Source organism: Rattus norvegicus, chromosome X (assembly GCF_021556685.1).
Source record: "Rattus norvegicus strain SHRSP/BbbUtx chromosome X, alternate assembly SHRSP_T2T, whole genome shotgun sequence".
In the NCBI taxonomy this organism is placed as follows: domain Eukaryota; kingdom Metazoa; phylum Chordata; class Mammalia; order Rodentia; family Muridae; genus Rattus; species Rattus norvegicus.
Genome location: NC_141554.1, coordinates 19,721,533 through 19,793,621, shown reverse-complemented (window position 1 = coordinate 19,793,621; position 72,089 = coordinate 19,721,533). Strand labels below are relative to the sequence as shown.

Genomic DNA, 72,089 nt, shown 5'->3' with positions numbered 1-72,089 from the left:
TCTGCTCACATGCCTGCCTTAAGATTTACCAGTCTGGAGACTACTAGACACGGGGACCTAGTAGCTGTCAGGGACATGATCCTTCCTGTCTCTTCTTGTGCTCACAGTTGAAAGCCAGTCTCCAGTATACCTGCCACATTTGAAAGGAGACGTAAGACCACCACGTCTCCTCTGAGAGATTCCCATGGAGACCTCAAAACATAGGATACCAGGAGCCTTTTGAGACAGGATCATTTTAGTCTCTGCCTGTGCCTAGAGCAGAACAGGTCATGGATATTTCTGTACCAAGATCATTTATGGAGAGACCAGGACTGTCAGAAGTGCATTCAGTCCTGAGAACACAGGAGAAACCATCACTTTTGCTCACATCCCTGCCCAATGAGTTCCCAATCTGGAGGCTTCTGGATCCAAGAACCAAGGTACTGTCAGGGACATGATACTTCCAGTCTCTGCCTGCACTCTGAGCTGAAAGCCAGTCTCCAGTATACTAGACTCACCTGAAAGCAGAGGTAAGACCACCACTCCTACTCTGAGGGACCTTCCTGGTGATCTCACAACACAGGAAGCCATGAGCCTCTGGGACAGGATCATTCTAATTTCTGCCTGTGACCTGAGATGACATGGTCCCACAGATTTCTGTACCAGGACCCCTTGGGAAGAGAGAAGGACTCTCAGAAGTGTGTTCATTCCTGAGGGCACAAAGGAGACCACCACTTCTGCACACATTCCTGGCCCAAGAGAACCCTCCCTTCAGTCCTCAAAATACAGGATCCTAGGAGCAACCAAGGATGGGATCCTTCTTGTCTTTGCTCTTGCATGGAGCTGAAAGCCAGTATCCAGGAGCACTGACACACTTGAGAGCAGTGCTAAGAACAACACTTCTGCTCTGACAAATGCTCATGGAGCCCTCAGAACTTAGGAAACCAGGAGTCGGCTGGGACAGGATAACTCTGGTTTGTGACTGAGCCCAGAACTGATTTAGTCCCATAATTTTCTATACACAGATCCCCTGTGGAAATAGTGCACTCTCAGAAGTGCAGAAAATCCTGAAAGAAGAGGGGAGGCCTCCTCTTGTCTCTCATTCCTGGCCCAAGGTAAACCCATCTGGATCCTTCCTGACACAGGAACTTAGGAGCAGACTGGTATAGGTCCCTTGCACGTTCTGTCTGAACCCTGAGGTGGCCCAGTCCTATAGCTTTGTGTATCCAGATCCTATGAAATATAGAGGTGGACTGTAAGAAGTACGGACACTCCTGAGATCTCTGGGGAGACCACCACTACTGCACATTCCTGGCCCAAGAAGAACCTGCCTGGAGCACTCTGGACACAGGAATCTTAGAGCAGTCTTGGACAGGATACTTCTGGTTTCCCAACTGTGGCCAGGGCGACACAGGCCCAAAGCGCTCAGCACCACGATTCCCATGGGAAGAGAGCTGGACAGTCAGAAATGCTTTTAATCCTGAGAGCACTGTGGAGACAAACACTTGTGCTCACATCCTTGCCCCAAGAGGTGCCTGTCTGGAGCCTTCTGGACACATGATCCTAGGAGCAGTCCGAACAGGATCCTTCTGCTCTTTATCTGTGCACGGAGCAGAAAGCCACTATCCAGGAGCTCTGACTCACCAGAGAACATAGGTAAGACCACAATTTCTGATAGGAAGGACCCGACTGGAGCCGTCAAGTCATAGGAATCCAGGAGCGGTCTTGTTCAGGATACTTCTGGTTTCTGCCTGTGCTTGGAGCCCACATGGTCCAACACTTCTCTATTGACTCCTGGGTCAAAAGATCACCAGGGGAGAGAACATGACTCTTAGAAGAGCAAACAATCCTGAGACAACCAGGTAGGCTTCCTCTTGACTCACCTTTCTGGTCCAAGTTGAAGCTGCCTGTAGGGTCTTTTTTTTTTCTTTCATCGGTGACTCTATTGAAAACAAAACATTTTTTTAAAATTTTTCAGTTTGTTCCGTCTTTTTTTTTATATTAACTTGAGTATTTCTTATATACGTTTCGAGTGTTACTCCCCTTCCTGGTTTCCGGGCAAACATCCCCTCCCCCCTCCCCTTCTTCATGGGTGTTCCCCTCCCCACCCTCCCCCCATTGCCGCCCTCCCCCCATAGTCTAGTTCACTGGGGGTTCAGTCTTAGCAGGACCTAGGGCTTCCCCTTCCACTGGTGCTCTTACTAGGATATTCATTGCTACCTATGAGGTCAGAGTCCAGGGTCAGTCCATGTATAGCCTTTAGGTAGTGGCTTAGTCCCTGGAAGCTCTGGTTGCTTGGCATTGTTGTACATATGGGGTCTCAAGCTCCTTCTAGCTCTTCCAGTTCTTTCTCTGATTCCTTCAACGGGGGTCCTGCTCTCAGTTCAGTGGTTTGCTGCTGGCATTCGCCTCTGTATTTGCTGTATTCTGGCTGTGTCTCTCAGGAGCGATCTACATCCGGCTCCTGTCGGTCTGCACTTCTTTGCTTCATCCATCTTGTCTAATTGGGTGGCTGTATATGTATGGGCCACATGTGGGGCAGGCTCTGAATGGGTGTTCCTTCAGTCTCTGTTTTAATCTTTGCCTCTCTTCCCTGCCAAGGGTATTCTTGTTCCCCTTTTAAAGAAGGAGTGAAGCATTCACATTTTGATCATCCGTCTTGAGTTTCATGTGTTCTATGCATCTAGGGTAATTCAAGCATTTGGGCTAATAGCCACTTATCAATGAGTGCATACCATGTGTGTTTTTCTGTGATTGGGTTACCTCACTCAGGATGATATTTTCCAGTTCCAACCATTTGTCTATGAATTTCATAAAGTCACTGTTTTGATAGCTGAGTAATATTCCATTGTGTAGATGTACCACATTTTCTGTATCCATTCCTCTGTTGAAGGGCATCTGGGTTCTTTCCAGCTTCTGGCTATTATAAATAAGGCTGCAATGAACATAGTGGAGCACGTGTCTTTTTTATATATATGGGGGCATCTTTTGGGTATATGCCCAAGAGAGGTATAGCTGGATCCTCAGGCAGTTCAATGTCCAATTTTCTGAGGAAACTCCAGACTGATTTCCAGAATGGTTGTACCAGTCTGCAATCCCACCAACAATGGAGGAGTGTTCCTCTTTCTCCGCATCCTCGCCAGCATCTGCTGTCACCTGAGTTTTTGATCTTAGCCATTCTCACTGGTGTGAGGTGAAATCTCAGGGTTGTTTTGATTTGCATTTCCTTTATGACTAAAGATGTTGAACATTTCTTTAGGTGTTTCTCGGCCATTCAGCATTCCTCAGCTGTGAATTCTTTGTTTAGCTCTGAACCCCATTTTTAATAGGGTTATTTGTTTCGCTGCGGTCTAATTTCTTGAGTTCTTTGTATATTTTGGATTTAAGGCCTCTATCTGTTGTAGGATTGGTAAAGATCTTTTCCCAATCTGTTGGTTGCCGTTTTGTCCTAACCACAGTGTCCTTTGCCTTACAGAAGCTTTGCAGTTTTATGAGATCCCATTTGTCGATTCTTGATCTTAGAGGTGTTTTGTTTAGGAAATTTTTTCCAGTGCCCATGTGTTCCAGATGCTTCCCTAGTTTTTCTTCTATTAGTTTGAGTGTATCTGGTTTGATGTGGAGGTCCTTGATCCACTTGGACTTAAGCTTTGTACAGGGTGATAAGCATGGATCGATCTGCATTCTTCTACATGTTGACCTCCAGTTGAACCAGCACCATTTGTTGAAAATGCTATCTTTTTTCCATTTGATGGTTTTGGCTCCTTTGTCAAAAATCAAGTGCCCATAGGTGTGTGGGTTCATTTCTGGGTCTTCAATTCTGTTCCATTGGTCTATCTGTCTGTCTCTGTACCAATACCATGCAGTTTTTATCACTATTGCTCTGTAATATTGCTTGAGTTCAGGGATAGTGATTCCCCCTGAAGTCCTTTTATTGTTGAGAATAGTTTTAGCTATCCTGGGTTTTTTGTTATTCCAGATGAATTTGCAAATTGTTCTGTCTAACTCTTTGAAGAATTGGATTGGTATTTTGATGGGGATTGCATTGAATCTGTAGATCGCTTTTGGTAAAATGGCCATTTTTACTATATTAATCCTGCCAATCCATGAGCATGGGAGATCTTTCCATCTTCTGAGGTCTTCTTCAATTTCTTTCTTCAGAGTCTTGAAGTTCTTTTTGTACAGATCTTTTACTTGCTTGGTTAAAGTAACACCGACGTACTTTATATTGTTTGGGTCTATTATGAAGGGTGTCATTTCCCTAATTTCTTTCTCGGCTTGTTTCTCTTTTGTGTAGAGGAAGGCTACTGATTTATTTGAGTTAATTTTATACCCAGCCACTTTGCTGAAGCTGTTTATCAGCTTTAGTAGTTCTCTGGTGGAACTTTTGGGATCACTTAAATATACTAGCATATCATCTGCAAATAGTGATATTTTGACTTCTTCTTTACCAATCTGTATCCCCTTGATCTCCTTTTGTTGTCTGATTGCTCTGGCCAGAACTTCAAGAACTATATTGAATAAGTAGGGAGAGAGCAGGCAGCCTTGTCTAGTCCCTGATTTTAGTGGGATTGCTTCAAGTTTCTCTCCATTTAGTTTAATGTTAGCAACTGGTTTGCTGTATATGGCTTTTACTATGTTTAGGTATGGGCCTTGTATTCCTATTCTTTCTAGGACTTTTATCATGAAGGGGTGTTGAATTTTGTCAAATGCTTTCTCAGCATCTAATGAAATGATCATGTGGTTTTGTTCTTTCAGTTTGTTTATATAATGGATCACGTTGATGGTTTTCCGTATATTAAACCATCCCTGCATGCCTGGGATGAAGCCTACTTGATTGTGGTGGATATTTGTTTTGATGTGCTCTTGGATTCGGTTTGCCAGAATTTTATTGAGTATTTTTGTGTCGATATTCATAAGGGGAATTGGTCTGAAGTTCTCTTTCTTTGTTGGGTCTTTGTGTTGTTTAGGTATAAGAGTAATTGTGGCTTCATAGAAGGAATTCGGTAGTGCTCCATCTGTTTCAATTTTGTGGAATAGTTTGGATAATATTGGTATGAGGTCTTCTATGAGGGTTTGATAGAATTCTGCACTAAACCCGTCTGGACCTGGGCTCTTTTTGGTTGGGAGACCTTTAATGACTGCTTCTATTTCCTTAGGAGTTATGGGGTTGTTTAACTGGTTTATCTGTTCCTGATTTAACTTCGGTACCTGGTATCTGTCTAGGAAATTGTCCATTTCCTGCAGATTTTCAAGTTTTGTTGAATATAGGCTTTTATAGTAAGATCTGATGATTTTTTGAATTTCCTCTGAATCTGTAGTTATGTCTCCCTTTTCATTTCTGATTTTGTTAATTTGGACACACTCTCTGTGTCCTCTCATTAGTCTGGCTAAGGGTTTATCTATCTTGTTGATTTTTCTCAAAGAACCAACTTTTGGTTCTGTTGATTCTTTCTATGGTCCTTTTTGTTTCTACTTGGCTGATTTCAGCTCTGAGTTTGATTATTTCCTGTCTTCTACGTCTCCTGGGTGTATTTGCTTCTTTTTGTTCTAGAGCTTTAAGGTGTGCTGTCAAGCTTCTGACATATGCTCTCTCCTGTTTCTTTCTGCAGGCACTCAGATCTATGCGTTTTCCTCTTAGCACAGCTTTCATTGTGTCCCATAAGTTTGGGTATGTTGTACCTTCATTTTCATTAAATCCTAAGAAGTCTTTAATTTCTTTCTTTATTTCTTCCTTGACCAGGTTATCATTGAGTAGAGCACTGTTCAATTTCCACGTATATGTGGGCATTCTTCCCTTATTGTTATTGAAGATCAGCTTTAGGCCATGGTGGTCTGATAGCACGCATGGGATTATTTCTATCTTTCTGTATCTATTGAGGCCAGTTTTTTGACCAATTATATGGTCAATTTTGGAGAAAGTACCATGAGGAGCTGAGAAGAAGGTATATCCTTTTGCTTTAGGATAGAATGTTCTATAAATATCCGTTAAGTCCATTTGGCTCATGACTTCTCTTAGTCTGTCGACATCACTGTTTAATTTCTGTTTCCATGATCTGTCCATTGATGAGAGTGGGGTGTTGAAATCTCCTACTATTATTGTGTGAGGTGCAATGTGTGTTTTGAGCTTTAGTAAGGTTTCTTTTACGTATGTAGGTGCCCTTGTATTTGGGGCATAAATATTTAGGATTGAGAGTTCATCTTGGTGGATTTTTCCTTTGATGAATATGAAGTGTCCTTCCTTATCTTTTTTGATGACTTTTAGTTGAAAATTGATTTTATTTTATATTAGAATGGCTACTCCAGCTTGCTTCTTCTGACCATTTGCTTGGAAGTTTGATTTCCAGCCTTTCACTCTGAGGTAGTGTCTGTCTTTGTCTCTGAGGTGTGTTTCCTTTAGGCAGCAGAATGCAGGGTCCTCATTGAGTATCCAGTTTGTTAATCTATGTCTTTTTATTGGGGAGTTGAGACCATTAATGTTGAGAGATATTAAGGAATAGTGATTATTGCTTCCTGTTATATTCATATTTGGATGTGAGGTTATGTTTGTGTGCTTTTCTTCTCTTTGTTTTGTTGCCAAGATGATTAGTTTCTTGCTTTTTCTAGGGTGTAGCTTGCCTCCTTATGTTGGGCTTTCCATTTATTATCCTTTGGAGTACTGGATTTGTAGAAACATATTGTGTAAATTTGGTTTTGTCATGGAATATCTTGGTTTCTCCATCTATGTTAATTGAGAGTTTTGCAGGATATAGTAACCTGGGCTGACATTTGTGTTCTCTTAGGGTCTGTATGACATCTGTCCAGGATCTTCTGGCTTTCATAGTCTCTGGCGAAAAGTCTGGTGTGATTCTGATAGGTCTGCCTTTATATGTTACTTGACCTTTTCCCCTTACTGCTTTTAATATTCTTTCTTTATTTTGTGCATTTGGTGTTTTGACTATTATGTGACGGGAGGTGTTTCTTTTCTGGTCCAATCTATTTGGAGTTCTGTAGGCTTCTTGTATGCCTATGGGTATCTCTTTTTTAAGGTTAGGGAAGTTTTCTTCTATGATTTTGTTGAAGATATTTACTGCTCCTTTGAGCTGGGAGTCTTCACTCTCTTATATACCTATTATCCTTAAGTTTGATCTTCTCATTGAGTCCTGGATTTCCTGTATGTTTTGGACCAGTAGCTTTTTCTGCTTTACATTATCTTTGACTGTTGAGTCGATGATTTCTATGGAATCTTCTGCTCCTGAGATTCTCTCTTCTATCTCTTGTATTCTGTTGGTGATGCTTGTATTTACGGTTCCTTGTCTCTTCCTTTGGTTTTCTATATCCAGGGTTGTATCCATGTGTTCTTTCTTGATTGCTTCTATTTCCCTTTTTAATTCCTGCAACTGTTTGATTGTGTTTTCCTGGAATTCTTTCAGGGATTTTTGTGATTCCTCTCTGTAGGCTTCTACTTTTTTTTTTTTTTTTTTGGAGCTGGGGACAGAACCCAGGGCCTTGCGCTTGCTAGGCAAGCACTCTACCACTGAGCCAAATCCCTACCCCAGCTTATACTTTTTTATTTATTTTTTCCTGTCTTTCTCTAAGGGCGTTCTTCATGTCTTTCTTGATGTCCTCCAGCATCATGATCAAATATGATTTTGAAACTAGATCTTGCTTTTCTGGTGTGTTTGGATATTCCGTGTTTGCTTTGTTTGGAGAATTGGGCTCTGATGATGCCATGCAGTCTTGGTTTCTGTTGCTTGGGTTCCTGTGCTTGCCTCTCGCCATCAGATTATCTCTAGTGTTACTTTGTTCTACTATTTCTGACAGTGGCTAGACTGTTCTATAAGCCTGTGTGTCAGGAGTGCTGTAGACCTGTTTTCCTGTTTTCTTTCAGCCAGTTATGGGGACAGAGTGTTCTGCTTTCGGGCGTGTAGTTTTTCCTATCTTCAGGTCTTCATCTATTCCTGTGGGCCTGTGTCTTGAGTTCACCAGGCAGGTCGCTTGGAGCAGGAAGGTTTGTCTTACCTGTGGTCCTGAGGCTCAAGTTTGCTCGTTGGGTGTTGCTTATGAGCTCTCCGCGGGGGCAGCAACCAGGAAGATCTTTGCTGCCCTTTCCCGGAGCTTCTGTGTACCAGGATTCCAGATGGCGTTTGGTGTTTTCCTCTGGCGTCAGAGATGTGGGCAGAGTGTAGTCTCTTCTGGTTTCCCAGGCGTGTCTGCCTCTCTGAAGGTTTAGCTCTCCCTCCCACGGTATTTGGTTGCAGAGAACTGTTTATCTGGTCGGTCCCTTCCGGCTCTGGCGGTGTCTCAGACGCAGTGGATTTGCTGTTCCTGTGCCCTTATCCAAGGGAACCCAGAGGCCATATACAGTTTCCTCTTGGGCCAGGGATGTGGGCAGGGGTAGGCAGTGTTGGTGGTCTCTTCTGCTCTGCAGTCTCAGGAGTGCCCATCTGTCTTGGCGGTGAGGTCTCTCTCCCACGGGTTTTGGGAGCAGTGAGCTGGAGGCAGGGAGCGTGAGCATGACTACCATTTCTTTACTGAAGTTCCCTGCTGGAACCCTCAGGACATAGGAAACCAGGAACAGTCTGGGACAGGATACTTCTTGTTTTCGCATGTGCCTGAAACTGACCCAGTCCCACTGCTCTCTACACCCGGATCCAATAAGGAGAGACCATGCCTCTAAGAAGTGTGGACGGTCCTGAGAGGACAGGGAAACTTCCTCTTCTGTTCACCTTCCTGGTTCACGAGGAACCTGTCTGGAGCCCTCTGGATACAGGAACCTTGGAGCAGTCAGGAACAGGATCCATTTGGCCATGCATGGACCTGAAAGCTGATATGCAGGAAAGATATCACGCCTGAGAGCAGAGGTAAGACCACCATTTCTGCCGGAGAGACCCTCCTGGACCCCTCAGGATGTAGGAAACCAGGAGCCGACTGGGACAGGATACTTCTGGTTTCTGCCTGTGCATGGAGCTACCCCTGCCTACAGGTCTCTGTATGCAGATCCCCTGGTGAGAGAGTGAGACTCTCAGAAGTGTAGCCAATCATGAGAGCACAGGAGCAACCTCCTTTTGGCTCACCTTCCTGACCTAAGAATAACCCACCTGGAGCCCTCTGGAAACAGGAACCTAGGAGCAGACTGGGATAAGAACCTTTTGGTTACTGCCTGTGCCCAGAACTGACCAGGGATACAGAACACTGTATCCAGATCCCCTGCAGGATGAGCAGGACTCATAGAAGTGTGGACAATCCTGAGAACTCAGGGGAGACCACCACTTCTGCTCATATCCCTGTCCCAAGAGGAAATAACCTGTAGCCCTCTGGACACAGTAACCTAAAAGCAGTTTGGGAAAGACACTTTCGGTTTCCTCGTGTGTCCCAACTGACCTGGTCCCATAAATCTTTGTACCCAGAACCAGAGGAAGAGAGCAGGAGTCTCTGAAATGTGGACAATCCTGAGAGCACAGGGAAGACCACCACTTCTTTTCACATCCCTGGCTCCAGAAGAAAATTCCGGGAGCCCTCTGGACACAGGAACCTAAGAGCACTCTGGGACAGGATTCCTCGGTTTTCCAGCTGTGCCCATTTCTGATCTGAGCCCACAGCTCTCTGTACCTTAATCTCTTGGGGGAGAGATTGGGACTCTCAAAAATGCATTCAATCCTGAGAGCAAAGGGGACACCACCACTTCTGCTCACATTCCTGCCTCAAGAGGAATGCACCTAGATCCCTCTGGGCACACGAACCTAGGAGCATCAGAGACAGGAATATTACACTCTCCAACTGTGCTTGGAACGGAAAGTCAGTCTCCAGGAGCACTGACACACCTGAGAGCAGAGGTAAGACCTCCAGCTCTGCTCAGCAGGACATGCCTGGATCCCCCAGGAAATAGAAAACCAGGAGACATGTGGGACCGTATCATTCTTGCTTCCACCTGTGCCTAAATCTGACCTGGTCCCACAGCACTCTGTTCACAGATCCTGTGGGTGAAAGAGCAGGACATTCTTGAGAGCACAAGGGAGACCACCACTTCTGCTCACATTCCTGGCCCAAGTGGAACCTTCCTGTAGCCTTCTGTACACAGGAACCAAGGAGCAGTCGGATGTGATTCTTCTTGTTTTCGGCTGTGCTCTGTGCTGACCAGAGCTCACAGCTCTCTATACATAGATAACCTGGGGAGAGAGTGGGACTCTCAGAAGTGCTTCAATCTTGAAAGCTAAAGGGAGACCACCATTTCCACTCACATTCCTGGCCCAAGAAGAACCAGTCTGGAGCCTTCTAGACACACGGTCCTAGGAGCAGGCTGAGACAGGATCCTTTTGGTTTCTATTTGCTCATGAAGCTGATTGGGTCCCACAACCGTCTGTATCTAGAGCCCATGAGGGGTAGAGCTGGATGCACAGATGTGCAGACAATCCTGACCCCTTAGGGGAGACCACCACTTCTGCTCACATAGCTGGCCATAGATGAATCCACCTGGAGCCCTCTGGATAAAGGAACCTAGGAGCAGCTATGGGCAGGAAGTTTCCGGTCTTTACCTGTGCAGGGAACTGAAGATCTGTCTCTAGTAGCACTGACACATCTGAGAGCAGAGGTAAGAGCACAGTTTCTGCTCGGAAGGACCCTCCTATAGCACCCAAGACATAAGAAACCAGGAGCCTTCTGGGACAAGATCATTCTGGTTTCTGCCTGTACCCAGAGCTGACCAGGTCCAACAGTTCTCTGTACCCAGATACAGTGGAAAAGAGCATGACTCTTAGAAGTGTGAAGAATCCTGAGAGCACAGGAGAGACCACCACTTCTGCTCATCTTCCTGGCCAAAGAGGAAGTCGCCTGGAGCCTCTGGATGCTGCAGTCTAGAAGACTGGGATAGTTTCCCTGCATTTTGCCTGCTCCTGGAGCTGAACCGATTCCCTGGCATTCTGTATCTAGATCCTTTGCGGGAGAAAGCTTGACTTCCAGAAGTGCAGAAAATCCTGAGAGCTCAGGGGAGAAAACATCTTCTTCCCCAGCGGGACCGTTATGCCTGGAGCCCTCTGGACAAATGAACCAAAGAGAATTCTGTGACTGGAGGCTTAAGGTCTCTGCCTGCATCCAGAGCTGACCCAGGTCCACAAATCTCTGTACCCAGATTCCCTGCAGAGAGAGCGAGACTCTCAAAGTGTGGACAGTCCTGAGAGACTAGGGGAGGGAACAGCTTCTGCTCACATCCCCGACCCTAGAGGTACCTGCCTAGATCACGCTGGGCAAAGGAACCTAGGAGCAGTCAGACACAGGACCCTGATGGTCTGCACCATCTAGTCTGAGTAGTTGTAAGAACAACACTTCTGCTCCGAGGTCCCAGCCTGGGTTCTGCAGGACTTAGGAAAGCAGCAGCAGTCTGGGACAGGATCTATCTGGTTTCTCCCTGTACCCAGAACTGACCTGATCCCACAGCTCTCTGTGCACAGATCCCCTGGGAAGACATCATGACTCTCAGAAGTCTGGACAATCCTGAGAGCTCAAGGGAGACCAGCACTGCTGCTCACATCCCTTCACCTAGAAGTACCAGTCTGGAGGCTGTGGACACAGAAAACTAGGAGCTGTCAGGGACATTATCCCTCAGGTCTCTGCATGCGAAAGGAGCTGAAGGGCAGTCTCCAGTATTCCTCACATCTGAGAGGAGTATCCTCCAATGGACCTGTGTGGAGATCTCACAACAGCAGAAACACTGAACCATCTGGGACAGGGTCCTTCTGGTTTCTGCCTATGCCCTGAATCAATCTGGCCTGAAAGCACTCTGTACCAGATACACTATGGAAAGTGTGTGACTCTCAGAAGACTGGACAGTCCTGAGAGGACAGGGGAGAAAACCTCTTCTGGTCACCTTCCTGGCAGAAGTGGAACCTGCATGGGGAACTTTGGACACTGGAACCTAGGACAGTCAGAGACAGGACCATTTGTGTCTTTGCCCGTGCATGGAGCTGAAAGCCAATATCGAGTAGTGCTGACACAATTGAGAGCAGAGGTTAGACCACTGCATCTGCTCCAAGGGACCCTTCTGGAGCCCACAGGACATAGGAAACGTGGAGCTGTCTTGGACAGAATACTTGTGGTTTCTGCCTCTGCTTGGATTTGACCAAGTCCCACTGTTCTCTGTACCCAGATCCTCTGGGAAGAGAGAGTGGGACACTGAAACATGCAGAAAATCCAGAAAGAACAGCAGAGGCCTTCTCTTGGCTCAACTTTCTGAACAAAGTTGAATCCACCTGCAGTCCTCTGGACACAGGCACCTAGGAGCAGACTGGGATGGGTTCTTGCAGTTTATGTCTGCAGGTTGAGCTGGCCCTGTCCTACCGCATTTGTTCCAAGATCCATGAAGTATAGTGCAGGATTCTGAGAAGTGCAGACCATCCTGAGAACTCAGGGGAGACCAACACTCCTGCTCACATACTGGCCCAAGAGGAATCTGCATGGAGAGCTCTGGACACATGAAATTTAGAGCAGACTTGGACAGGATTCTTCTGGTTTCCAGATGGAGCCAGTGCTGACCTTGTTTCACAGATTTCTATACTGAGATTCCATGGGGAGAGAGAGGGACTTTCAGAAATGCATTCAATCCTGAGAGCACAGGGGAAGCCACCACTTCTGTTCACATTCCTGGCCCATGAGGAACCACACTAGAGCCTATGGCCACAGGAACCTAGGAGCAGACTGGGACAGGTTGCTTCTCCTTTTCATCTTTGCACAGAGCTGATGAGGTCTTATACCATACTGTACCCAGATCCCATGAGGAATAGAGCTGGACACACAGAAGTTCAGACACTCCTGAATCCTCAGTGGAAACCACTACTTCTGCTCACACTCCTGGGCCAAGGGGAAACCACCTGGAGCCCTCAGAACACATAATTCTAGGAGCAGTAAGGGACAGGATCCTTCTGGTCTTTGCCTGAGCAGGGAGCTGAAAGCCAGGTGCCAAAAGCACCGCTACACCTCGTAGCAGAGGTACGACGAAAATTTCTTTATTGAGGTACCCTCCTGGGACCATCAGGACATAGGAAACCAGGAAAAGGCTGACACAAAATCCTTCTGGTTTCTGCCTATGCCTGAAACTGACCTGGTCACACTGTTCTGTACATCCAAATCCAATAAGGAGAGACAATGCCTCTAAGGAGTGTGGACAGTCCTGAGAGGACAGGGGAGACCACCTCTTCTGTTCACCTTCCTGGCTCAAGAGGAACCAGTTTGGAACCCTCTAGACAGGAACCTTGGACCTGTCAGGGACAGGATCTGTTTGCCCATGCATGGAGCTGAAAGCCAATATGCTGGAAAGCTATCACAGCTGAGAGCAGAGGTAAGAGCACCATTTCTGCAGGAGGAACCCTCCTGAACACCTCAGGACATAGCAAACCAGGAGCCCACTGGGACAGGATATTTCTGGTTTCAGCCTGTACCTGGAGCCACACAGTTCTCAGCATATAGATCCCCTGTGGGGAGAGCATGACTCTCAGAAGTGCAGACAATCAGGAGAGCCCAGGAGATACCTACTCTTGGCTCACATTCCTGGCCCAAGAGGAACCTGCCTGGAGCCCTCTGGACCCAGGAACCTAGGAGCAGTGTAGGACAGGATCCATCTGGTCTCTGGCTGAGCCTAGAGCTGACCCAGGCACAAGCAATCTGTTCCTAGATCCCGAGAGGGACAGAGCTGTCCTCAGAGAAATACACACAAGCATGAGAGAACAGGGGAAACCACCACTTCTGCTCACATTCTGGGTCCAAGAGACCTGTCTAGAGCATTCTGGAAACATGAACCTAGGAGAAGATTAGGACAGGATCTTTCTGGTTTATATCTGGTCCAGGAGCTATTGCGGTCGCACAAGCTCTCTGTACCCTGGTCCTGTGAGAAATAAAACTGGACTCTCAGAAATATGTTCAAGCCTGAGGGCACACGGGAGACCACCACTTCTGCTCACATTCCTGGCCCAAGAGGGACAAGCCTGGAGTCTTCTGGTCATGGAAACCTAGGAGCAATCAGGGACAGGATTCCTTGCTTCTTTGCCAGTGGTCAGAGCTGAAAGTCAGGCTCCAGGGGCAAAGACACATTTGAAAGCAGAGGTGGGACAATGACTTCTCCTCTGAGGGAAACCAGGACCTCAGGACATAGGAAACCAGGAGCCATCTGTAACAGGAAAAATTCTGGTTTTCACCTGTGTCCAGAGTTGCCCGGTCCCAAAGCTCTCTGTACCCAGATCCCATGAGAGACAGTGTGACTCTCAGAAGTGCGGACAATCCTGAGAGCACAGGAGAGACCCCGACTTCTGCTTGCCTTCCTGGCACAAGAAGAACCTGCCTGGACCCCTGTGCACAAGAATATAAGAGCAGAATGTGACTGAATCCTTGCGGTTTCTGCCTGCTCCCGGAGCTCATCTGGTCACCCAGCATTCAGTGTCCAGATCCCATAGAGGAGAGACATGAACTTTCTAAAGTGCGGACAATCCTGAGAGCTCAGGAGAGAAAACAACTTCTACTCACATGCCTGCCACAAGAAGAACCCACCTGGAGCCCTCTAAACAATGGGAACTAGGAGAAGTCTGGGACAGGAGCCTTGTGGTACCTGCCTGGGCCCAGAGCTGATCCAATTCCACAGTCCTCTGTACACAGATCCCATGGAGGAGAGAGCTGAACTCTCAGTATTTGGGACAGTCCTGGGAGCACAGGGGAAGCCACCACTTTCGCTCACACCCCTGTCCCTAGAGGAACGTTTCTGGAGCCCTCTTGCCAGAGGAGCTTAAGAGCAGTGTGGGACATGATCCTTCTTGTTTCTGTCTGAGCCCAGAGCTGACTCAGGCCCACAATTTTCTTTACCCAGATCCCATGAGGGTTAGAGTTGGACTCAGAGAAGTGCAGATAACCCTGAGGGCTCATGGGTGACAACTACTCCTGAACATATACCTGGCCCTAGAGGGACCCACGTGGATCCCTTTGTACACAGGAACCGAGGAGCAGCCAGGTACAGGATTCTTCTAGTCTTTGTCTGTGCACAGAGTTTAAAGTCAGTCTCCAGGAGTGCTGACACATCTGAGAGCAGAGGTAAGAACAGGACTTTTGCTCTGAGGGCCCCTACTAGAGCCCTCAGGACATAAGAAACCAGGAGCGTTCTGGGACAGGATCATTCTGGTTTCCTTCTGTTTCTGGAGCTGACCCGGTCCCACAGCTCTCTGTACTCAGATCCAATGGTAGAGAGAGTAACTTTCAGATGTGCATGGAATCCTGAGAGTACAGGAGAGACTACCTCTTCTGCTGACATCCCTGTCCCAAGGGGAGCCTACCTGTGGTCCTCTGGACCTAGGAACCTAAGAGCAGTGTGGGACAGGATCCTTGCAGTTTCTGCCAGAGCCTAGAGCTGACCCAGGCCAAAGCAATCTGCTCCTAGTTTCCGAGAGGGATAGAGCTGTACTCAAAGAAGTGCGGACAATCATAAGAGAACATGGGAAACCACCACTTCTGCTCACATTCTGTGTCCAAGAGGAACCTGTCTAGAGCATTCTGGAAAGATGAACCTAGGAGCAGACTGGGACAGGATCCCTCTGGTTATATCTGCTCCGGGAGCTGTTCTGGTCCCACAGCTTTCTGTACCCAGGTCCCATGAGGAATAGAACTGGACTCTCAGAAATATGTTCAAGCCTGAGGGCACAGAGGAGACCACCACTTCTGCTCACATTCTGGGACCAGGAGGAACCAGTCTGGAGCCTTCTGGTCACAGGATCCTAGGAGCAGACTGGGACAAGATCCTTGGGTTTGCCATCTGCTCCTGGCGCTGACAGGTCCCACAGCTTTCTGGACCTAGCTCCTGTGAGGGACAGAGATGGACTCCTAAAAGTTCAGACAACCCTGAGAGTTCAGGGGACCCAACACTTCTGCTCACATTCCTGGCCCTAGATGAACCCACATGCAGCCCTCTGGACACAGGAACCTAGGAGCAGTCATGGACAGAAACTTTCTGGTCTTTGCCTGTGCAGGGAGCTGAAGGTCAGTCTTTAGGGTGCTGACACATCTGAGAGCAGAGGTAAGAGCACAACTTCTGCACTGAAGGACCCTCCTATAGCACCCAAGACATAAGAAACCAGGAGCCCTTCTGGGTCAAGATCATTCTGGTTTCTGCCTGTGCCCAGAGCAGACCAGGTCCAACAGATCTCTGTACCCAGATACAATGGAAAAGATCATGACTCTTAGAAGTGCGAAGAATCCTGAGAGCACAGGAGAGACCACTATTTCTGCTCATCTTCCTGGTCAAAGAGGAATCCACCGGGAGTCCTCTGGATGCAGGAATCGAGGAGAAGACTGGGAAAGGATCCTGCATTTCGCCTGCTCCCAGAGCTGACCCGATTCCCTGGCATTCTGTATCCAGATCCTACGGGGGAGAGAGCTGGACTTTCAGAAGTGTGGAAAATCCTGGGAGCTCAGGAGAGACTATCACTTCTGCTCACATACCTGACCCTAGAGAAACTCACCTGGAGCCTCCTGGGCACAGGAACCTAAGAGCAATGTGGGATACGATCCTTTCATTTTCTGCCTGAGCCCAGATCTGACCAGGTCTCACAGCTTTCTGTTCCCATAGCCAGTGAGAAATAGAGCTGGACTGACAAAATTGTGGACAATCCTGAGAGCTCAGGGGAGACCACCTCTTCTGCTCATATTTCTGGCCCAAGAGGAACCCACCTGGAACCCTCTGGGCACAGTAACAGAAGAGCAGTTTGGGACAGGAGACTTCAGGTTTTCACCTGTGCCCAGATCTGACCATGTGACATAGCTCTCTTAACCCAGATCCCACTGTGAGAAAACCAGTCTCCCGGAGTGCTGATACACAGGATTACAGGACAGTCAAGCCACTGTCAGAGGCAGTAAGATGAGCTAAATCCAGAGACAATCAGATGGCGAGAGGCAAGCACAGGACCCTAAGCAACAGAAACCAAGACTATTTGGCATCATCAGAGCCCAGTTCTCCCAGCAAAGCAAATACTGTATATCCGAACACACCAGAAATGCAAGATTTGGATTAAAATCACATCTTATGATGATGATAGAGAACTTTAAGAAGGACATAAATAACTCCCTTACAGAAATACAGGAAACACAGATAAACAAGTAGACGCCCTTAAAGAGGAAACACAAAAATCCCTTAAAGAATTACAGGAAAACACAACCAACCAGGTGAAGGAATTGAAAAAAAAACATCCAGGATCTAAAAATGGAAATAGAAACAATAATCACAAAGGGAGACAACCCTGGAGATAGAAAACCTAGGAAAGAGTTCAGGGGTCATAGGTGCAAGCATCACCAATAGAATACAAGAGATTGAAGGGAGAATCTCAGTGGCAGAACATATCATAGAAAACATTGACACAACCATCAATGATAACGTAAAATGAAAACAGCTCCTAGCCCAAAACATCCAGGAAATCCAGGACACAGTGAGAAGATGAAACCTAAGGATAATAGGTATAGAAGAGAGCAGAGATTCCCAACTTAAAGGTCCAGTAAATATCTTCAACAAAATTATAGAAGAAAACTCCCCTAACCTGATGAAAGACAGGAAGATACAAGAAGTCTTCTGAACTCCAAATAGACTGGACTAGAAAAGAAATTCCACCCATCACATAATAGCCAAAACACCAAATGCACAAAACAAAGAAAGAATATTAAAAACAATAAAGGGAATGGGTCAAGTAGCACATAAAGGCAGACCAGTCAAATTTATCTGAGACTATGAAAGCTAGAAGATTCTGGGCAGATATCACACAGATCCTAAGAGAACACAAATGCCAGCCCAGGCTACTATATCCAGCAAAACTCTCAATTAACATAGATGGAGAAACCAAGATATTCCATGACAAAACCAAATTTACAGAATATATTCCCACAAATCCTGCCTTACAAAGGCTAATAGAGAGAAAACTTAAACACAAGGAGGGACATTACACCCTAGAAAAAGCAAGGAAGTACTCTAATTTCAACAAACCCAAAAGAAGGTAGCAACACAAACATAAGACCACTTCTAACAACAAAAATAACAGGAAGCAACAACCACTATTCCTTAATATCTCTTAGTATCAGTGGACAAAATTCTCCAATAAAAAGACATAGACTGACAGACTAGATACACAAACAGGACCAAACATTTTGTTGCATACAGGGAATGGAACTCAGTGACAAAGACAGACACTTCCTCAGAGTAAAAGGTTAGAAAAAAATTTCTAAGCAAATGGTCCCAAGATACAAGCTGGAGTAGCCATTCTAGTAGTTAATAAAATCGACTTTCAAACAAAAGTCATCCAAAAAGACAAGGAAGGACAAACACTTCATAACCATCAAAAGAAAAAATTTACCAAGATAAACTCTCAATTCTGAACACCTGAGCTCCAAATGCAAACCCACATTGATAAAGAAAACTTTAATAAAGATCAAAGCACACATGCACGCATTGCACCACAAACAGTAATAGTGGGGGACTTCAATACTCCATTCTCATCAATGGACAGATCATGAAAAAAACAGAAGCTAAACCGAGAAACTAACCGAAGTTATGAGTCAAATGGATTTAACAGATATTTATAGAACATTTCATCCTAAAACAAAAGAATATACCTTCTTCTCAGCACCTCATTGCAACTTGTCCAAAATTGATCATATAATCAGTCACAAAACAGGCCTAAACAGATACAAGAAGATTTAAATAATCCCATGCATCCTATCAGATCACCATGGACTAAGATTGGTCTTCAATAACATCAAAAATGAGAGAAAAATCCACATATACATGGAAGCTGGACAATGATCTGATCAATGATAACTTGGTCAAGGAGGAAATAAGGAAAGAAATTAAAGACTTTTAGAATTCAATGAAAATGAAGGCACAACATACCCAAACTTACGGGGCACAATGAAAGCAGTGCTAATAGGAAAATACATAGCTCTGGATGCCTCCAAAAGGAAACTGGAGGGAGCATACACTAACAACTTGACAGCACACCTAAAAGCTCTAGAACAAACAGAAGCAAATATACCCAAGAGGAGTAGAAGACAGGAAATAATCAAACTCAGGGCTGAAATCAACCAAGTAGAAACAAAAAGGACATACAAAGAATCAACAAAACCAGAAGCTGGTTCTTTGAGAAAATCAACAAAATAGATAAACCCTAAGCCAGACTAAACAGAAGGCAGAGGGAGAGAGTATCCAAATTAAGAAATCAAAAATGAAAAGGGAGACATAACATCAGAATCTGAGGAAATTAAAAAAAAATCATCAGATCCTACTACAAAAGCCTATATTCAACATAACTGGAAAATCTGGATGAAATGGACAATTTTCTAGACAGATACCAGGTACAAAAGTTAAATCAGGATCAGAGAAACCATCTAAACAGTCACATAACTCCTAAAGAAATAGAAGCAGTCGTTAAAAGTCTCCCAAACAAAGAAAGTCCAGGGCCAGGGTTTAGTGCAGGATTCTATCAGACCTGTGAAGAAAAACCTTATACCAACACTCTTCAAAAATATTTCACAAAATAAAAACAGAAAGAACACTATCCAACTAGTTCTTTGAATCCACAATTACACTTATACCTAAACCACACAGAGACCCTACAAAGAAAGAGAACTTCAGACCAATTTCCCTTATGAAGATCGATGCAAAATTACTCATTTCTCGCAAACTGAATCCAAGAACACATCAAAACCATCATTCACCATGATCAAGTAGTCTTCATCCCAGGGATGCGGGGATGGTTACATATACAGAAATCTATCAACATAATCCATTATATAAACAAACTCAAAGATAAAAACCACATGATCTCATTAGATCCTGAGAAATCATTTGACAAAATTCAACACCCTTTTATGATAAAAGTCTTGGAAAAAATCAGGTATTCAAGGCCCATACCTAAACATAGTAAAAGCCATATACAGCAAACCAGTAGCTAACATTAAACTAAATGGGGAGAAACTTGAAGCAATCCCACTAAAATCAGGGACTAGACAAGGCTGCCCACTCTCTCCCTACTTATTCAATATAGTTCTCAAAGTCCTAGCCAGAGCAATGGGACAACAAAAGGAGGTCAAAGGGATACAAAGTAGAAAGGAAGAAGTCAAAATATCACTATTTGCAGATGATATGATAGTATACTTAAGTGACTCCAAAAATTCCACCAGAGAACGCCTAAATCTGATAAACAACTTCAGCAAAGTGACTGGATATAAAATTAACTGAAACAAATCAGAAGCCTTCCTCTACTCAAAGGATAAACAGGCTGAGAAAAAAATTAGGGAAATGACACCTTTCCCAATAGTCACAAGTACTATAAAATTGATTGGTGTGACTTTGACCAAGCAAATGAAAGATCTGTATGACAAGAACTTCAAGTCTCTGAAGAAAGAAATTGAGGAAGATCTCAGAAGATGGAAAGATCTCCCATGTTCATGGATGGGCAGGATTAGTGCAGTAAAAAATGGCCATCTTGGCAAAAGCAATCTACAGATTCAATGCAATCCCCATTAAAATTCCAAGTCAATTCTTCACAGAGTTAGAAAAAGCAATTTGCAAAAAACTCAGGATAGCGAAAAATATTCTCAACAATAAAAGAACATTTCAGGGAATCACCATCCCTGACCTCAAGCTGAATCACAGACCAATATTGGTAAAAAACTGTATGGTATTGGTACAGAGACAGGCGGGTAGATCAAGGGAATAGAATTGAAGACCCAGAAATGAAACCACCTATGATCATTTTATCTTTGAGAAAGGAGCTTAAAACAAACAAACAAACAAACAAACAACAACAAAAACCCCAGCATTTTCGATGAGTAGTGCTGGTGGTCAGCATGTAGAAGAATGCAAATTGATCTGTATTTATCTTCTTGTACTAAGCTCAAGTCCAAGTGAATTAAGCACCTCCACATAAAGCCAAATCCACTGAACCTAATAGAAGAGATAGTGGGGAAGAGCTTTGAAAACATGGGCATAGGGGAAATTTTCCTGAACAGAACACCAATGGCTTATGCTCTAAGATCAATAATTGACAGATGGTACCTCATAAAACTGCAAAGCTTCTGTAAGGCAAAGGTCACTGTCAATAGGACAAAATGGCAACCAACAGATTGGGAAAAGATCTTTACCAATCCTACATCGGATGCAGAGCTAATATGTAATATATACAAAGAACTCAAGATGTTCTACTTCAGAAAACCAAATAACCCTATTATATATGGGGTATAGAGCAAACAAAGAATTTTCAACTGAGGAATACTGAATGACTGAGAAGCATCTAAAGAAATATTCAAGACACTTAGTTATCAGGGAAATGCAAATCAAATCAAGTCTGAGATTCCACCTCACACCAGTCAGAATGGCTAAGATCAAAAACTCAGTAGTAGATGTTGGTGCGGATGTGAAGAAGGAGGAACATTCCTCCATTGTTGGTGGAATTGCAAATTGGTACAACCACTCTGGAAATCAGTCTGGTGGTTCCTCAAATATTTGGACATAGTGCTACCTGAGGACAGAGCTATACCACTCCTGGGCATATGCCCAAAAGATGCTCTGACATATAACAAGGACACATGCTCCACTATGTTCGTAGCAGAGTTATTTATAATAGCTGGGAAAAAAACAGATGTCCATCAACAGAGGAATGGATACAGAAAATGTGGTACATTTATACAATGGAGTACTATTCAGCTATCAAAAACAACGACTTCATGAAATTCTCAGGCAAATGGATGCAACTAGTAATTATCTTGCTGAATTAGGTAATCCTGTCGCAAAAGAACACGCATGGTATGCACTCATTGTTAAGTAGATATTAGCCCAAAAGCCCAGAATACCCAATGTAGTATTCACAGACCATATGAAGCTCAAGAAGAAGGAAGACCAAAATTTGGATGCTTCAGTCCTTAGAAGGGGTAACAAAATACTCACTGGAGGGAATATTGGGACAAAGAGTAGGGCAAAGACTGAAGGAAAAGCCACCCAGAGACTGTCCCGCACTGGCCCACATGGGGATCCATCCCATATGCAGCTATCAAACCCAGTCACTATAGCTGATGCCAAGAAGTGCTTGCTGACAGGAGCCTGATATGGATGTCTCCTTAGAATCTTTGCCAGGGCCTTACTGATATTGATGAGGATGCTATCTGCCAACCATTGGACTGAGAATGGGGACCCCAGTGGAGGAGTTAGATAAAGGTCTGAAGGAGCTGAAGGGGTTTGCAATCCCATAGGAAGAACAACTATATCAATCGATCAGACTCCCCAGAGTTCCCAGGGACTGAATCACCAACCAAAGAGTACACATGGGGGGACCCATGGCTCCAGCTTCATATGTAGCAGAGGATGGACTTGTTGGGCACCAATGGGAGGAGAATCACCAACCAAAGAGTAGACATGGGGGGACCCATGGCTCCAGCTTCATATGTAGCAGAGGATGGACTTGTTGGGCACCAATGGGAGGAGAGGCCATTGGTCCTGTGAAGGCTCATTTCCTCAGTGTAGGGGAATGCCAGGGTGTTGAGGTGGGAGTGGGAACATCCTCATAGAAGCAGGGGTAAGGGCCTGGCAGAGGGGGTAACCAGGAAAAGTGATAACATTTGAAATGTAAATAAATAAAATATCCAATAAAATCATAAAAAGAAATGATGTTTAATAAAAGTTTAAAATTTTTTGAATAAGATAATCAAAATGAAGCAGAGACTTTGCTAAGTGTGAAGTTTAGAAATAGGTAGAGAGACAAACAATACCATGGGCACACTTAGTATACATAATCGGATTTCATAAATAAGATGAAAGAGACTTCACAAAAGCAATATAGTAAAGTTCTTCAAAATTTGGTAGAAGAATTTTATTAATCAGTTCTTCATGAGAAGGTGATGCAATCTCTCAGGATATGATAGTCAAGAAGATTTCCTTCCTGTGTTAGTTGCTGTGACGAAATACCCTGACAAAAGGAACTCTCAGAAAGAGAGTTTCTTTACAGTTCCAGGTTCCAGTCCATCATGGCAGGTAACTCCTGATGGCAGGGATTTCAGCTGTTCGCATTCCATCCACAATCAGGAAGCAGAAACTAATGATGACTATTCATGCTTAGCTTGTTTTCTCCTTTTTTATTCAGCCAAGGACCCCAGCACATGGAATGGTGCCACTCACCGCAGTCAACATAATACAATGGTCCCTCCCAGGCATATCTACCTAATGGCTTATCTACAGGTGATTCTACATCCTGTCAAATTGATGATGTTTAGCTGTAACAGTAATAATGATATAATGATGTGTGTGTGTGTGTGTGTGTGTGTGTGTGTGTGTGTGTGTGTGTTTGGGGGGGTTGTGGTTATATGAGGTTTACAAACAATAGTACATACAGAAACTTGTTCTCCTTTTTCCTTTCAATATCCATGCCCTAGCCCAGTATACATAGTGTCTTACAGAGGCTCTTTGTCACCCTTATTTTAGGTGGTAGTGTAATCAATTGGTTCCCATATTTCAATGATGCAAAAACTGATAGGCCTTTTGTATATCAAGTGATATACTTTAGGCTCCATGGCTATTACATTTCTGTAGATCATTAAACTACAGGTTCAAACAGTCTCACTAATGTATTGGATCAATGTAATAATAATGCACAACTATTAGACATGAGGAACTCCTTTCTCAAAACTGCTATGAGGAGCTCCTTGTTCTTTAATTCAGTTTCATTTCTATCCATGCTATCAATGTACATTTTCCTTGTGTGTGATTTCCAAAGCTATAATAACATGTCAGATGACTCTAAGCTTTATTATCATAGAGATTAAGTGTCCCACCAGACACCTTCATTTCCTGGCCTTCCACCTACATTTCATTCTCTGGTGATGAAATAAGTAGTAGTGATATAATTTCATGCAGTGAGTATCTTGTACTAAGTTTCTATTTAAAAAAAAGAATAGTGGTCAGAATGGCTAATGTGTGTAATACCAGCAATAGGGAGACCGAAGCAAAGGAATTGTCATGAATTTGAGAACAGCCTGGGCTATATAATGTGTTCTAGTACAGCCTGAGCTACTTAGTTAATATTATCTCAAGGAAACCAAAACCATATATAATATATGAACAAACCAATTTTAGACTTTATTCTGAGGGTCCACGTCCTTGGATTAGTCAGGGTTCTCCAAAGGAACAGAAATAATAGGACATAGGAATAGTGAACTTTGTCAGGGAATGTAACAAATTCAAGTGGTTTTCAACAAAAGTAACCAGAAAATTATGCATTTGGGATTAATACAAGTTGTTTATAGGAGGTAGTGCAACAATGGCTGTCTTCTGTCCTAAAGAAGAGTTATTCTGCAGTTGTTCATTTCATTAGACTGGAAGTCTTAGCTGCTCTGCAGTCTGCACCGAGATGTTCTTGGAAGAAGTAAGTTCTAATACAAGCAGAGGAATACCCTGAAGCAGGAGAGAAAAGCTTGCCCGTGAGAGTGGAACTGGATTGCTGAAAATAAAACCTGTCTTTTCCATGTCCTCTATGTGAGTTGCCACCAGAAGATGTGGGTTCCAGAAGATTTAAGGCGGAAATCCTTATCTCAAGTGTAAAAAAATGTAGCATGGTGAGTCTTCTCATGTCAAGTGATCCAGTCAAGAAAACCTCTCATAGGTATGTCCAGCTGCTTGGGTTTTAGTTGATTCTATATGTAGTCAAGTTAACAACCAAGATTAGCTGTCACAGAGCTACTAAAATCATACAAGTCAAGGGCTCAACAATGTATAGCTTGCCTAGCATGTACACTTCACTAAGTTCAATCTCAAGTAACAGAGAGAGAGAGAGAGAGAGAGAGAGAGAGAGAGAGAGAGAGAGAGAGAGAGAGAGAGGGAGGGAGGGAGAGGGAGAAGGAGAGGGAGAGAGAGAGAGAGCAAACATAGATAATTATTCTAAAATAGAGAGTAGTGCAGACTGGTTAGAGACAAAAAGTATAGTATAAATTAATCTGTATTAATGATCCCCCAAAACCCCTAAGAACCCCAAATGAAATGACTAAAATAAAACATATATTTGCACATTATAGTAAAGGAAAAATAAAAGGAAATGAAAAATCATAAAAGCATGCACTCAAAACAAGCTACTTCAATTACCTTTGAATCCTTTGAAGATTGAAACGTGAAGACTGTTTGACTTCCCACACAAACCACGTATTGGATTTCAAAAACTCCTTCGAAACGCAGAAACTTAGAATATTGATCTAGCAAACATATCCTTAAAATAAATATTAAATAAAAATTGTATGTAAGAAAACATGGAGAACATCAATTATAAGCAAGAATACTCTTCAAGGAACACCAAAATTTATGCTCTTGTCAAAAGCCAAATGATCCTAAGTAGAAATTTGAGCTACATAAAAACTGAGCAGCGAAAGAAGAAGGGGTAAATCTTTATATAAACAAATACCTTATAAAATATGAGTTTATAGTGTATACTAAACTAAAACACAGAAAAATAGAGCTTAGAAGTTGATACACAGATACATTGAATTAAATTATTGAATACCTTTTTCTTTATCCAGGAAATGGACAAAACTACCATACAATATTCAACCATGATTAGATAAAGGTATTTTAGGCAGGATAATCACCAGTGGGAAATAAGTGTCTAGCTACCTCAATAACAAAGTATGCAAATATAATGTTAAAAATACCCAACTGAGAAAAAGCCCCAAACACAGGTGGGGAGGAGCATAGGAAGCATAATACATGGGGAAATAATAGGTGGGTGTCTAATCTCAAGTATTATAATAATAATAAATACACACAGGTCATATGTTCCACTTACATGACCAAGGGCAGAACAAAAGCTATCCAGATATATGTAATTTATAAAAGTCACACACACACACACACACACACACACTAAAAATCAAGGCTGCAGAAAAATTAAAATGAAAGCCACAAAAAGATAAACCACTCCATTTATTTAAAGCTGCAGTATAACCGCACTTTTAGCTACTTTATTTGGTTCTTCTATGTACCTCTTTACTCCACTCTTATCCCTTCCAACTCCACATATTGGGTGGGAGAGAAAGAAGGTTAGAGGAGAAAGGCAGCATAGATCTCATTAGGCTACTTCCTATTAATTAGGGCCATGTCCCTTGTACCTTGGGGCAAGTGCAATATTTTTTAATTTATTTATTTATTTTTATACTCCAGATTTTATTCCCCTCCTGGTCCGCCCCCCTCCATCAATTCCACATCCCATACCTCCTGACCACCCCCTGCCACCTCCTCCAAGTCTCCATGAGGATGTTCCCACTCTACCCACCCCACCAGACCTCTAAACTGCCTGGGGCCTCCAGTGTCTTGAGGGTTAGGTGCATCTTCTCTGACTGAACCTAGACTCAGGAGTCCTCTGCTGTATATGTGTTGGAGGCCTCACCTCAGCCTGATGTATGCTGCCTGGTTGGTGGTCGAATGTCTGAGAGATCTCAGGGGTCCAGGTTAATTGAGACTGCTGGTCCTCCTACTCTCCTACTGGGTTGCCCTTCTCCTCAGCTTCCTCCAGTTTTCCCCTAATTCAACCAGAGGGGTCAGCAGCTGCTGTCCATTGGCTGATGCACATATCTGCATCTGACTCTTTCAGCTGCTTGCTGGGTCTTTTGGAGGGCAGTCATGATAGGTCCCTTTTTGTGAGTGCCCCATAGCCTCAGTAATGGTGTCAGGTCTTGGGGCCTCCCCTTGAGCTGGAACCCACTTTGGGCCTGTCACTGGACCTCCTTTCCTCAGGCTCTTCTCCATTTTCATCCCTGCAGTTTTTTCAGACAGGAAGAATTATGGGTCAGAATTTGACTGTGGGATAGCAACCCCATCCCTCACTTGGGCTCAATAAATTCAATCTTAATTGTCAAATTATCTCCAACCAGGACTCCAGCAACCCAGCGACTCAGCAAATCAACATCCTAGCAACCCAGCAACAGCAACAACAGAAAAAACAGCAGTGTGTGTGTGTGTGTGTGTGTGTGTGTGTGTGTGTGTGTAGGGGGGTGGGGCAATGCAGCAACAGCAATAGTAGCAGCCTCTTGGGGGCTTTGGCAGTTTTATACCCTCAAGAGTCCCCAGAAGTCCAAACAAACAAGTTCAGTTGGCAAAGTCATGTCCCTGCCAGAGCATGAGAAATACAGTCAGCTGCTGTGGACAATCTGAAGCAACTCCAGACCCCACACTCAGGATTAAACAAAAACATTCACATAACATTTCTGTGTTTTTAAAGAAACCAAAACTCTGACTACACTGTAGGACAAAACTAGAAATAAACAAAAAACAACTACAGGAAAAGAGACGGGTTTTGTAATAATGTTTCAGTTCATTAGGTGGAAGTAATAGCCTCAAATTTTTGGTACGTAATGTGCTTCAAATTACGAGAAGTAGAAAGTAATAGAATCAAAAACCAAAATTGATAAATTCACAGTATTATGAGTCTTTTGGGGGAATAATTTTGCATATTATGAATTTCTTAATAAGCTTTTAAAAATAAGAGCCAACAAGAAATACTTCTTGATTACTTGAACTTGTATTCATGTCATAGTGTACGTGTGAAAATCAGAGGACAACTTGAGGGTGTTAGTTCTCTTTCCACCACGTGGGTTCCAGAGCTAAAACAAGGGTAGTGTCAAGTAATTTTACCTGATGAGCCATCTCACCAGTTCTAGTATGAGATGTTTTTAGTGACCTAATCTTAACAGGTAACAAAACAAGCAAGCCAAAATACATCAGAAAAAAATAAAGATTTGATCAGCATGATCATCAGATTTTATTTGACATGTAGAACTATGGATACAACAAAAGAAAACATATTTTTGAAGTACTAAAAGTTGTGCGAACTAGATTATCTTGCTAGAGAATTTAACCAGCTTTATTTTTATAAACATTTTCAATATAGTGGTAGGTAAGGCATTTGTTTTGTAGCCTTTCATTGTCAAACTATAAACATGTACATATTCCCATGCAAAATACAAAAAATATTCATTTTGCCTCAAGACTAGACATATTTTTTGTTTTAAATTTCTCAGAGCATTTCATACATTTGTACACTGTGTTTACCTCGTTTCTTTCCCTTCCTTTCTCCTTATAACTCTTCCATATCATCCCCTCTTTAGCTCATGACCTCTTCTATGATTATATTTGATGTTTACACAATAAACTAATAAGCTTCGTTTTTATTTGCATGTGGTCAGGGCTGACCACTTAGCATTGGTCATTGCTCCTAAGATAATTCTCCCCGCCTCAGCAGCTAGTGACTACTTGTAGCTGTGCTTCTCAGCCTTCCTAATGCTGAGGCCCTTTAATACAGTTCTGCATGTTGTGGCGATCCAACCATGAAATTACTTTCGTTGCTATTTCATAACTGTAATTTTTCTATATTTTTGGAGATGGAGGTTTGCCAAGGGGGTCACAAACCACATTTTGAGACCTGCTAACTGATAGCTACCCGACTATGCTGGGACCTTGTGAAAAGTTTCTCCATCCATATTGACCTGTTGACTGGTGTGATCCTTGCAGGTCTTATGCAATCAACATTGTCACTCAGAATTCAGGAGTACATCAACTCTGCCCTATTCAGAACAGTCTTCAGGCTGTTACGATGTTTTCACCTTCTCTTCCCTGATGTTCTCTGAGTTGTGGGTGCAGGAACTATGTTAGAGATGTCCCATTTGAGACTGGGCAACTTCACAGTCTCGCAGTCTCTGCATTTTGACCAGCTATTGTTCTCTCTAATAGGCTACCTCTGCTACAAAACTAACTTCTCTTATGAGAGAGAAAACAGCACTTATCCATGGCTATAAGGTTAAATACTTTCAAGGCAGTTAGAAAGCACACTACTTTAATAACATGGCAGTAGTGTATTCTGTTTTAAGGCCTATGACCTCTCTGGAGGGTAAGGGAAGGTAACAAAGAGGGAAAGAGAATGAATAAATAACACTGCGGATGTTTGAAAAAGTAATAGAGAAATCTATCATTTTTATGAGCTTTCTTATATATGTATATACTATATACATAAATATGTACATATATGAATATATTACATATGTAATTAACCTGATTTATTAACCTAAATGATGGAATAATGCCTGTACCAGAAATCATGGACTAGGGAATAGGTAAGGGATATTAGCCTTCAGGTTGTTGGTCAGATGTTCCAGGAGACCCCCAAGTAATTCTATTACCATTGCTCTTCGTTGCCTGCCACAACCTAAAGACAGCACATCCTTCAGTTCGAGGACTTGGAGTAACCACTGTGGTAACTTCTCATGGTGTTGGGAGGTGCTACCCAGCTATAAAGCCCAAGAACCACAACAATAATCCCACCGGCATGATAACCAATGATCTGGGGTTTTTGAGATAGGGTGTTATAGTGTAATAGCAGCCGGCCTGGAACTCAGAGTACATTCCAGGTTTGCTCCAGACTCATGTTAATCTCCCTACCTCAGCTCCCAAAGACCTGGAACACCAATGTGATCTACCATGCCCAAGTGGGACTCTTTATCTTTGAGAACATGGGTTCATTTATCAAGATACAAGGTACAATTTAAATAACTTGGGGTGTATTGTAGTTTGTTTTCTAGGTTTAGGGTTTTTGTTGTTACATTGGATTTTTTTAGGAAAGAATTTAAAGTTTTGTGGGTAGGAAGGAAGAGAGGATTTGGAAGGGCTTTGGGGAAGGGAAGAATACAATGAAAATACATTTAATTTAAAATATGCTTTAAATAACAAAACTGTAACAATAAAAAGAAATAAAAACATCCTATATTTGAGTGATATCCTTAAACTGTCACCACTCAGTTGGCCAAGGGGTCAACTTTATTTAGGCAGAACAAGCAGTTTAATTTGACTATTTTAGTTCCCTATCTGGCTGTATGCTTGTCTATCTATTTTGTATCTGTCTGTCTATCTGCCTATCTATCTGTCTGCCTGTCTGTCTGCCTGCCTATCTATCTATCTATCTATCTATCTATCTATCTATCTATCTATCTATCTATCTATCTATCTATCTATCTATCCATCCATCTATCCATCTATCCATCTCTATCTATCTATCTATCTATCTATCTATCTATCTATCTATCTATCTATCTATCCATCCATCCATCCATCCATCTATCTATCTATCTATCTATCTATCTATCTATCTATCTATCTATCTATGTATCTATCTATCTGAGAGCATTGACCCTGAAATCTTGTCTGCTTTTGTGGAACTCTTCTGGCAACTGGGCCTGATGCTTTTCTTCTCTGTCTCCATACACCTTAAAAAATCATCTCTCTGGTCTTTCTACTTTTGCTTCCTCTTGTCCTGGCCACTCAAACACTGTTGAGTTGACTACAGTTGTGAGGCAGCTGGGGACTGATGTATTCCCCTATGCAGTGGCCACTAGGAGGAGAGCTTGGGATAGCTGCTCCTGTCATGAAAAGAGATGATGAGTTAAGGTGTGAACTGAGACACCTGTCAAGCTGCTCAGAAACTGGGCACCCAGAAGTGGCGGGCATCGCCTCAGCACAGGTGCCCATTAACTTGGTGGGATTGTCTGGGGACTGGTGGATACTCATGTGCTGATGGGATTCCTAGCAGGTACGTGATCCACAGGTAAAGGTTTTTTAATTGCCAAGCACCAGTTACCAACAGACTAGATGTTCAGAATCTGGGAAATAGGCTGGAAAACTGAATGCCTGGGGATGGTGATATAGTCCAGTTGATCAGTAATTCCTTAGCATGCATTGTAGTCTGCATCAACTGGGAGTGGTGGCACACACTAGTAACCCCAGCATTTGGGAGGTGGAAGCAGGTAGACCATGAGTTCAAGGTTCTCATCAGCCATGTAGAACTATAGAGTTAGAGAATATACTGGATTACACGAGATCCTTCCCTATTCTTGTGCCCTACTGCCACCACAAAAAAAGGAAAATAAGAGAAAAAGCAAACCTGAGTGCTGGAGGAAAGCGGTGATATTAGGGAGTACAGTGTGAGAGGGATTGGGAGGCAGGAGCAGGCCACATGTACCCTCTTCTGTTGCTAAGTAGCCAAAACCCAGACATTATTGGCAATGCCTATAACCATCAGCATTCTCTGCTACTTCTAGCATTTCTTTCTTTCTTTTGTTGGCTCCTTCTTACTACTGAAAGTGGTAGAGAAAAGATGATCACCCTACAGACGCCTTTATGGGGCCAACACCAGCAAATGTAGCATAGACGTGTGTCTCCTAGATCATTCTGAGTGTGAATAATGTGCTTATATGTCCAGGGAAGGACCATTTAAACCAGTAATGGCTATCTGTTTGGGCTAACAACAGTTTACTTGTTTCAGCTGATCACAGCCTTGCCTTGTGAACTAATCTGGGTCATTGAGGTTTGAGTTTTGGACCGATCATAGCCTTGCCACTTAACAGCCATAACAATCCCTCTGCTAAGCCCCGTGCCCATACCCAGCAGTTGATAGATAGAACACTAAGCTCAATGGTAAGTTTTAGAGGGTTTATTTATTTATTTTTTTGGTCTCACATTACTTTGGGCATTTAAAAGTCTTATTGGTCCTTTGCTTGTATATTATGATTTCTGATTTTGTGTTTTCATGGTGTGTGTATGTGTGCTTCTTGTTTTAAAATTCTAGTGTGTTTTATTTGCATGTTTGTTTCCTAATAGAGAGCAACAGCATAGAATTTGATTGGGGAGGTGGAGAGAATCTAGCAGGAGATGATGCAGGGGAAACTGTGTTCAGAATACAGAATATATTTTATGAGAAAATTTTATTTTCAATAAAAATACACTTAGTACGAAAACAAAACAAAACTGTTTCTCTACTAGAACCCTGGAGGAAATGCTCCCTCTCTGGACAAGCTAGAAACAGCAGGGTCATCTAGAGTTCACTATAGACCCATAGCAAGCACTCTGGTAGGAAGAGCTTCTAATAACCCTGGCTGGAGCTGTGCCTTCAGAGGCCCAGCAAATCAACTGCAGTCTTTTGCATATTTGTCTCAAAGAGTCCTTGGAGTGTTCAAGATGATTGATACTGGCATAAGGGTAGTCCAGCTGGCTGTTAGATTGATAGTCCTTTTGCTCAAGGCAGCCGAGGCAGCAAGAGAATTCAGTTGCTGCTAATTAGAAAAACAGGTTGCTTCATCCCTAGCTCCTTTGCAGGAATACAAGTACCAGACATGAGCTTACAATATAGACCTTAAAAGATTATCATTAATACTGACAGTGATTTCTTTTTACAAAGAACTGATGTGTGTGGATATTTTGCCTACATGTAGGTCTGTGAACACATATACCTTTGCATGCATATCTCATGCCAGAAGAGGTTAAAAGATGGCATTGGATGACCTGGATTGCAAGTAGAAGTGATTGTGAGCTGCCAAGTAGGTTCTGGAATTGAACTTAAGTCCTCTGGAAAACCAACCAATACTTTTCAACCATGGAGCCATGTCTCCAGCCTCACTGGCAGTTATTTTAACAGTACTGAACATTGACCCAATGACCAAGAGGAGATGGGTCGCCTTTTTTGTCTTCAACTAGCAGTTATTAATTTAGTAGACTATCACATATTATGTCAATATTGATATTTTTCCAGTTTTAAATTCTATTATTTCCCTACAGGTTATGGCTCAGGTTGTCAGATTCTATAATCCTCCTGCTCTTTGGGTATTGGCTACTGTACTCAAGCCTTGCAGAGTATCACTGAGAGGCCAAACCTACTCCAGCTTGGAACCAGCCTCTATCTTAAAAGAAAAAGGAAGCCTGAGAACTTGACCTGCAGCAGAACCCAAGTTGCATTCAAGTACCAGGAAGGATCCCACGGCTTGTTCTTGGCCAGAGTCACTCCCTAGTTACTTCCTAGCAACAGTCAATCAAAGATTAGTTGACTGTTTCAGATGTACTTTCCGACCACTTGCAATTGTTCACTGTCTTGCTTCAGAGCACCCACCTGTGGGCTGACAATAGACATTCAGTTAGATGCTTGCCAGGCTGGACACCCCCTCACTTGCTTCTATTTTCTATAAAACCTTGTCCTGATGAGAGTTCAGGGCTGCTTCACCAAACCGTCCTGTGGGTCGGCCTTGAGTAAGCCCAGACTTCAGTTTGTAATAAAGAGACCCTAATGTGATTACATTCAAGTTGGCTCCTTGGTGGTCTCTAGGGGTTTACAAATGCTTCCTGGCACAACAATACCTCCACACCTTTCAAATATCTGGTCCCAATATGACAGAATGAGGTTTTTCCACTGCGCATAATCATTATTATAGAAGAGTTGCAAAGTCATGCAATTTTTCTAATACTCAAACCAATTATCAAGAGCAGAACACCAATTTCTAAATTGCCTGACTTAAGGAGAGCATGACTGAACAATGGAGAAGGAAGTAGAGGATATACATGGAACAGGAAGAAGCTATGCTGAGATGGGTTTTCTTCCATTTCTAAATGGCTAATCACTAATGGCAGTGTGGGAGGAGAAATGCCCTGACAATGAGTATTGCTGTGCTGCAGAATTAGTCTTTGGGGTACTGAGAAGAAAAAGATTGTAACCTTGACTGTAAACTGGAGTCAGGAGAGTTTTTTTGCAGGTCTATTCTAGGGATGAAGAGATGGCTCAGTGTTTAAGAGCACTTGATTCTCTAGCCAAGGACACAGGTTCCTAGTACCCAAATGTACCTTACTTCATAACAGACTGTTTCCGCTACCAGGGGAACAGAGACACTTTTATTTTTTTGCCTCTAGTGGCATCAGCATACACATGGTCCACAGACAAACATGGGGGCTAAACACCCACACATAAAATACAATAACTATTTAAGAGCTATTCGAAATCCTAGTTCCTAAGATTCTCTATCAGTAGTTTATTTTTATTATTATCTTCCCTGAATGAGTGATTATATATGCAGTCAGGGTTGAGACTCCTTGCTTATAATGAAACTTTTAAAGCATCTTTAGGGGAGACATTGGTGTTCAAAGCTGTATGAATAGTGGTGAACAAAAAACTATATAGGATATTTAGATCAAGATCCAAACGAAATCAAAGAAATAAAATAACTGAAACAATGGTTTAGAGGAAAGGAGTAAGGGCAAGAATGTTTGATGATTGAAAATGAAATGCTTTTGAGGTCAACATGTCAGGCAGGTGTTAGTCAACTTCTATTATTATTATTATTATTATTATTATTATTATTATATTTGTCTTCATGTCTTCTGTGGCTCTTTACTTTATGTTTTGATATGAGGGAGCAGAGACAGGTGAGTTCAAAGCCTAGCGTAAGATGGCATGCTTGGCATATCAGGTAAGAGAAGTTAAGTAGACACTGAGGGTTGCGGGGAGGGGGGGTGGAGGAAGAGAAGTTTCCCACCTAGGTTGATCCTTTCCCTTGAGTCTCAGGAGACATCTATCTGTATCCTTTCCTGTCCTCTTCTCTGCCATAAATTTTACTGTGACTTAGTATTTGTTCATGTAGGAAGGGGTGAAAGGACATTTCTGCCTCCAGCAAATTCTGCATGTTCACACAGTATAAATACATGATAAAAATAATAAGCATATCTTTAGCTAAGGTTTAGAGCTTTACCCAAATCATCATTTGTGTATATCTTTGTCCCTCATGCTTCTAATTTTTCTAAAAATAAAAAGTAAAAAAAGCTTTTTAAATTATAATTAAAATATCTTATAGCTATTATATGCTCTATCTCATACATACATTATATATTTTAAATGAATATCAAGACTCAGAGTATTTTTTCCTTTGAAGAAATAAAAACCTCCCCTTTCTATTTAGTGTCTGATTTTGAGTGGCAAGAAATGCTTTGACTCAGACTATACAAGCTGACCCCATTTGGCTATGATAGTTCTACATCATCCTGAATGGAACCACAAACCAATTGAAAAAAAATAAGTGTGCTGTATGAATCAGTTCAGTACTCTTCTGGGAAAAAGAACAGGTGCAAGGAGAACCATTTAGCCTCGCTCAGCACTTAATTTTTGTGATTCTTCCACCAAGCCTCATGAAGGACAATTTTTGGTCTTTTGGAAGAGATGGAGCAACGTATTTACAAGGATAAAATGGGTTCATTAAGTTGAATCATTCTGCTCATCAGAAATCTGCAGCTTTATGAGAGGAAATCAGTTACTGTCCAAGTTTATATGCTAATGACCCTCTTCATAGTCAAAGCACACTTAAAATACTTATTCATAGGCCAGATGAGGACTTAGAAACACTGAATTTTAAAACAAAGTGCCTTTTCCCCTCTTTTTTTGATGGGGATAAAAAGACTGAATTTGAACAAAATGAGCATTTCTGTCATGGTCTCCATACAATGGAAGCCCAGCCTTAATCATATATGCTTCTATAATACAGGCTGTAGCACTAGTTTCAAAATGCATAATCAAAGAGAAGCATACATCGATTGACCTCAGTTTATGTTAATGGGCTTCGTAGATTTCCATCCTAACAAGCATCATTGTGCCCTGAGTTCCATAGATAATGAATAGATACTGACTCACATGCTGAGGAAGCATGCTTAAACACTTCTGATTTCTAAATAAACCATTGTAAGATAAAATTTGGGGATGTGTGTTTACTGAAATGCTTGTCACCAAGGATCTTCCACACATAGACATAGAGAGGACTTGAAAAATAATACAAGTTCTTTAGGAGGTCTTTTCTGTCCAGTATAGCAATATGAGTCTGATCTCTACTTTTATCCCCCATTAATTCTTGGTGTAATGGAGGAGTTAGACTCTTGAGATTGCCAGGTATAGTTGCTCTTCACTGGGATCACCTCTCTTAGACTCATTGCCCTTTATTGGCTATTTTTTAGGAATCACTATAAAATGTGGAAAGGTAAAGACTTTCTGATTTGGGGAAAAAAATAGCCCTTCTGTGAGGCTTCTACTGGTCTCCATCTCCAGTGAGGTTCTTGGGGAATATGGGGTTACCTGATGATTAACTGATTAACTCATCTCTAATTTGTAGCCTTTTCAAATGCTCATTTATTTTTACAGCCCTTTAGCTCTAAAACATTCTTGTCACAATCAACCTATACCTTTCACTTTACCCAGAAACTGAACCTAACACATGTGGACTCTTGACTATCCTGTTTATGTTAACACAGAAGTGGCAATACTACAAATTATTTGACACCTATGCTTCCCCTCTCACCCAGAAAACAATACCAATTATTTTCCATCTTATTGCAAGGCAGCTCCTCCAGAGAACAGTGGAAAGTCTTTACTTGCATCAACAAATCTCTGATGCTACCAGCAGATTTGTTTGCATTTGCTTAACCATTCAAAGAGAGTTTATCTTGAGCGACTTGAAAGTGCCTAGGGACTGAGTGAAACATCTTTGAGCACATCTAGCCATGATGGCTTTTGAGGACAAGATTGATTTAGGAAGGAAGACTAGTCTTGCATGTGAGTGACCCTATCCCATCCACCAATGGCCCAAGTGAAGGAAAGGGGGAAGAGGAAAGACCCCAGAAGGAAAACTATTTTCTTTCACTCACAGCAGGTAATGAGGTGTGAGCTGTTTTGATTTAATATGCCCTCTCTCCATACTGAACCTAGTGAAGGAAATTGTTTGGGCTATGAACAAAAGAAATAATTTCCCCCTCTGCATTATTTCTTAGTTTATAGCTCTGGTCCCAAGTCTGATTAACATAATTCCAAACTCAATGCCTAGTCTATAGCTTCAAGTAGCGGTCAAGTTGAGGATCCTATTGCCAAGGGACTGCTAATGTGAAAATAATCTCTTTACTATGATATGTATCAGAGAGTTAAATATTAAAATAATTTTAAAAGGAAACTGTATAGGGAAAATTTCAATAGACTTTGGCTTACTCTATGTCATATATTGGAGCTTCCCTTTGTATATGTTAGTTGATGTAGATGTGGTTGAATTTAGGATGTTTTTGCAAAAGTGAAAGAATGCAACTGTTGATATAATAAATCAAAGTGTTGATATAATAAATCAAAGTGAACTAAGAAGGGGTCACCCCACAAGCCGTATCATATGCTTAGGCGGTAAAAGGCAAATTTAAGGTTCATCCTTCAGAGATTATATTTCAGGTTCATATTAAATTAATCATTCATTTTCAGATGGAACATATTATGTTATGACTCCTTCCTGACGAGGAACAGGAGGAAGAAGCAGTATAAAATCTGACCCTGTGTCACCTATTTACAGAGTCTGAAACGAATTTCAGTGTGACTGTTCAGTACACTAACCTTTACTGGCACAAAGTTGAACGTATGATAAACTTATTGAAAAATTCATTTCAGTACCTGATTTTGGTGGCCTGCTATGTTCTCTCTGTACTCTAGATTTTAAAAAATGGGAGGAGTTAGGAGGGGATGTTGGCATGGGCTGAATCTTGGAGGAAGGACAGGATAGTAACCAGAGTAAGGAAGGCAGAACTGCACAGAAGGGTAGCAATAGGAGCGAGTGTATGTAGCAATGAGAAGGTCCAGCATGTGTGAACGAGTGCGGCTGCTTCAGCCTGACATGGTGGCACATGCTTGAAGTCCTCAGAAAAGCAGGAGAATTGTTAGAGCCCAGGAGGAACATAGCGAGATTCTATCTACAAGAGTGAGGGAATATTTCATATTTTTCTAAAGTAAGGGATGGTAGTTATGAAGATTTAAATTGGGACACACACACACGCGCGCGCGCACACACACACGTTTCCACATATTCTAGACACAGAAATACACAGATAAAATAATTTACAAAGAGTTATAAACATAATGGCTGCCAGGAGGGGAAAAGATAGGTTTGTTTTGTTCCTGAGAACTAAGCAACACCAGATTGTAAATTTGTTGTGGTGAGTACTGAAACTTGCACGATTTCTCTACAAAGGCCTCATGATTCCTGCATTGAGGTAGGTGGAGAGTGGATGCTTTTCAGTGTGGAATGCTTCCATGCAGTGTGATGGACTGAAGGCCAAAGATAGTGAAAACCAAAGGACCACTCCAGGAAGAAGATGTGTGACTGCAGCTGGACAGACCAGCTATGGGCAGCAGAAAACCTTGCCATATAGATTTAAATAAGAGTTCAGTAGCCTTCCTTTATATAAACGATATACTGGCTGAGAAAGAAATTAGGGAAACAATTCTGTTCACAATAGTCACAGATAAAATATCTTAGGGTAACTCTAGCCAAACGAGTGAACGATCTTTATGATAAGAACTTCAAGTCTCTCAAGAAAGAAATCAAAGAAGACCTTAGAAAATGGAGAGATCTCCCATACTCATGGATTGGTAAAATTAACATAATAAGAATGGCCATCCTACCAAAGGCAATCTATAGATTCAGTGCAGTCACCATCAAAATCCCCACACAATTCTTCAAAGACATGGAAATAGCAATCTCAAATGCATCTGGAAAGGCAAAAAACCCAGATTGGCAAAAGGAATTCTTTTTTTAAAATTTATTTACTTATTTTACATATATGTATACTTTATGTATATGAGCACAATTCTTAACAATAAAAGAGCAGCTGGGGGAATCACCATGCCTGACCTCAAGCTCTACTACAGAGCAATAGTGATTAAAAACTGCATGGTATGGTACAGAGACAGACTGGTTGATCAATGGAATAAAATTGAAGACCCAGAAATAAAGCCACACATGTATGCACACTCGATCTTTAAGAAGCCAAAAATATACAATGGAAAAAAGAAAGCATCTTCAGTAAATGGTGCTGGTCTAACTGGATGTCTGTATGTATAAAAATGAAAATAGTCCCATATTTGTCACCATGCACAAATCTCAAGTCCAAGTGGATCAAGGACCTCAAAATAAAACCAGACACACTGAATCTAATAGAAGAAAAGGTTGGAAAGAAGCTTGAACTTATTGGCATAGGGGGAAATTTCCTAAACAGAACTCCAATGGCTCATGCTCTAAGGTCAAGCATTGACACATGGAACGTCATGAAACTTCTTCATGAGAAATCTTCACTAACCCCACATCCAATAGAGGGCTAATATCCAAAATATATAAAGAATTCAAGAAGCTAACCACCATAAAAACCAAACAACCCAATCAAACAATGGGGTATAGAACTAAACCAAGAATTCACAATAGAGGAATCTTGAATGGCTGAGAAGCACCTAAAGAAGTCCTTAGTGATCAGAGAAATGCAAATTAAAATAACCCCGAGATTCCACCTTATAACAGTCAGAATGGCTAAGATCAAACCCTCAGGTGACAACACAGGCTGGGTAGTATGTGGAGAAAGAGGAACACTCCTCCATTGCTGGTGGAATTGCAAACTGATACAACTACTCTGGAGATCAATTTGGAGATTCCTCAGAAAATTGGAGATAGACCTACCTGAGGACCCAGCAATACTACTCTTGGGAATATAGCCAAAAGATGCCCCACATGCCACAGGGGCACATATTCTACTGTGTTCATAACAGCCTTATTTGTGATAGCCAGAAGCTGGAAACAATCCAAATGTCCCATGGCAGAAGAATGGATACAGAAAATGTGGTTCATTTACACAATGGAATACTACTCAGCTATTAAGAATGAGGACATCCTGAGTTTTGCAGGCAAATGGATGGAACTAGAAAATATCATCCTGACTGAGGTAACTCAGATCCAAAAGGACGTGCACGGTATGTACTCACTAATAAGTGGTACAAAAAGGTACAGAATACCCAGGACACAACTCATAGGACTTAAGAAGGTTAACAAGTTTAAGGACTCAAGAGAGGATGCCTCAGTCACACTTGGGAGGGAGAAGAAAGTAACCACAAAGTGGGAGGGAGGGGGGGACAGGGAAGGGAGAGGAGATGGGGGTGGGGGAGGGAGGAACATGATCTGGTATTGGGTGGGGGGAAAAGGACTGAAGCCCTGAGGGCCAGCAGAAAGAATGGACACAGGAGACCTGGTGGGGGGAGGTTGAGAGGACCCTCTAGAATGTACCAGAGACATGGGGAGTGAGAGATCCTCAGGACTGAAAGGGGAGGTAGCCTAGATGAAATGCCCTACAGTGGAGAGAGGTAACTTATTGAACCCATCTCTAGCTGAAAGACAGGGCATCAAGTGAGGGATGGGGTTGCCATCCCACAGTCAAATTCTGACCCATAATTCTTCCTGTCTGAAAAAACTGCAGGGATGAAAATGGAGAAGAGCCTGAGGAAAGGAGGTCCAGTGACAGGCCCAAAGTGGGATCCAGCTCAAGGGGAGGCCCCAAGACCTGACACCATTACTGAGGCTATGGGGCACTCACAAAAGGACCTATCATGACTGCCCTCCAAAAGACCCAACAAGCAGCTGAAAGAGTCAGATGCAGATATGTGCACCAACCAATGAACAGAAGCTGCTGAACCCTCTGGTTGAATTAGGGAAAAGCTAGAGGAAGCTGAGGAGGAGGGCAACCCTGTAGGAGGACCAGCAGTCTCAATTAACCTGGACCCCCGAGATCTCTCAGACACTGGATCACCAACCAGGCAGCATACACCAGCTGAGACGAGGCCTCCAACACATAGCAGAGGACTCCTGGGTCTGGGTTCAGTCAGAGAAGACTCACCTAACCCTCAAGAGACTGAAGGCCCCAGGAAGTTTAGAGATCTGGTGGGGTGGGTGAGGTGAGGACATCCTTGTGGAGACGGGTGGCGGGATGGGGGCAAGGAGGTATGGGATGTGGAACAGTCAGGGGGTAGACCAGGAGAAGAATAAAATCTGGAGTGTAAAAATAAATAAATAAATAAATAAATAAATAAATAAATAAATAAAATAAATTTGAAAAATAAAAGTTGGTTTTTGTCATATGACAAAAATCCTGAAAAAGGGATGGATCTAGGTCATGTTGCAACTCTGTGATGTATTATTGTTACATCACTATGTCATCCTTCCTCCTCCTCCTTGTTATGTGCCTTGGATATTTGTTGTTGCATTACAAGCTCCTGGACAAGGGCATCCTCCCGCTGAGTTCTGAGAAGGAAGGAGGGAGGAGGATTCTAGGGCTTTCTCTTAAGAGGAAGGGGAGCCTTTCACAGGTGTTTCCCTAACCTCTTTTGACAGAGCCATGTCATATCACCTCTCTTGTTGCAAAAGAGAAATTCAGGTTTTATGTTTCTAGATACTCTAGTAAAGGGATACCAGAAAGGAAGTTGAGCAATGGGGTTAATAGCACAGTGACTGTTATAGAAGTGACTCCAAGGAATTGACATTTCAAGAAAAGGAGGAACTGTTACTAAAAGTAAATTTGGGGCTTATGTTATAGTCATGGAAAAAGTTAGTGCTATTAAGAAGCAGTAAGTCTTGTCACAGCTTATATGAATAGTGAAAGACAGTCCTGTTGCATATACTTAAAACCTGAAAAGGAAAAGAAATCAGGAAAGCTCCAGATGAAATTAGGCAACAGGTTCAAGAGAAAACAGTAACTGAATATCATTCATATATATATATATATATATATATATATATATATATATATATATATATATATCTGATCCTAAAATATCATGCCTCTAGTAACTACCATTTGTAAATTCTTCTGAGAAAGCTCTTAGTTGACTGGGTTTTCTGGGTTTTGCTAGTAGCTCTAGGCTCTGCTGACATCATGCAATTGATGTCAGCTGGCTAGTTATCTGGTGATGGTTGGTCTAAGACATTCTTGGTCTTTTAACATGGTCCCAGAATTCTAGGTTGAATTTCTTGTAATCTACAGGAAGGCATCCTAGTCATGCAAAATCTCTTGTAATCTAGGCATTGTAATAGAATTGAAACAATATAATAGCTTATACTTTGCTATTTGAGCAAAGCAAGTTATAAGGCTAGCCCAAATGCTAAAAGGAAGCAAAGGGACTCTGGTTGTTTGAAGAAGGAATAAATTTGAGTTATAGACACAAAGGGGGAAAATTGGAACCTTTTACTTATAATCTATCATATTGTCTGTTTCTTGAATAATTATTCAAATCATGATTATAGAAAGTCTGTCTGCTTCTTATAGATGGGTAATTAATGTCCGCAGCTCAACTTATCTTAAATCAGTTAAAATAAATGATTAAAAATATCAGGGATACTGGTAACTTTTCATCCTAGCACTTGGAAGGCAAAGGCCAGTGGGTTGTTGCAAGTTCAAGACCAGCCTTGTCTATAGCTTGAATTTCAGGGCAGCCTGGACTACATAGTGAGACTCTGTCTTAAAAATAGTGTCAGGCATAGGGTATGGAGAGGCATATTGTTTGGTGATTAAGAATACGTGTTGCGTTTGCAGAGGACACAGTTCCCAGCATCCATAAGACAATTAACAGTCATCTGGAGTTCCAGAGTATCTGAGGCCTTAGTCTGGCTTCCAAATGGCACTACAAATACACAGCTCATAGACAGGCAAAATACCCGGGCACATAAAATAAAAATCAAATTTAATAAGAGGTCATTGATCATAGTTGTAAATATGGGTGAACATAGGACACTTAGAATTTCATATGGTTCAATTCTTTTTTCATGTTGACATGCTAACTCTAGTATCACTGAGTTCTTGTCCTTTATTTGATGTTAATTTCCCCCACCTCTCCCTAGTCACATACCAAGGTACAAAGTACCAATTCATAATTGAATTGTTTGGTTCCGTGTGCCTTGTTTATCAAACAACAGAGAGCTCTGGTAAAGCTCAGGCATACGGTGATGTAGTTGAGTGTTGAGAGCTTTTTCGCGCATCCAATGCTCCTTAACACAGCTAAAACAAATAACATCAAATCTAGTTCTCAAAGCTGTGACTGTCAGTGCTTCTCCTGACTGGTTGTCCACATCCAGAGCACGCATCTCTCCATTTGTGGCAGCATAGATCATCTTCTTCCCTCTGCCCTTTCTAGTTACCTTTATATGAATGTACGATTAGAGGAGGGGAAAATGGGAACTCTAAACCTATGGTCTGAATGAGGACGTTTCTCAAACAATAATGTTCTCAAATACCACAATGACGCTATTATCAAGTTATGACATCTGAAGAACACATCTAACTCCCTTACCAGCTGTTCAGGAATGAGCCAGCACAGAAGCCATGAAACAAGCAGTTTAACTTTAAACTGCTCTTCATGCAGCTTAACAAATTATCCTTTGAATGTTGCTTCCTTTCCAGTGACACTTCTCATGCTAGTGTGTTAAAAAATGCCACCGACTCAGGCTTTTTATTAACTTGTCAATGCATCCAAAGTGTTTCACAGAACCCCCATGGGGATTTTTCTTGTCTATTAAGCCTCCATGGTACCACATAGGCCTTTCTCCCTAATTAACAGTGACAGGTTCTTTTTAGTGGAAATACCCAACTCGCACAGTACAAGAGGGAGCACGTGGGTGGAAATGGATTTGGATCATTTGCTACACAACCAAATGGAAGCCAGCAGTGCTAACAACCATAGGACTGCAGAGGGGGTATTGAGCAAAGGGCCCCAAACAGTGAAGTCAGACAAATCAACAGTGAATTGAAGTGACACAGACTGCTCGCTCTTAAGGAACTGAGCTATCTCAGAGTGAGTTTTTTCTCTACCTTGAGACCACATTACTGAGTCCACAATGCCAATCTGTCTATATTTCTGGTATGTGAGACTGTTCTGGGAGCTTTGGCATTGCCCTGTGGATCCATTCCCCATACCATAGGAGTCTTTGTTAGACAGAAGTTTTTTGTTTGTTTTTAAACTACCCCATAGTGTTTTTCTTCCTAGATTCCATTGGTCTGTATAGTTATGAACTGAACTGTAGATACCATTTTAGTTCCTGTCCACTTCACCATGGCAATAAATTCAGATTCCAGGGGAGCATAAATCTGTCTTAAGTTCACTACAAATCTACGAATATAACCAAAGATATGGCTCAGATTCATACAGCATCCATAAAAGGATGCCAAAAATTGCAGAGTGACTGTAGCAAGCCTTGAGAGGACACACCCTATCATCCAGATATTTATATGAAAATCTTGTTAAAACATCAGAAGTTCATACTTTACTCCAATAGGAGTAAAGAATTTGTTGGCAAATTCCAAGGTTCAAATAAAAGAATCCTTTGCAACTTTCATTGAAAGTTTCAATGGCATGCAATCATAATATTCAAGCATTGAGTGCTTTTGGACTTCCAGTTTTTTTATGTGGCATGTGTAGATCTTGGAAGTTTCCAGACCCATCTTTATGACAAGAAAATACAACCCGAAAAAAAAAGCCCCACAATCTTCTTTGATCTATTACAGAGCTGAGATGCTAGGGGAAGTGATATTGTGAGACTTGGAGAGTCACAGTCCAGCTTTGCTTATATGCAACAGAAACAAGCTGGCCATGCACTGGGAAGAACATTTAAATAGGGATTTTGAGAACTTGCTGGAAGCTGGCTGTAGACTAGGACGGAGAGAGAGAGAGAGAGAGAGAGAGAGAGAGAGAGAGAGAGAGAGAGAGAGAGAGAGAGAGTGTGTCTTCTGAGAAGGTATGTTAGTGAGGACACTTGTATTTTCTTTTTTAAAATTAATGTATTTATTTATATAACTTTTCTATTTGTGTGTATGTCTACATTATACAGAAGGACCTCAGATCCCATTACAGGTGGTTGTGAGCCACCATGTGGTTGCTAGGAATTGAACTTAGGACCCCTGGAAGACCAGCCAGTACTCTTAACTGCTGAGCCATCTCTCCAGCCCAACTCTTGTATTTTCTTAGAAGGCAAAAATAAATACAGGCAAGGCTTAGTGTATAACTCAGCGATAGTGTACTTACCTCATATGCATGAAACCCCAGGTTTCATCCCGAGCACTGCAAACATTAAATAAGTAAATAAATACCTTAAAAGATTTCATAAGCTCTGATACCCACAGTTATAGATAATATCAAACACAACTCAACTCCTAGCCAGATTAACATGGGATTTATAACAAAGGCCCATGTTTCTTTTAGCTAATATAGTGTGTTTGACTTTAAATAGATACTTTGAACCATTTTTAAAAGACATAAAAATCAGTACAGACCCTGGCTGTGGTAGCGTCTTGGGCTCAGACATGGGCCTCAGTGGCAGCTAAAACCTGTGGTCTACCAGAGCAGCCAGGGTGTGTGTTAATGTCTGTGCCCTATGTTGCTAAAAGATCATGTGGATTTCTGTGACATGTTGATGTCCATGGGGGGCCAAATTGATGTGAATAGCCTACACTGTGACCCGAGGTCATGGTGACGTCTGTGGTCCAGGCTGCTTTCAAGGGTCTTATCTGGGTCTGTGGTCCTATTGCAGCTGGAGGTTGTGTTCATGGTCTGTATTCTGTTGCCAGGAAGCATGTGGAAGCCCTCGTTCCCACTGACTGTAAAGAGCAAGGAAGCCAACTTCATAGTGACATCGATGACTTCAGTTGCACAGTTGAGAAACAAGGACATAAAGAGCTTCTGTGACAACCTTTATTCCCACGCCTCCCATCCCCAACAGTAGCAGTCTAAATAGGAAGCCACTGAAGAGAACTCTTTAGAAGCATGATGAAGATACTGAAGTTAGCTCTCTACAATTGGTGGCTTCTGGCAAGGTTGCAGGAGGGGAAGGAAGGGCTCAGTTCTATCTAAGAGCCAGGTCACTCAGAGTGTGGCCATGCTCCAGTGAGTCTAAAGGAAACATAAATTGGACTTGCTTTTTAATTTTTTTAATTTTAATTTTTATTCTTGTAGTTTTTGTGGGGTTCAACAAAGGGTTGGAAAATGGACATGGAAAGACTGAGAAATGAGTGCACGCAGGGCGAATGATATGAAATTCTCAAAGAATCAATAAAAGTCAGCAAAATAATAGTACAGGACTGGGAATGTATCTAAAGGGGTGGAATACATACTTAGAATGCGTGAGGCTTCATGTCTGTTTCCCAGCATTGCATAAACCTGATGTGGTGGATCATATCCATCTTGTAATCTTGACATTCAGGAGAAAAGGCAAGAGGATCAGAAGTTTAAGGTTATCAAGTATACAGGATTCCAATTCAGATTGGGTTTTAAGAGACCTGCGTTTAAAAAAAAAGGACAAAAGAAAGAAATGAAGAAAGAAAAGAAGAAGGAAGACAAAAGAAAAAAGGAAAGAATGAAATTAAACCTAGAAACCATTGTGGCAATTATGAAAAGTAGAGTTAAAGTAACTCTAAGTAGGTGACTGGAGAGATCAGTAGAGTAGTTGTTGCTCTTCCTGAGGTCCTGGGTTGGACTCCAACTACTTCCAAGTGGCTCACAACTACCAACAACTCTAGTTTTGGGAGATCTGTTCTGACCTCTGTGGGCACCAGGCACACATACGTGTGTTACATATGCACTCATGTAGGAAAAACATGCACATGCATACAATTAAAATCAGTAAATCTTCAAAAACTAGCTATTTAATGTATTAAGGACTGTAGTATCTAAAACAGACAGCATGTAAAAACAGATGAGAGTGGGAATTCTTCAAAAATAAAGAAATAATAGGAGTTAAAAAGTAAGTTCAACAAAAGTAAAACATACCTTTGATGGGATCATCATTGTACTGGACATGGCTAGGAAAAGAATCAGTGACCTAGAAGGCAAGTTGGTTGAAACTTTCCAAAATGAAATGAAAAGATAGAATATCAACAACAGCTTTCCAACAAGTGAAATAATAATTTTACTGTAATTCCCACAACTAAAACAGTATTTGGGGAGAGATATGAGATTGCATAAAAGATACAGATTTTTTTTCTGGAAAAAATCACACTGTTCTATAAAATGTTTCAACAAACTCCTTACTTGCAATCGATTTAATTCTGAAGGAGAGACTTTCTAGCAATGATATTGTTATCTTATTTAAAACTACTGGAATTAGTAAGGAATCAACATATGTACATTGATAAAGCTGTTTGAGGAAGATTTATTTCTCTTGCACAAGAAGGTTCAAGCTGCTGGTAGAAAGAGAAAGGTACCTGGACCCATAAAAATCACTAGAAGAACCGCACTCCTTTGTTCTTGTAATTTTGCCATCTTCTCTGGTATTTTGCTCATCTTCTGAGTCATAGTTGACTCATCGCCAGCATGTCTGTGCTAACAAATAAGGGAATGAGGGAAAGGAAATAAAGCCCACAGTTTGTCCTTTTAAGAATGAATAAATGATTGAACACATCACTGGCATGTGTTAGGTTTGTCAACATGCTCTTTTACTGAGTAACATTTGTGCTCAGTCCTTGTCTTTCCCCCCAGTTTTCTTTCCTGTGCATCCAAGAGTAACAGTGACTAACCTGAAGAACTGAAAACAGTGAGTTTTAGAGGGAAGGCAAAGCTTTTGTCTGAGCCTTTGTGCTGGTCTGGTCCTTGCAAGGTGGTCAAGAAAAATTATGTAAAATAGCCCTGAGAAAGACCTGATAGGCATTGGTACTACATGCCTGTAATTCTAGCTATTTAGAGGACTGAGGCAAAAGGATAGTAAGTTCAAAGCCTGTTTGGTTTATAGGGTAAAACTTAGAGCTACTGTTTTATCTACAGTGCAGAGAATATCAGTATTTTTGCTTATTTCACAAGTGCTAAAGAAATAACTCAGTATTTCTTGTATTAATTCAGACTCACTTCTGAGGGCAAATTCAATGTTGGCTTATTCAAATGTACTATCTAAAATTATGCACAATAAATATAAGGTTATGGGTATACCTTATGGAGGAAGCAGCAGGTTTTGTAGAGTCAGAAGACCAGGAAGTTGGCTGTAATAAGATCTCCTATAAACAAGGAAGCTATACCCATGATATCTCAACAATATGGCCACTTAAACAAGACTTGAAAAATGATAATAGCAATAGACATGTTAACATGGAAGGAGGAAATCTCACAGGGTCCCACTCATAGACAAAGAACTATGGGAGTGGGGGTTAGCTTTTCTTAGGGATGAGCTCCCTAAATGATTGTCCAATTCAAACTGGTAAACACTAAAATCATATGCACACAAACTACACTCAGTAGAATTAGCAACTTATATTTATATATTTATGTTATATGTTGCAAATAAAATTTATGTCACATACACACAAACACACACATTATATGTTACAACAATAATCAAAATGAGGGCACCATTTTGAGAAAGAGTAGGGTGCATTGAAGACTTTGGAGGAAAGGGGCATGAGTTAGGTTGGAGGGACAGTAAGGAAATGTAGAGGTGATATAATTATGTTTTGATTTATTTTTAATAAAAACGAAAATAATTTCTTGAAAGATAGTCAATTTCTTTTTTTCCTCGCAGACAAGCCTAGTTTGGGAGGCAGAAAGACATGTAGGACAACACGTTACAGAAGTCATCTGGTTTTCATCTCTCTTGTTGGCTAGACTGTTTCCTTCTCTGTTGTGTTAAAGATGCTCATTAAGATTTTATCTTCTTTTTTATTTGTTATTTTGTTTATTTACCATTCAAATGCTACCCCCTCTCCTGGATTCCTCCCAGAAAACCACCTACTCCATCTCCCCTCCCCCTGCCTCCACTAGGGTGCTCTTCCACCCAGTCGCCCACCCACTCTGGCCCCACAGCCCTAGCATTCCCCTCACTCTACATGTTACAGCTTTCTAAAACAATTTGTACATATCTTGAAGATTATTTTCTAGGTGTTAGTCTTAGTCTTCAATGGATAAACTTTTGAATAATAAAAACTTACTCGTTAATGGGAAATTTTTTTTATCTTCTGCATTCCAGAAACAATGTAAGTAGAAGGCAAGAGCATTCTTTCTAAGAATGCGGCATGAATTTTCCACTTAGAGGTATGCAGAATTTTCATTTATCAACTCTCTGAAGCATTTTTTCCATGTTCAAAGACCTGTGTGAGTGGATTAAATAAAGCCATTTCAAAACTAAATTCTATAAAATCATCATGGAACACATTTATCCTAAAAATGGGATAAACATTTGATATGTCTTTAAATTATTTTAGTTGTTTTTACTATTTATGCTACTGAGGGCATTTCCGTGTCTGTGGTCTGTATGGAAGGACTAGCATGTAATAGTATGCTGCTGGAAATCTCTTTCCAAGACTATATTCAGTGACATGGTTGCTTAAAAACAGAAATACCTGCATTATTTATGTCACAGAAACTGACAAGAAACTAGAAATCGTGCACCTAGTCCTGAGAATTGAGTGTTAACTCTAATTTCCATTGTATCCCATTGGCCAGAATTTGCCCGCATAGTCATACCTAGTTTCAGGAGAAGCTAGATTATGTAGTCTTTAGCTTAGGTAGAGATAGCTTATGTAGGGATAAAGTTAAAGATTGTGTTATCAAGAGCAAGGGGACTATGCACATTGCTAGATGATTAGCAGTACCGTGTTTAATATAAAGTTGATGAGTTTCTATCCCTGTGGATTTGCTCTGTATCTAGTTTATTAAGAGAGAGGACAATAAACTCAAACTACACATTTAGAAGCCTGCTCAATCTACAATCACAAAGTTGGTAAAATTTGGAGAATTTAGTTTATTATTCTCTAAATAGAACAACCTTCCATTCCTTGTGTTTATGCTTAGAAAATGCAAACACATAGAGATAAACCAACGGATGTGATGGAAAAAAGAAAGAGATATCTTTGTAGGTGAAATACAATGAAAAACCATCATGGAAAAACAAAGGAGATAGAATTTAAGAATATTGCAAAACAAAATGTTCCCAGAAGGATAGTGGAACCACAAAGGAAGACTCCATACCAGGCTCAACTTTCAGAGGGACTCAAGTAAATGTCTTGAATATATACACATGTAAAAGAATGTGTTGGAAACCCGCGGATCCCTGCCCGCAGCAGCTCGCTGCTCCCAAACCCCGTGGGAGAGAGCCCTCATCGCCTGGACAGGTGGGCACTCCTGAGACTGCAGAGCAGAACAGACCATCAACACTGCCCACCCCTGCCCACATCCCTGGCCCAAGAGGAAACTGTATACGGCCTCTGGGTTCTGAGACACCGCCCGAACCTGAAGGGACCTACCTGATAAACAGTTCTCTGCACCCAAATCCCGTGGGAGGGAGAGCTAAACCTTCAGAGAGGCAGACACGCCTGGGAAACCAGAAGAGACTGCACTCTGCACACACTACTGATTCCAGAGGAAAACACCAAACGCCATCTGGAACCCTGGTACACGGAAGCTCCCGGAAAGGGCGGCATAGATCTTCCTGGTTGCTGCCCCGACGGAGAGCTCATAAGCAACACCCCACAAGCAAACTTGAGCCTCGGGACCACAGGTAAGACCAACTTTTCTGCTCCAAGAGACCTGCCTGGTGAACTCAAGACACAGGCCCACAGGAACAGCTGAAGACTTGTAGATAGGAAAAACTACACGCCCGAAAGCAGAACACTCTGTTCCCATAACTGGCTGAAAGAAAACAGGAAAACAGGTCTACAGCACCCCTGACACACAGGCTTATAGGACAGTCTAGCCACTGTCAGAAATAGCAGAACAAAGTAACACTAGAGATAATCTGATGACGAGAGGCAAATGCAGGAATCCAAGCAACAGAAACCAAGACTACATGGCATCATCGGAGCCCAATTCTCCCACCAAAGCAAACATGGAATATCCAAACACACCAGAAAAGCAAGATCTAGTTTCAAAATCATATTTGATCATGATGCTGGAGGACTTCAAGAAAGACATGAAGAACTCACTTAGAGAAACACAGGAAAACATTAATAAACAAGTGGAAGCCTACAGAGAGGAATCGCAAAAATCCCTGAAAGAATTCCAGGAAAACATAAATAAACAAGTAGAAGCCCATAGAGAGGAGTCACAAAAATCCATGAAAGAATTCCAGGAAAACACAATCAAACAGTTGAAGGAATTAAAAATGGAAATAGAAGCACTCAAGAAAGAACACATGGAAACAATCCTGGATATAGAAAACCAAAAGAAGAGACAAGGAGCCGTAGATACGAGCTTCACCAACAGAATACAAAAGATGGAAGAGAGAATCTCAGGAGCAGAAGATTCCATAGAAATCATCGACTCAACTGTCAAAAATAATGTACAGTGGAAAAAGCTACTGGTCCAAAACATACAGGAAATCCAGGACTCAGTGAGAAGATCAAACCTAAGGATAATAGGTATAGAAGAGAGTGAAGACTCCCAGCTCAAAGGACCAGTAAATATCTTCAACAAAATCATAGAAGAAAACTTCCCTAACCTAAAGAAAGAGATACCCATAAGCATAAAAGAAGCCTACAGAACTCCAAATAGATTGGACCAGAAAAGAAACTCCTCCTGTCACATAATAGTCAAAACACCAAACGCACAAAATAAAGAAAGAATATTAAAAGCAGTAAGGGAAAAAGGTCAAGTAACATATAAAGGCAGACCTATCAGAATCACACCAGACTTTTTGCCAGAGACTAAGAAAGCCAGAAGATCCTGGACAGATGTCATACAGACCCTGAGAGAACACAAATGCCAGCCCAGGTTACTGTATCCTGCATAACTCTCAATTAACATAGATGGAGAAACCAAGATATTCCATGACAAAACCAAATTTACACAATATCTTTCTACAAATCCAGCACTCCAAAGGATAATAAATGGTAAAGCCCAACATAAGGAGGCAAGCTATACCCTAGAAGAAGCAAGAAACTAATCGTCTTGGCAACAAAACAAAGAGAAGAAAAGCACACAAACATAACCTCATATCCAAATATGAATATAACAGGAAACAATAATCACTATTCCTTAATATCTCTCAACATCAATGGCCTCAACTCCCCAATAAAAAGACATAGATTAACAAACTGGATATGCAACGAGGACCCTGCATTCTGCTGCCTACAGGAAACACAATTCAGAGACAAAGACAGACACTACCTCAGAGTGAAAGGCTGGAAAACAACTTTCCAAGCAAATGGTCAGAAGAAGCAAGCTGGAGTAGCCATTCTAATATCAAATAAAATCAATTTTCAACTAAAACTCATCAAAAAGATAAGGAAGGACACTTCATATTCATTAAAGGAAAAATCCACCAAGATGAACTCTCAATCCTAAATATCTATGCGCCAAATACAAGGGCACCTACATACATAAAAGAAACCTTACTAAAGCTCAAAACACACATTGCACCTCACACAATAATAGTAGGAGATTTCAACACCCCACTCTCATCAATGGACAGATCATGGAAACAGAAGTTAAACAGAGACGTAGACAGACTAAGAGAAGTCATGAGCCAAATGGACTTAACAGATACTTATAGAACATTCTATCCTAAAGCAAAAGGATATACCTTCTTCTCAGCTCCTCATGGTACTTTCTCCAAAATTGACCATATAATTGGTCAAGAAATGGGCCTCAACAGGTACAGAAAGATAGAAATAATCCCATGCGTGCTATCAGATCACCACAGCCTAAAGCTGGTCTTCAATAACAATAAGGGAAGAACGCCCACATATACGTGGAAATTGAACAATGCTCTATTCAATGATAACCTGGTCAAGGAAGAAATAAAGAAAGAAATTAAAGACTTCATAGAATTTAATGAAAATGAAGGTACAACATACCCAAACTTATGGAACACAATGAAACCTGTGCTAAGAGGAAAACTCATAGCTCCGAGTGCCTGCAGAAAGAAACAGGAAAGAGCATATGTCAGCAGCTTGACAGCACACCTTAAAGCTCTAGAACAAAAAGAAGCAAATACACCCAGGAGGAGTAGAAGGCAGGAAATAATCAAACTCAGAGCTGAAATCAACCAAGTAGAAATAAAAAGGACCATAGAAAGAATCAACAGAACCAAAAGTTGGTTCTTTGAGAAAAATCAACAAGATAGATAAACCCTTAGCCAGACTAACGAGAGGACACAGAGAGTGTGTCCAAATTAACAAAATCAGAAATGAAAAGGGAGACATAACTACAGATTCAGAGGAAATTCAAAAAATCATCAGATCTTACTATAAAAGCCTATATTCAACAAAACTTGAAGTTCTGCAGGAAATGGACAATTTCCTAGACAGATACCAGGTACCGAAGTTAAATCAGGAACAGATAAACCAGATAAACAACCCCATAACTCCTAAGGAAATAGAAGCAGTCATTAAAGGTCTCCCAACCAAAAAGAGCCCAGGTCCAGACGGGTTTAGTGCAAAATTCTATCAGACCTTCATAGAAGACCTCATACCAATACTATCCAGACTATTCCACAAAATTGAAACAGATGGATCACTACCGAATTCCTTCTATGAAGCCACAATTACTCTTATACCTAAACAACACAAAGACCCAACAAAGAAAGAGAACTTCAGACCAATTTCCCTTATGAATATCGACACAAAAATACTCAATAAAATCCTGGCAAACCGAATCCAAGAGCACATTAAAACAATCATCCCCCATGATCAAGTAGGTTTCATCCCATGCATGCAGGGATGGTTTAATATACGGAAAACCATCAACGTGATCCATTATATAAACAAACTGAAAGAATAAAACCACATGATCATTTCATTAGATGCTGAGAAAGCATTTGACAAAATTCAACACCCCTTCATGATGAAAGTCCTGGAAAGAATAGGAATTCAAGGCCCATACCTAAACATAGTAAACGCCATATACAGCAAACCAGTTGCTAACATTAAACTAAATGGAGAGAAACTTGAAGCGATCCCACTAAAATCAGGGACTAGACAAGGCTGCCCACTCTCTCCCTACTTATTCAATATAGTTCTTGAAGTTCTGGCCAGAGCAATCAGACAACAAAAGGAGGTCAAGAAGATCGGAAAAGAAGAAGTCAAAATATCACTATTTGCAGATGATATGCTAGTATATTTAAGTGATCCTAAAAGTTCCACCAGAGAACTACTAAAGCTGATAAACAACTTCAGCAAAGTGGCTGGGTATAAAATTAACTCAAATAAATCAGTAGCCTTCCTCTACAAAAAAGAGAAACAAGCTGAGGAAGAAATTAGGGAAACGACACCCTTCATAATAGACCCAAATAATATAAAGTACCTCGGTGTGACTTTAACCAAGCAAGTAAAAGATCTGTACAATAAGAACTTCAAGACTCTGAAGAAAGAAATTGAAGAAGACCTCAGAAATGGAAAGATCTCCCATGCTCATGGATTGGCAGGATTAATATAGTAAAAATGGCCATTTTACCAAAAGCGATCTACAGATTCAATGAAATCCACATAAAATACCAATCCATTTCTTCAAAGAGTTAGACAGAAAAAATTGCAAATTCATCTGGAATAACATAAAACCCAGGATAGCTAAAACTACCCTCAACAATAAAAGGACTTCAGGGGGAATCACTATCCCTGAACTCAAGCAGTATTACAGAGCAATAGTAATAAAAACTGCATGGTATTGGTACAGAGACAGACAGATAGAACAATGGTACAGAATTGAAGACCCAGAAATGAACCCATACACTTATGGGCACTTGATTTTTGACAAAGGAGCCAAAACCATCCAATGGAAAAAAGATAGCCTTTTCAGCAAATGGTGCTGGTTCAACTGGAGGTCAACATGTAGAAGAATGCAGATCATTCCATGCTTATCACCCTGTACAAAGTTTAAGTCCAAGTGGATCAAGGACCTCCACATCAAACCAGATGCACTCAAACTAATAGAAGAAAAAGTGGGGAAGAATCTCGAACACATGGGCACTGGAGAAATTTTCCTGAACAAAACACCAATGGCTTATGTTCTAAGATCAAGAATCGACAAATGGGATCTGATAAAACTCAAAGCTTCTGTAAGGCAAAGGACACTGTGGTTAGGACAAAATGGCAACCAACAGATTGGGAAAAGATCTTTACAAATCCTACAACAGATAGAGGCCTTATATCCAAAATACACAAAGAACTCAAGAAGTTAGACTGCAGGGAGACAAATAACCCTATTAAAAATGGGGTTCAGAGCTAAACAAAGGATTCACAGCTGAGGAATGCCGAATGGCTGAGAAACACCTAAAGAAATGTTCAACATCTTTAGTCATAAGGGAAATGCAAATCAAAACAACCCTGAGATTTCACCTCACACCAGTGAGAATGGCTAAGATCAAAAACTCAGGGGACAGCAGATGCTGGCGAGGATGTGGAGAAAGAGGAACACTCCTCCATTGTTGGTGGGATTGCAGACTGGTAAAACCATTCTGGAAATCAGTCTGGAGGTTCCTCAGAAAATTGGACATTGAACTGCCTGAGGACCCAGCTATACCTCTCTTGGGCATATACCCAAAAGATGCCCCAACATATAAAAAAGACACATGCTATGGTCATATCAGCCTTATTTATAATAGCCAGAAGCTGGAAAGAACCCAGATGCCCTTCAACAGAGGAATGGATACAGAAAATGTGGTACATCTACACAATGGAATATTACTCAGCTATCAAAAACAATGACTTTATGAAATTCGTAGGCAAATGGTCAGAACTGGAAAATATCATCCTGAGTGAGCTAACCCAATCACAGAAAGACACACATGGTATGCACTCATTGATAAGTGGCTATTAGCCCAAATGCTTGACTTACCCTAGATCCCTAGAACAAATGAAACTCAAGACGGATGATCAAAATGTGAATGCTTCACTCCTTCTTTAAAAGGGGAACAAGAATACCCTTGGCAGGGAAGGGAGAGGCAAAGATTAAAACAGACACAGAAGGAACACCCATTCAGAGCCTGCCCCACATGTGGCCCATACATATACAGCCACCCAATTAGACAAGATGGATGAAGCAAAGAAGTGCAGACCGACAGGAGCCGGATGTAGATAGCTCCTGAGAGACACAGCCAGAATACAGCAAATACAGAGGCGAATGCCAGCAGCAAACCACTGAACTGAGAATAGGACCCCCGTTGAAGGAATCAGAGAAAGAACTGGAAGAGCTTGAAGGGGCTCGAGACCCCATATGTACAACAATGCCAAGCAACCAGAGCTTCCAGGGACTAAGCCACTGCCTAAAGACTATACATGGACTGACCCTGGACTCTGACCTCATAGGTAGCAATGAATATCCTAGTAAGATCACCAGTGGAAGGGGAAGCCCTGGGTCCTGCTAAGACTGAACCCCCAGTGAACTAGACTGTTGGAGTGGAGGGCGGCAATGGGGGGAGGATGGCGAGGGGAACACCTATAAAGAAGGGGAGGGGGAGGGATTAGGGGAATGTTTGCCCGGAAACCAGGAAAGGGAATAACACTCGAAATGTAAATAAGAAACACTCAAGTTAATAAAAAAAAATGTGTTGACGGTGAGTGGATAATCCAGACCATTAATTTGGGGAGGAAGAGGCCAACAGATCTTTGAAAGTTTGAGGTTAGCATGAGCTACATAGTGAGGACATGTCTAAAAATAAAGTCTATAGTTATTCAAATGAATGGAAGTAGAAAATATCATCCTGAGTGAGGTAACCTAATCACAAAAATCCATACATGGTATGCACTCACTGGTAAGTGGATAGTAGTCCAAAAGCGCAGAATACCCAAGATACAATCCACAGACCACATGAAGCTCAAGAAGAAGGACTACTAAAAAGTGGATGCTTCAGTCTTTCTAAAAAGGGGGTTACAAAAATATTCATAGGAGGTGTCTTAGTTAGGGTTATTGCTGTGTACAGACATCATGACTAATGTAAGTTTTATAAAGGACAACATTTAATTGGGGCTAGTTCAGAGGTTCAGTCCAGTATCAACAAGACAGCAGCATAGCAGCATCACAGCATCCAAGCAGGCATGATGCAGGAGGAGCTGAGTTCTACATCTTCACCCAAAGGAAGCCAGGAACAGACTGATCATCCTCAGGCAGCTAGGAGAAAGGTCTCCAAGCCCACCCTCACAGTGGCACACTTCCTCCAACAAGGCCACACCTTCTAATAGTGCCACTCCCTGGGACAAGCATATGCAATCCATCACAGGAGGAGATATGGAGACAACATTTGGAATAGAGCCTGAAGGAATGGTCACTCAGAGCCTGCCCCATCTGGGTATCCAGCCCATATACATCCAGCCACCAAACCCAGACAATATTGCTGATGCCAAGAAGTGCATGCTGACAGGAGCCTGATATAGCTGTCTCCTGAGAGGCTCTGCCAGAGCATGACAAATACAGAGGCGAACGCTCACAGCCAGCCATTGAATTGAGAATCGGGTCACCATTGGAGGAGTTAGAGAAAGGATTGAGGAGCTGAAGGAGTTTGCAACCCCATAAGAAAAATAATATCAACTAACCAGAACTGTCAGGGTAAACCACTATCCAAAGGCTACAGATGGAAGGCCCATGGCTCCAGCTGCATATATAGCAGAGGATGGCCTTGTTGGGCACCAATGGGAGGAGAAGCCCTTGGTCCTGCCAAAGTTGGAGGGCCGAGTGTATCGGAATGTCAGGTCGGGGAGGTAGGAAGGAGTGGGTGGTTGGGGAGGAACACCCTCATAGAAGAAGGGGGAGGGGGATGGGATAGGGGGTTTATGGATGTGAAACTGGGAAAGGGGATAACATTTGAAATGTAAATAAAATATATCCAATGAATAAAAGTCAGTCATTAAAAAATAAAGACCTCTGAAGAAAAAAAAGTAAAGTCTATGGTTTTGATTTGATAAGAAACTTGATAATGCATGTAGGTCTTACTAAAAATAATGTCGCTTTAAGCTTTAGCTTCTTGAGCACTTTTTACCTGATAAATCAATCTTTGTAATTTAATACAATAGAGATAGTGAGGCAAGCAAAAATATGGCTAGGAACTAGATTTAATGTTTGAGAACTTGGTTGTAATATCAACGTTCAAGCTATCTTTTGTTCATCCCACGTTAGAATACAGTGATGTTTCCAGCATGTAATATGACCAGGGACTTGTTTTATGCATATATAATTATATGAAATGGGCAATGTGTCCAAATATTTTATCTTTCAAAATTATATCAGAACATTGAATAAAAATGCCAGAAGGAAAAATATTTGCAGTATGATACATGTTAAACCGCTTACATTCTTCTTAAAAAGTAAAATGGTACATTCTATTTTCATCGACATTTTTGTTCAGGATATCAAGAAAGCCATTAGAGAGTTATGGATGCAGATTTAGGGTTGGTGATATGAATGACTGATGTTTCTGTGTATTTAACATAGCTGGGGACTGCTGTGGAGATAAAGGATTCTTTAAGATGCTGGATATTTGACTTCCACAAACAAATACAACAAAAAGCAATGTTATATTTGAACTAGGTATGGTGGCACACTCCTATAATGCCAACATTCAGGAGACTGAGTAGGGTAAGTATAAATTCAAGGCCAGGCTAATAATTTGAGTTTCAGGCCAACCAGAGCTACAGAGGGAGCTCTTGTCTCAAGAAAATAACAACAAAAATTCTTAAATAATCTATATCTCATTTTTTGATAATTGGACACAAGTCTTAAATACTGTGTGTAAAATGCCACAAAATCCTAAAGCAAATACAATGCTGCCTACATACATGTCTGTGTAACATGTATACATGTATTACCTTCAGAGGTCAGAACATGTAATTGGATCTCTGTAACTGGAGTTAAGTTTGTTGTGAACTTCCATATAGGTGCTAAGAATCAAACTTGGGTCATCTGGAAAAACAAACAACCAAAAACCAACCAAACAAAGAACAAGTGCTCTTGTCTGCTGAGCCAAGCCACCTCTCCTTGCCTTATTTACTATTATTAACATCCTTGTTTGAATGTTGTGGTTGTTTAAATGAAAATGGCCCTCATAGGCTCATAGGGAGTAGCACTATAAGGAAGTGTGGCCCTGTTGAATAGGTATGGCCTCGATGGAGGAAGTTTGTCACTGAGGGTGGGCTTTGGAGTTTCAAATGCTCAAGCCAGACCCATTCTCCATCTCTCTGTCTCTCTCTCGTCTGCTGATCTAGATGCAGAAGTCTCAGCTATCTCTCCAGCACCACGTCTACCTAATGTTACCATGCCTCCTGCCGTGATAATAACGGACTCACCATCTGAAACTGTAAGTCAGCCTCAATTAAATGTTTTGTTTTATATGAGTTGTCCTGGTCATGGTCTCCCTTTACATTGAGAAAACCCTAACCAACACAAATGTCTTTAGGAAAATACTTTCCATTAGGCAATTTTGGCTTCATCAGTTGTGTTTAAATTTATAATTCTTCAGCAGGAAAGGCACCAGGAGACTTCCTTCTTTCTCGTGTATCCTTCATTTTAAAGCTGTTGTTGTTTATTTTAATCCTCCCTTTGTAATACAGAGGGAAATGAGAGAATTAATGCAACTGTTTTTAAAATGCCAAGGCATAGTATAGGTTTAGTGTTCTGTCTTTAAAACAGATTCTGTTACTCTTCCCAAATTGGTAACACTAGACAGGGGATCGGTAACTTTTCATTTCACTTCAGAATACATAGGGCATCATTTAAATACCATAGTGTAGAAGGGGATGATAACTCCATGATAACCCCATTTTCTCTCCACAGAGGCTGTCAGCAGAAAAGGAAGCCAGAATGAGACAAAGTTGCTAATTTTCCACAAATAACTTGCAATCCTGCTTTTCACTGTGGCAGGGACCAATGATAATGAGTCTTATTCCCAGCCCCTCTCCTTCTTTCACTGTTTGAAAATTTCAAGTCATGGAAGGTTCATGAGCAGGCGTTAAGTGGAGAGGAAAACGAGAGGCTGCAGAGGCAGCGTGTTAATTTACATATGAAAAGCCTATAGTGAGCTAGTCTCAGAAAAGAAACAAATTTGGAAAGGCTGCAGATTTATGTGAGAAGTACCAGGGAGAATTTTCAGAGAGGGGGGGGGCGTGGTTAAGGAAAGTTCCACAAATGAATGGCCTAGTGATGCAAAAGAGAGAATGCTAGACAAGTCTTGCTGAATGATCAGATGAACTTTAAAAAGCCCTTTTCATATTTGTAAATCGTGTGTGTGTGTGCGCGCGCGTGCGTGCGTGCGTGTGTGTGTGTGTGTGTGTGTGTGTGTGTGTGTGTGTGTGTGTGTGTGTGTGTGTGTGTGTTTTGCTTATCTGTTGGATACCACTCCACTCTACTATGGTCCTTAACTTTAACCAAAGGGCATGAACAGTCATGTTAATCCCCAAGTCATCCTGCCAGCACCCACCCCCAGTCTTTACCCTTTAAAATCATGTTTTCTTGCAGGTAAAACAGAAGAGTTTAACCTGTCTATGTAATCTAGGAGTTGCTACTAGGGCCTTGCATCAAGATGAATTCTGCAATCCCCCCCAAACACTCAGTGAACTTATTAATATTCCTTCCCAGTTTGTTTCCTGCTTGAAATAGAGTAGACCACAAAGTATGAGTTGTAGAACCAATCATATAAACACTCCTAAGGCACATCACGCCCACCAAGGGGCAAATCCAAGGCTTGAAGTTAGGTCTGACAGGACCATTTCATTTGGCACTTAACACCTCCTTGATCTCAAAGTCTTGGAAGATAAATCTGGGAAAGGTCTATTCCTGACCATTTCAGGGAACATTTGTATGCTTTCAGAAGCAGTTTCAGCATAGGTAAAAAGGCCACGACAGGAAGTGTGGGCCCAGTAAAAGGAATGGAGTCATGAAATTGGACTCTGAAGGTCTAGTAGAGGAAAATACGCACAGTACCATAAGTGAATGCATGAGAGACTTGATGGATGGGTGGGTTGGTGAGTGTACAAATGGATGGATGGACAGACAGACAGATGGATTCACGGAATTTCATTGCTTTGTCAGTACTGTCTTGAGGGGAACTTCAAATGACCTGGTTGACAAAGACAAGACCTTAAGCTGCCAGAAGACACTAAATTAATCACAGCAAAAGAGTAATAAGCAGCTGTCTCATGGCTGAACTATTTCTGTCTAGTTAATAAGTGAAGCTGCAGGTAACCCAGAAGCCACTCACTGTGGAGTGCTGAGAAAACTCTCCAGCTCTGTGTGACATCACATTGTAGCATTTTTTTTTCTTGCTGGAGAAATTTTAATGGGGTTAGACTCCCATGTGTTGTGTGGAATTATACTTCTCTGTAGAAGTCTTGGTACAGGAGAGGCATTTTCACGTTTGGAAACCGATGAAAAGCTATGAAGCAGTCCAGTGCAAACTTTGGGGGTCCTTTTGGAGGCTCATATTAATAAAGAAAAAGTTGACTTTGCTGATCTAGATATAAAACCTTGAAATATTTTATATATATTCGAGCATATGTTTTGTTGTTGGTACGGGTTGTTTGTTATTATTATTGTTGTTGACAAGGTTTCATTATATATTCCTAAGTGAATTAACTCTGTAGACCAGGCTGGCCTCAAATTCACAGAGATCTACCTGGTCTTTGCCTTCTAACTGCTGGAATTAAAGGTATGTGCCAGAAGGTCTTGATTTGATATAAAGGTTTTAATATTTCTGTAATGAAATCATATCAAGCCATATAAGTCTTCTTTGGGGGATGAGTTTCTATTCAGGCATAATTATACAATCATTAAGAAAAGATTTACTTATTTTTATGTATATTTATGTTTTGCTTGCACATATGCCTGTGCATCATCTGCATACACAGGATAGAGAAAACTATCCTCAACAGTAAAAGAATTTCTGGGGGAATCACCATCCCTAATCCCAAACAGTATTACAGAGCAATAGTGATAAAAACTGCATGGTATTGGTACAGAGACAGACAGATAGACCAATGGAACAGAATTGAAGACCCAGAAATGAACCCACACACCTATGGGCACTTGATTTTTGACAAAGGAGCCAAAACCATCCAATGGAAAAAAGATAGCATTTTCAGCAAATGGTGCTGGTTCAACTGGAGGTCAACATGTAGAAGAATGCAGATCGATCCATTGTTACTGTGCTGCCAGACTTCTTTTTTTTTTTTTTCAGGAACACAGTTTATTACTAACAGCTAGTGATGGAGGCAAACCGGAACTGACTGGCACAGTTCAGCTGCTGATCACCATCCTCGACGTGAACGACTGTGCTCCAGAGTTTGATAGGTTCGTTTATAGAGTTAGAGTGTTAGAGGATGCATTTAATGGAACATTGGTGATTAACTTAAACGCCACAGATCCCGACGAGGGTACAAATGGAGATATAATCTTACTCCTTCAGGCGGCCTGTATCCCCTGCGGTAGTGCATGCATTTAATATAGATCCCAACAGTGGAGAAGTTAGGACAAAAGGCCTACTGGATTTTGAAGAAATTAAACTGTATGAAATACCCGTGGAGGCAGTGGATAAAGGGAAGATCCCAATGACAGGCCATTGTACCCTTCTGGTGGAAGTACTAGATGTAAACGACAATGCACCAGAGGTCACGATCACTTCCCTGTCACTACCAGTCAGAGAAGATGCTCAGCCAAGCACTGTCATAGCTCTGGTCAGCGTGTCTGACCGAGACTCTGGTGACAACGGGCAGGTGACTTGTTCTTTGACACCGCACCTCCCCTTCAAGCTGGTGTCCACTTTCAAGAATTACTATTCATTAGTGTTGGACAGCGCCCTGGACCGTGAGACCACCGCTGACTATAAGGTGGTGGTGGTCGTGACAGCCCGAGACTGGGGCTCACCCTCTCTGTGGGCCTCAGCCAGCGTGTCCGTTGAGGTGGCTGACGTGAACGACAACGTGCCTGTTTTCCCGCAGCCTGAATACACGGTGTTCGTGAAGGAGAACAACCCGCTCGGCGCGCACATCTTTATGGTGTCTGCAGTGGACACAGATGCGCAGGAGAACGCGCTGGTGTCCTACTCGCTAGTGGAGCGGAGGGTATGCGAGCGCTTGTTGTCAAGCTATGTGTCTGTGCACGCTGAAAGCGGCAAGGTATTTGCTCTGCAGCCTCTGGACCATGAGGAACTGGAGCTGCTGCAGTTCCAGGTGAGCGCGCGGGATGCTGGTGTGCCAGCCCTGGGCAGCAATGTGACTCTGCAGGTGTTTGTGCTGGATGAGAACGACAATGTTCCCACGCTGCTGCCTCACAGAGCTGTCGGAGCTGGGAGCGCAGTGAGTGGGCTTGTGCCTAGGTCAGTGGGTTCAGGGCATGTAGTGGCGAAGGTGCGCGCAGTAGATGCAGCCTCTGGTTACAATGCGTGGCTGTCTTATGAGCTGCAGTTGCTGCCAGACTTCTTAACCACTGAGCCCTCTCTCTAGCTCTCCTGGGGAACATGCTCATAGAAGGGGGAGGGGATAGGGGATAGGAGGTTTATGGACTGGAAATTGGGAAAGGGTATAACATTTGAAATGTAAATTAAAAATTGAAAAGGAAAGTACAGGTTTCCCAAGAGCCCGCCCACTGGGAAAGAATTACTTTACCTTTCCCTGCTTACTTTAATCTTAGTCTTGACAAAATGAAGGCATTTTTTGGCAACTTAACAGCTCCTTAGCTTTTATCTGAAGGAAAGTTAATTAAATGGAATTCTGCTAATACTTAAGGAAAATGTGCATTCTTGTAGGACTGGAGTTAACTTGTTTTCCACATAGATAATGGTACAGCAAATGGGGAGTTGGGGTGGGGAGGTGGCTCATCAGATAAAAGTACTGGTTCCTTTTCTAGAGGACCTGGGTTCAATTCTCTCAGCACCTACACAGAAGCTCACAACTTCTGTAACTCCAGCTGCAGGGGATCCTAAGCCCTTTTCTGGCCTCCAAGGCACCAGGCACAACAGTGGAACACAGACATACATACCACAAAACACACATACAAATTAATAAATAAATAAATAGCACATGACTACATCTCTGAGGTTGCATTGTTATGGCTTTGTTCATGTTATGCTGATGCTTGAGAGCCCTAGATTTACTTCAATATTTGCTGTGACACCAGAGAAGTCTGAAATGGCCCTTTATCTCCTGTAAGTTTTACAGTTGTGTTTTGCTTTGTCTAAGGTTCATGCAAACACTGTGCAACTAAAAATGAGCACACCACTCCCTGAAGCTTTATAGACAGTTAACAGTTGCTGGGGGAGAGGGAAGAGGGAAACCGTTTTTTTTTCTGGTGCTAAAACCTTGTTCCAATAAAATCCCTTCACTACATTAATTAAGCAACAATATTAAAGTCTCTGGTTCTCTCTGTCTCTGTCTCTCTTTCACACACGCACGCACACACACACACACACATACACACACACACACACACACACACACACACACACACACACACACACACACACGAAATTAGAAGAGGTACTAGTTAAGGAGAGGAAGGGAATCAGTGAGCCTGCAACAGAAACAAGACAGGTAATGGTAAATATGGTCAAATTATACTTATGCAAGAATATGTCATAGTAAAAGCCATTATTATGCATGATTAATGCATGCCAGTACAAAAGCATTAAAATAAAATATAACTTGCAACAAATAAGCATATCTAGGCAGGGTAACTTGTGCCTGTGGTCCCAGTGCTACAGAGGTCAGGAGTTCAAGGCCATTTTTGAAGGCCAAGTAAGACCGAGGGTAGCCTGGGCTTTGTGAAAGCATTAAAAACGTCAAACTCCAAATCGAATCAAAAGGAAAAGCATGAGCACTGAATCCAAGGCCTTTCTCTTAAGGAGCTGTATCTGTAGTCAAGAAATACATGAAAATTTGAAAAACTGCAAATCAAAACTGCAATGATAACTGGGCAGAGTAGCACATGCCTTTAATCTCAGTGCTCATGGGATAGAGGCTGGCAGAGAGACATCTGTAAGTCTGAAACCTATCTGGTCTATGTTACAAGTTCCAAGTCAGCCAGGGCTACAGAATAAGGCCCTGTTGTGAAAAATTATAATATACAGCTTCATGTCAATACGAGCCCACACTACTAATAGAAACAAATGGGTTCTAGTATCTGTTGGTAAGCACCGGGGGCAAACTGGAATCTTCACTGTCTAAACACAGGTACTCATATAATTCTGCAATTCTGCTCTTAAAAGTATGTCTAAGAAAATGAAAACATATTCACACAAAACTGTTGACTTAACAGTCATAGAAGCATTATTTAAAATAGCTAAAAAGGTAACACCATTAAATTGCATCAGGGAACAAATAAATGTGCTGGGCGGACACAATGGAATGTTGCTCAATGAAATTAATGTACAAAAATATGGTAATATACTAAATGTAAAAGCTAGTCACAAAGGCCACACACTGTACTATTCCATCTGTATGAAATGTCCAGGAGAAAAAAATTCTGTAAGAGCAGAAAATAGATTAGTACTTGACTCAGCTGGAGTGTTGGGAAATAACGAGAAGTGATTACAGATGGTTATCTGGTTTCTTTTGGGAGAAGCTTCAGTGATCAAAATGTCCCTAAATTAATTGTAGTAATGATTGCACAACTAAGAACATTTCTAAATACCATTGAGTTGTGTACTTAAAATGCCCGAATTGCATGATATATCTCAGTGAGGCTGATATGCACACAGATATGATATGATATACGATATGGCCATGTGTATATATTCTAAAGGATTATTTTATGAGCGAATGTGACTTAAGACAAATGTCTGAGGTTTATCTGTGAAGAATATTGGTGGGATTCTCCTTATCTTTTCTGGGATGCTTAGCAATGCTTTCCATGTGTCATATGCCATTTTGTGGTCATTGAGTAGATGTAGGGAAAAGTGATGCAGGGAGCAGAGAATGCTTAGGGGAAAGAACATACATGCTAAACCTGCCTGCACTCTTCATTCTTTAAATAGATAAGGTCTATAGGAAATGTATAAAGAAACGTAGACTCCAGTTTAACTCCATACTTAGGTTTGAACTCCTTAATTATGTTTGAGGCAGGAACTAGGATAAAGCAAAGCTCTGTTGGAGAGAGGAATGGCTGTTAACCTGATTATCACTGCATAGATGATGGGAGGTCAGCTACTAATGTTCTCTATAAATCACAGATATGCCGCGGGTGAAGCAAACCTGTCAGCAGAGCAGTAAAGACCTTTTGGCTAAGTACACAACAATAAATGTATGTAAACTTATTTCATGAATGTAAGGATCCAGACACGTGAGAGAGCAATTTCTTATTCAAATCGATTTCCGGTATGCCTTGAAGGTTTGTTTAAACTTGTAGCAAGTGAAGGCAAAGCATTTTCCTTCAATAAAAATTTTAAATATTTTTTGTTGTCTAGCATACATGTAATCCAACACATTACTCTTAACTATTATATACCTTAATAGAATTTGAGACTCTCACAATCCCAAGCCAGGTCACAGAGAATTCTTCCTACTTCAGACAGTCTTTCTTGCTGTCCCCTCAGAGATGTCCCTTTATCTCACACTGGTACCCACTAATGAATTTTACATCTTGAACTTCTTATAAATGAAAACACATCTTTCATCTTCTTCTCACCCAGCCCTTTGATTGTCTTATACTCTACAGAACGAGCAAAGATGTCTTAGGGCATCATCTTGACGTTTTTACATAACAATAGAGCATTCTTCTTTCTTGTTCTTCAGTAATCCTTTGATTAAATACATTGAAATATACATGTACAGTCTGCAGGCAACAGATGTGGAGAGTTTTCAGCATCTATATTTTTGTAAGGCGATCCCTAAACATCACTTTCTCTGGGCTTCCATTTCTTTAGGTGTCCTTGTGCTTTTGTTACTCTGGAAAACCAAATATAGTGCTCCAAATCTTGTCAATGTCACCAGAAAAAAATGGCCAAACAATAATGCCACTTTCCAGAAGTTGCAAATAATATTCTCAAAAGTTTTGGCCCTAGTCCATATTTGCTAAGACTTGAGAAATTTTCTATTCTCTCAAACCTGGAGTCAATATGAAATAACACTTAATAACCTCTTGATCCTCGGTAAAGGATTTTCTTTTTTTCTTTGATGTTAGGTGAGAATAATGGCTTATACTCCATGGGACAAGCCTGTGGGTTTAATAATTGCTATACAGCAGCTAGTCAATAACTCTTAATGTACCTTTTCTTCTTTCTAGCTCCCTCTCTTTCTCTTTCTCCTCCCATTTTTCCTCCTTCTTATTTTCTTTCATACTGCCCCTTCCTTTCTTCCTATCTTTGACTCCCGTTCTCTTTTATATTTTTAGTGAATTTTTTATTTACATTTTAAATGTTAGCCCCTTACTCAGTTTCCCATCCATAATCCCCCTATCCCATTCCCCTCCACTTCTTCTATAAGGGTGTTTCCCCACATAACCACCCACCCCTTCCCACCTCCCCACCCTCACATTCCCCTACACTGGGGGGAGTCCAGCCTTGATAGGACAAAGAGTTTTTTCCTCCCATTGATGCTCAACAAGGCCATCCTCTGCTACATAAGCAACTGGAGCAATGGGTTTGTCCATGTGTACTCTTTGGATGGTGGTTTAGTCTCTGGGAGCTCTGGTTGGTGGTGTTGTTGTTCTTATGGGATTACAAATCCCTTCAGCTCCTTCAATCCTTTCTCTAACTCCTCCAATGGGGACCCTATTCTCAGTATAATCATTGGCTACGAGCATTCTCCATATCTCCTCCAGTGAATATTTTGTTCCCCCTTCTAGAAGGACTGAAACATCAGTACTTTGGTCCTTCTAATTCTTGAGCTTCATGTGGTCTCTTGGTTGTATCTTGGGTAGTATAAGCTTATGGGCTAATATCCACTTATCAGTGGTTGCATACCATGTGTATATTTTTGTGACTGGGTTACCTCATCAGGACATTTTTTAGTTCCATCCATTTGCCTATGAATTTCATTAAGTCATTTTTTAATAGCTGAATAGTACTCCATTGTGTAAATGTACCACATTTTCTGTATCCATTCTTCTGTTGAGGAAAGCCTGTTTTCTTTCCAGCTTCTGCCTATTATTATAAATAAGGCTGCTATGAACATAGTGGAGCATGTGTCTTTGTTATATGTTGGGGCATCTTTTGGGTATATGCTGGGTATAGCTGGGTCCTCAGGTAGTGCAATGTCCAATTTTCTGGGGAATCTCCAGACTGATTTCCAGAGTGGTTGTCCAGTTTGCAATCCCACCAAAAATGGAGAAGTGTTCCTCTTTCTCCACATACTTGCCAGCATCTGTTGTCACCTGAGTTTTTGATCCTAGCCATTCTGACTTGTGTGAGGTGGAATCTAGGTGGTGTTTTGATTTGCATTTCCCTTATGACTAAGGATGTTGAATAACTCTTTAGCCACTTCTCAACCATTCAATATACCTCAGCTGAGAATTATTTGTTTAGCTCTAGACCCCATTTCTTAATAGGATTATTTGATTTTCTGGAGTCTAATTTCTTGAGTTATTTATATATATATATATATATATATATATATATATATATATATATGATATTAGATCTCTATCAGATGTAGGATTGTCTTTGCCTTACAGAAGCTTTGCAATTTTATGAAGTCCCATTTGTCGTTTCTTGATCTTAGAGGATAAGCCATTAGTGTTTCGTTCAGGAACTTTTTCCCAGTGCCCATGTGTTCAAGGCTCTTCCCCACTCTTTCTTTTATTAGTTGAGTGTATCAGGTTTTATGTGGATGTTCTTGATCCACTTGGACTTGAGCTTTGTACAGGGAGATAAGAATGGGTCGATCTGCATTCTTCTACATGCTGACCTCCAGTTGAACCAGCACCATTTGTTGAAAATGTTATCTTTTTCCACTAGATGGTTTTAATTCCTTTGACCAAGATCAAGTGACAATAGGTATGTTGGTTAATTTCTGGATCTTTAATTCTATTATTCTATTTCATTGATCTATCTGTCTGTCTCTGTACCAATACCATACAGTTTTTATCACTACTGTTCGGTAATACAGCTTGAGGTCAGGAATGGTGATTTTCCCCAGAAGCTCTTTTATTTTTGAGGATAGTTTTGGCTATCCTGGGTTTTTGTTATTCCAAATGAATTTGCAAATTGCTCTTTCCAACTCTATGAAGAATTGAGTTGGAATTTTGATGGGGATTGCATTGAATTCATAGATTGCTTTTGGCAAGATGACTATTTTTACTATATCAATCCTGCCAATACATGAGCATGGGAGATCTTTCCATTTCTGAGATCTTCCTCAATTTCTTTCTTCAGAGACTTGAAGTTCTTATCATATAGATCTTTCACTTGCTTGGTTAAAGTCACACCAAAGTGTTTTATATTATTTCATTCATTTCTTTCTCAGCCTCTTTATGTTTGAGTAGAGGAAGGCTACTGATTTGTTTGAGTTAATTTTATATCCAGTCATTTTGCTGAAGTTGTTTATCAGGGTTAGTAGTTCTCTAGTGGAACTTTTGGGGTCATTTAAGTATACTATCGTATCATCTGCAAATAGTGATATTTTTACTTCTTCCCTTCCAATTTGTATCCCCTCGACCTTCTTTCGCTGTCTGATTGCTCTGGCTAGGACTTCGAGTACTATATTGATTAAGTAGGGAGAGAGTGGGCAGCCTTGTCTAGTCCCTGATTTCAGTGGGATTGCTTCAAGTTTCTCTCCATTTAGTTTAATGTTGGATACTGGTTTGCTGAATATGGCTTTTACTATGTTTAGGTATGGGCCTTGAATTCCAGATCTTTCCAAGACTTTTATTATGAAGGGGTGTTGAATATTGTCAAGTGCTTTCTCAGCATTAATTAAATCATGTGGTTTTTTTTCTTTGAATTTGTTTATATAGTGGATTACCTTGATGGATTTCAATATGTTGAATCATCTCTGCATCCCTGGGATGAAGCCTACGTGATCATGATGGATGATCATTTTGATGTGTTTTTGGAATCAGTTTGGAAGAACTTTATTGAGTTTTATTGCATTGATAATCATGAGGGAAATTGGTCTGAAGTGTCTTTCTTTGTTGGGTCTTTATGTGTTTAGGTATAAGTGTAATTCTGGCTTCATAAAAAGGAATTCGGTAGTACTCCATCTGTTTCTATTTTGTGGAATTCTTTGGACTGTATTTGTATGAGGTCTTCTATGAAGGTCTGATAGAATTCTGCACTGAACCCATCTGGACCTGGGCTCTTTTTGGTTGGGAGACTTTTAATGACTGCTTCTATTTCTTTAGGAGTTAAGGGACTGTTTAGATGAATTGTCTGATCCTGATTTAACTTTGGTACCTGTTATCTGTCTAGAAAATTGTCCATTTACTCCAGATTTCCCATTTTTATTGAATATAGACTTTTGTAGTAGGATCTGATGTTTTCTTTTTCTTTTTCTTTTTTTCTTTCCTCAGATTCTGTTGTTATGTCTCTCTCTTCATTTCTGATTTTGTTAATTTGGATATTCTCTCTGTGCCCTCTGGTTAGTCTGACTAAGGTTTTATTTATTTTGTTGATTTTCTCAAAGAGCCAGCTTTTGGTTTTGTTGATTCTTTGTATAGTCCATTTTGCTTCTAATTCTTTGATTTCAGCCCTGAGTTTGATTATTTCCTGCCTTCTACTCCTCTTGGGTGTATTTGCTTCTTTTTGTTCTAGAGCTTTTAGGTGTGCTGTCAAGCTGTTAGTGTATGCTCTCCCCAGTTTCATTTTGGAGGTATTCAGAAATATGAGTTTTCATTTTAGCACTGCTTTCCTTGTGTCCCCTAAGTTTGGGTATGTTGTGCCTTCATTTTCATTAAACAAAAGTCTTTAATTTCTTTATTTCTTCCTTAAAATGTTATTGAGTGCAGCGTTGTTCAGCTTCCAAATGTATATGGGCTTCCTGTCATTTTTGTTGTTATTGAAGAGGCCTGTTTTGTTACCAATTATATGGTCAATTTTGGAGAAGGTAACCATGACGTGTTAAGAAGAAAGTACGTTCTTTCGTTTTAGGATGAAATGTTCTATAGATGTCTGTTAAATCCATTTGGTTCATAACTTCTGTTAATTTCTCTGTCTGTGTTTATTTTTTGTTTCCATGATCTGTCCATTGATGAGAGTGGGGTGTTGAAGTCTCCCACTATTATCGTGTGAGGTGCAATGTGTGCTTTGAGCTTTAGTAAGGTTTCTTTTATGGATGTAGGTGCCCTTGTATTTGGACGGTAGATATTCAGGATTGAGAGTTCATCTAGGGGGATTATTTTGATGAATATGAAATGTTTTTCCTCATCTTTCTCAATAACTTTTGTTTGAAAGTTGATTTTATTTGATATTAGGATGGCTACTCCAGTTAGTTTACTGGGACCATTTGCATGGAAAATTGTTTTCCAGCCATTTACTCTGAGACTGTGTCTGTGTTTGTAACTGAGGTACGTTTCCTGTATGCAGCAAGATGCTGGGTCCTCTTTACCTATCCAGTCTGTTTGTCTATGTGTTTTTATTGGGGAATTGAGTCCATTCCTGTTAAGAGATATTAATGAACAGTGATTGTTGCTTCCTGTTATTTTTGTTGTTAGATGTGGAATTATCTTTGTGTGGCTCTTTTCTTTGGGATTTGTTGCAAGGAGATTACTTTTTTCCTTTATTTAGGGAATAATTTCCCTCCCTGTGTTAAAATTTCCTATTATCCTTTGTAGGGCAGGATTAGTAGAAAGCTATTGTGTAAATTTGGTTTTGTCGTGGAATATCTTGGTTTCTCCATCTATGTTAATTGAGCGTTTTGCTGGATACAGTAACCTGGGCTGGCATTTGTGTTCTCTTAGGGTCTGTATGACATCTGTCCAGGATCTTCTGGCTTTATAGTCTCTGGTGAGAAGTCTGGTGTAATTCTGATAGGTCTGCCTTTATATGTTACTTGACCTTTTTCCTTTACTGCTATTAATATTCTTTCTTTGTTTTGTGCATTTGGTGTTTTGACTATTATGTGATGGGAGGAGTTTCTTTTCTGTTCCAGTCTATTTGGAGTTCTGCAGGCTTCTTGTATGTTTATGGGCATTTCTTTCTTTTGCTTAGGGAAGTTTTCTTCTATGATTTTGTTGAAGATACTTACTAGCCCTTTAAGTTGGGAATCTCTGCTCTCTTCTATATCTATTATCCTTAGGTTTGATTTTCTCATTGTGTCCTGGATTTCCTGGATGTTTTGGGTTAGGGATTTTTTGCCTTTTACATTTTCTTTGACGTTTTTGTCAATGTTTTCTATGGTATCTTCTACCCCGGAGATTCTCTCTTCAATCTTTTGCATTCTGTTGCTGAGGCTTATGTCTATGACTCCTGATCTCTTTCCTAGATTTTCTATCTCCAGGGTTGTCTCCCTTTGTGATTTCTTCATTGTTTCTATTTCCATTTTTAAATTCTGGACAGTTTTGTTCAATTCCTTCACCTCTTTGGTTGTGTTTTCCTGTAATTCTTTAAGGGATTTTTGTGTTTCCTCTTTAAGTGCTTCTACTTGTTTACCTGTG

General features: G+C 41.3%; 1 pseudogene; it reads left to right on the top strand.

The window, feature by feature from the left end:
* The first annotated feature begins 34,245 nt into the window (after positions 1-34,245).
* Positions 34,246-63,288, top strand: Pcdha13-ps1 (protocadherin alpha 13, pseudogene 1; annotated as a pseudogene).
* The last annotated feature ends 8,801 nt before the right edge of the window (positions 63,289-72,089 follow it).